General features: G+C 34.3%; 6 protein-coding genes and 1 long non-coding RNA gene across 15 annotated transcripts; 4 read left to right on the top strand and 3 right to left on the bottom strand.

The window, feature by feature from the left end:
* The first annotated feature begins 8,078 nt into the window (after positions 1 to 8,078).
* LOC21403001 (pentatricopeptide repeat-containing protein At4g19191, mitochondrial) lies at positions 8,079 to 10,410 on the top strand. The gene has a single exon (XM_010101603.2). The coding sequence runs from the start codon at positions 8,454 to 8,456 to the stop codon at positions 10,392 to 10,394; it is 1,941 nt and encodes a 646-aa protein (XP_010099905.2). The 5' UTR covers positions 8,079 to 8,453; the 3' UTR covers positions 10,395 to 10,410.
* Positions 10,411 to 12,714: 2,304 nt separating this feature from the next.
* On the top strand, positions 12,715 to 15,635 carry LOC21403000. Of its 4 annotated transcripts, none has more exons than XR_002902506.1 (6): positions 12,715 to 12,853; positions 13,268 to 13,870; positions 13,973 to 14,121; positions 14,197 to 14,530; positions 14,626 to 14,781; positions 14,940 to 15,635. It is a non-coding gene; the product is annotated as an uncharacterized LOC21403000 (long non-coding RNA). The 4 variants fall into 4 exon arrangements; XR_002902505.1 differs by having other exon boundaries at positions 14,900 to 15,635; XR_002902504.1 differs by having other exon boundaries at positions 14,626 to 14,787.
* Positions 15,636 to 27,168: 11,533 nt separating this feature from the next.
* On the bottom strand, positions 27,169 to 29,633 carry LOC21402998 (chitinase 2). The gene is made up of 2 exons (XM_010101600.2): positions 29,566 to 29,633; positions 27,169 to 28,030 (listed from the first exon to the last, which is right to left on the bottom strand). Exons 1-2 carry the CDS (start codon positions 29,630 to 29,632, stop codon positions 27,195 to 27,197), a joined length of 903 nt encoding a protein of 300 aa, XP_010099902.2. The 5' UTR covers position 29,633; the 3' UTR covers positions 27,169 to 27,194.
* A 2,540-nt stretch (positions 29,634 to 32,173) lies between these two features.
* On the bottom strand, positions 32,174 to 39,772 carry LOC21402996 (O-fucosyltransferase 38). Of its 3 annotated transcripts, none has more exons than XM_024167850.1 (11): positions 39,544 to 39,772; positions 38,702 to 38,798; positions 38,191 to 38,258; positions 36,689 to 36,777; positions 36,364 to 36,541; positions 35,281 to 35,409; positions 34,848 to 34,984; positions 33,642 to 33,855; positions 33,355 to 33,539; positions 32,618 to 32,710; positions 32,174 to 32,432 (listed from the first exon to the last, which is right to left on the bottom strand). In XM_024167850.1, the coding sequence occupies exons 1-11, from the start codon at positions 39,733 to 39,735 to the stop codon at positions 32,300 to 32,302; spliced, it is 1,515 nt and encodes a 504-aa protein (XP_024023618.1). In that variant the 5' UTR covers positions 39,736 to 39,772; the 3' UTR covers positions 32,174 to 32,299. The 3 variants fall into 3 exon arrangements, with proteins under 3 accessions (XP_024023618.1, XP_024023619.1, XP_010099901.2); XM_024167851.1 differs by having other exon boundaries at positions 34,848 to 34,981; XM_010101599.2 differs by lacking the exon at positions 32,174 to 32,432 and having other exon boundaries at positions 32,625 to 32,705.
* Positions 39,773 to 42,386: 2,614 nt separating this feature from the next.
* Positions 42,387 to 45,341, top strand: LOC21402995 (60S ribosomal protein L7-2). Its single transcript, XM_010101598.2, has 7 exons — positions 42,387 to 42,517; positions 43,438 to 43,616; positions 43,703 to 43,800; positions 43,880 to 43,937; positions 44,481 to 44,560; positions 44,647 to 44,749; positions 44,836 to 45,341. Exons 2-7 carry the CDS (start codon positions 43,440 to 43,442, stop codon positions 45,049 to 45,051), a joined length of 732 nt encoding a protein of 243 aa, XP_010099900.1. The 5' UTR covers positions 42,387 to 42,517; positions 43,438 to 43,439; the 3' UTR covers positions 45,052 to 45,341.
* Positions 45,342 to 47,586: 2,245 nt separating this feature from the next.
* LOC21402994 (probable inactive ATP-dependent zinc metalloprotease FTSHI 4, chloroplastic) lies at positions 47,587 to 57,753 on the top strand. 3 transcript variants are annotated; one of them, XR_002902502.1, is made up of 18 exons: positions 47,587 to 48,058; positions 49,419 to 49,674; positions 51,467 to 51,848; positions 52,150 to 52,408; positions 52,725 to 52,856; positions 53,224 to 53,298; positions 53,397 to 53,522; positions 53,613 to 53,722; positions 53,810 to 53,888; positions 54,012 to 54,149; positions 54,230 to 54,341; positions 54,932 to 55,095; positions 55,241 to 55,346; positions 55,542 to 55,618; positions 55,977 to 56,120; positions 56,228 to 56,373; positions 57,048 to 57,104; positions 57,204 to 57,753. XR_002902502.1 is itself a non-coding variant. In XM_024167854.1 (17 exons), exons 1-16 carry the CDS (start codon positions 47,768 to 47,770, stop codon positions 56,369 to 56,371), a joined length of 2,595 nt encoding a protein of 864 aa, XP_024023622.1. In that variant the 5' UTR covers positions 47,587 to 47,767; the 3' UTR covers positions 56,372 to 56,373; positions 57,204 to 57,753. The 3 variants fall into 3 exon arrangements, 2 of the variants coding, with proteins under 2 accessions (XP_024023622.1, XP_024023621.1); XM_024167854.1 differs by lacking the exon at positions 57,048 to 57,104; XM_024167853.1 differs by having other exon boundaries at positions 57,048 to 57,753.
* A 1,089-nt stretch (positions 57,754 to 58,842) lies between these two features.
* Positions 58,843 to 64,005, bottom strand: LOC21402993 (probable inactive receptor kinase At5g10020). 2 transcript variants are annotated; one of them, XM_010101596.2, is made up of 3 exons: positions 62,849 to 64,005; positions 60,653 to 62,317; positions 58,843 to 59,471 (listed from the first exon to the last, which is right to left on the bottom strand). In XM_010101596.2, exons 1-3 carry the CDS (start codon positions 63,762 to 63,764, stop codon positions 58,894 to 58,896), a joined length of 3,159 nt encoding a protein of 1,052 aa, XP_010099898.1. In that variant the 5' UTR covers positions 63,765 to 64,005; the 3' UTR covers positions 58,843 to 58,893. The 2 variants fall into 2 exon arrangements, with proteins under 2 accessions (XP_010099898.1, XP_024023627.1); XM_024167859.1 differs by having other exon boundaries at positions 59,458 to 59,528.
* Positions 64,006 to 70,573: the final 6,568 nt, after the last annotated feature.

Raw genomic sequence — 70,573 nt, 5'->3', positions numbered from 1 at the left:
TCATGGGTCCTTGGTCTAGGAAAAAAAAAAACAAAAAAAAATCGCCAAGAATTTGAGATCCGTGTTTGTTTCTGGGTGTTATAAGTCCCATGATACAACTGTGTGTCAAGTAGGTAGGTCATGAAAGTGAGCCATGAAGGACCAAAACTCATTTCCTATTCTCATTTTCTTACGTTTTCCTCGACATTTTCCATCAAAGATTGTTGTATATATACATTAACTCTCTCTCTCTCTCTCTCTCTCTCTCTCTCTTTCGATCTCTCTCTAAAAACACTAGTGACACTAGCTTTGACCATTTCTAAGATTAACTAACATGAAATACTTTGCTACAATTTTCATTCTCCTCACAGTTCTCCTTTCTGAAACTCAAGGTAAATGCGTACATTTGTTATAAATTGCTATGCACATGCAAAATCCTACTATTTTTTGCTATAGCTACTTGTCCTAATTACTACACTAGCGATTGCCCATCTTTCACCGTTTGTCGATAAATATGGATCCTATGTGAAACGCACACCGATCAACGCTTTGAAAATATGCAAATTTTTCTTATCATTTGTTCAAGTCCGAACTAATAAATAATCTGTTGCGAAATAATTATGTTTTGATGTGTATCAGCAACTGAAGACAACAACAAGTCATGGAACCTATGCAAGGGCCAGAGGATCCACAACGCGCCGTTTAACTGCAAGCAACCCGAGTGCAGCCAACTGTGCGCCAACCTGCACCCTAAAATGCGGGGTTTCGGAAGCTGCAGAAGTGAACTTTGCCAATGTCTCTTCTTTTGCCCTGCAAATAGGTTCTTGCGTAGAGATTTTCTCAAGGCAGAGAGAAAGTCCACAATGCCCTCATCCTCTTCTGGGCATGTTAATAAGAAGCCTTGATCTTTCTCCTGCATTGAATCTAGCTCCATGAGATTAGAATAAAGGACTGATCTGTGTCGAGCGTAATTCTCATGATGTTGAACTTACAATTTGTTACTTTTAAGGATATGTTTTTCTCGTTTTTCTGTTACATTTTCTTATGCCTACTATAGCAATGGCAATTATATTCTCCTTCAATAACATTGAATCTGGTTTTTGGTTTTTGAGCACCTATACGCCCCGTGATCAACTTCTCGTGACTTGGCACCTTCATCCTTGTAATTTAATTTTTTTCCCGGGATCATTTTGTTCTTGAATATTGTATAAAATAGTAGCAATTAAGTCAAATTGATATTGTCCAGCAAAAAAAAAAAAAAGGTTAAATTGGTAATGAAGATAATTCTCGAGAAGTTCAATTATTGGAAACAAGCAAACAAGCTCAATTATTTTTTAACTTCAGTTTAAGAATGGAATTCATTGCTAAAATTTTGGGACTCTTGTCATGTTATTATTATTTTTTTGAACTTAAAACCCTTTTTTTTCTAAATCTTTGGGTTAGTTTTTACATTTTTCCCATGAAAATTTGATTGTAAAGGAAAACCTGTTAGTTTACCAATTCATCCTAAAAGCTTAAGCTGTTAGGAGGTGGGCCAACAATAGTTTTATACTTTAACACTCCCCCTTACGTGTGGCCTGGACAATGGACAATCGTGTGGATAAATTAATTAGAAAGCCCAACACGTCCGAGATATATTAAAGACCCAACACATGATGACAATTTAAAATGGGAATAAATAGTGTAATTACGGGAGTTTGAACTCAGGACCTCCCGCTCTAATACCATGTTAGTTTACCAATCCATCCCAAAAGCTTAAGCGGTCCAACAATAATTTTATACTTTAACAAAACCTCATAATTTCAGTTTGTTTTGAGTTTGATCTTAAAATGAAAAGCATTGCCCTTTTTTTTTTTTTTTTAATTCTCCAACTTTCTTCCCAAATTTGGGCATGGTTCGAAATTGCACAAGAAATATCATATTTGTTGATCGCCTCTTTCGAGCTTCTAAGAAGAACGATTGAGCAAAATGTGGTCAGATTAATATATATGAATATACATATATATATATATATATATATATATATTCCAATGAATATATCATATGACAAGTTGATTCTTTCGGGAAAGGATAAAGTGTTCCTTTTCTTTCCTAATCATGGTTTAGTTGGAAAAGAAAAAATCAACAATAAAAGTTTAGTGGTCCCACGTAGCATAGGGAATAAAATGAAATAACGTTACTCTTGTGCACTCCCATTGGTTATCCTTTAAAAGGAATAAGTACCAAATTTAATTTTATACACTAAATAAGGTCACATGTTATACGCTAATATTTACTTAATTGTGTAAAAAGATATTTTAAAATTTGTATTATAATGAGATTATTATTGGTATGTTTAGTAATCCCAAGATAAAGAATTTATTTCTCATTACACCATCTAACAAATAAGTAAACATTAGAAAGAAAATCAATTATTCTTATATCTCATTACCTTTTTAATTACATTCTTTTACACCTTTCTCCTGATTTGGCACTCATGACCACAGACCCATCTCACCTCGGACACCACAATTGATGTTCTCCTGCCCCAATCCCAGCATGCTAGAGCTAGAGAAGATCTCCATCAGCCGCACCATCCTCTCACCCTTGCGAGATTCCTTCGGTCAACGCCCTGGATACCCCAGGCCCAATTACATCCGACCATAACCCTCACAGATCTCATCGAATCTAGGCCCAACTACCTCCAACCACGATGCCCTCATAAGGTGATTGTAGATAGGGCTGTTCATGGGTTGGGTTGGTGCGGGGTAGGATTTTTTTTCTCCGCCCCAAAGGGTGCGGGTTGCACATATTTGGCCCCAACGATATTAGAAAAATTTCACAACCCAACGATGTTCGGGTTGGGTTGGGGCGGTGCAGGGTGGGTTGGGTGGTCGGTTTCAACATTCAAAAAATCAAAGACTTAAAGTTCAATATAATATTCAAACTTCATCATTAAATAGAAATAGCAACCATCCTTATTAGTCCGGCGAGAGAGCACCGGAGAAAGTGGGCAAGACGGCGGCCAAGAGGACTGAGCAATGAGAAGAGAGTTATGAGGGGGTTCACGGGAGGGGAAGAAGAGGGAAAACTGAAAAGGAAGAGGCAAGAAGAGGGAGTTCACGGGAGGGGAGACCGAGAATGAGATTGTGAACCCTAATGTTAGCGAGCCTAGGGTAGAACTTGGGCAGTTCGGCTTGGGCCGAAAGCTTGGGGGTATGTTGTGCGGGTTGGGCTGGGGATTGCGGGTTGTTATGGGCCCAACCCGCAATCCGCCCCAAACACTTCGGGCCAGAGGTATAATGAGCCGCAAATTTAAAAATAATGTTGCGGGTTACTTTTTTTGGCTTGGGTTGGGGCGGGGTGGGTTGGGTTTGCGGGTTGTTCGGGTTTATGAACAGCCCTAATTGTAGGCGACATTCTTCGTATTCTAACTTGGTATCACCTCGGTGGCCAAATCCCATGCGTTACACTCCTCTCTTCGACCGGGGGCACAACAACTAGCCCTAAGACGGTGCCCTAATCTAGCCCCCATAGGAGAAGAAGGTGATGCTTCGTACAAAACACAAATGATTGAGAGAGAGGCTCCTTATTACAAGTCCGTTTAGTTCTCTGATTTAAGGTGAGATACATTTTTATGTGAGAATTTTTTACTGTAACAAAAAAATAAAATATGACTGTTTCTTAAAGTTTTTTTACTGTAATAAAACTCGAATTGATAAAATAAACGAAACCTACATTCTTCTAATTTACTTGTGTAACTATTGCATGTTATATAAATATATATATATATATATATAAAAGAGAGTAAACAAAAAAAACAAAAGCAAAATAAAGACAAAACAAAAGCACTCTGCTATCACTTATTCGTTTAACCTTTTTTTTTCAATATTCAATTTTACCTTTTGCATCCAATCAAATTTGGCAAAGAGATTTAACCACTTCTTAAAAAATGAAAAAGAAAAATAGCTCTTATGCTTCAAGTGTAAAAGAGCTTAAACGACACCGTTGTGCATTCAGGCACACAAAATTTGGTCCTTTTATTCCACAAATAACTATAATTAATAATCATAAAAAAAATTTATAAATTCCTCCTCAACTTTATCAATTGTGTTAATATGTTCCTTATAGTACTATGAGATTCCGTTTGGTAGAAGAGATAGAGAGGAGGAGGATGGAGAGAGGTGGAACGATGGAGAATATGAGAAATTGAGAGAATTATGGTAATCCTTTTATGTTGTTTGGTATGCAGGAGAGAGAGTTAAAAAGATAAATAAATAAATGTTTGTTTAATTACTATATTGTCCTTTTTACCAATTTTATACTAAACTTTTTAAAGATCTAATAGTTTGTGTAAATTTTTAAAGGGAAGATTATATAGATCATTCTATTAGTGGAGGGATGTAAATTGGTGGGCCCAAATAGATAGAGTCTCAGTCTCCCTCTATCTCTCCTCTCTTTCTCCCTCTCCTCCCAACCAAACAAGAGATTGAACCTCTTCCTCCATCTCTCCCCCTCTACCCCTCTTCCTCCCTCATGTTAGCGTTTAGCCCTTCAAGAATAAATGTAACATGTATATTAGACATTTTGACTATTTAATAAAGATTTATTTATTTCATATATCAAGTGTTTTATTATCTCTACGTTCATATTAGTTGAATGTATGATAAATAAACCGGAAGTCTGAGATTGTTGTTCTAAATCTTTAGGTCGTGCATATAATGTGAAGAATATACAGAGGACATGAATCTAAAGATGATAGTCTAAATGTTAAGATATGCAATTGATGGAATAAAATTGGGCGTTTTATTCATGTTAAAATTGTTATGTTGTCTACTTCCTAACGGAGACGGCTCTTCTTAGTCATCGGAGGTGAGACTCTATGGGTAGAGACATTAATATAGTTTCTAGTGGTAGAATCTATATTGGATCAGGCCAAAGATGAATTATTTTAATTAATAATTCTGTTTGAATAAAACAATTCACTTTTAACTGTTCAAATATAAAAAGTATTTCTAGGTGCGAATACATGTTAATTGATTAAGTACTCTATCACGTAAACGTTACCAAAGGAATTTTAGATAATATTAATTGTTAATTGAAATTTTGGAAATATGTATGTTTCGTATAAGAGTATTTCTAGGTGCGAATACATGTTTTGTATGAGAGCAGTTCTGGGTTCTTCCTCGTCCAAAATTTTGATTACATTTTTCAAATTTCTATATTATTTTTGTTGTTTGTGTATCTGCTGTAATCTGGTTTTTGTAATTTCCAATTATTATATTTCTCTAGTTTGATTATCTATACATTTCGCCTAAAACAAACTCAATTTTTTTTTCTCCATATTCTTGTTCATTGTTATCCTCCCATCTTTAATTTATTACTACAAAGAGAAGAACATGTATGTCATTAGAGTTATTAATCAAGAAATTGTTTCAAAAAGTTTTAGCATTATCTTTTTGTAATTTATGATTACATGTGAGTCCCAATGAATATTGTTTATATATGCAATATTGGCTGCTCAAAAAAGAAGATTTCAGCATGTTTACTTGTATGTGAAAGCAAATACAACTGCCTTTTTTTTTTTTTTTTGGAAGAGGACAATTAGGCAAGTCAACTATATGAAAATAAATTAAGGATCCGTTTAGTTCGCTGATTCGAATTTTTAATTCGAGTTCAGATGTAATTTTATGTGAGAGCTTTTTACTGTAGTAAAAAAAATAGATATTATTATTTTTTAGAGTTTTTTACTGTAATAAAAATCAAATTTTAAACTCAAATCGATAAAATTAACGAGGGCTTTCAAAAGAAGGGAGAAAAAACTACTATATGCACAAATAAGGGAAAAACAAATTAATTGAAGACGACTAAATTCAATGCTAGATGATGGAGCTGTGCAAATAGGTAATGACGCGGCGATAATGAATTAATGCCATTCAAATTTGAATTAATGCTAAGAAACCAGTGTACATATATCATAGGTTAACCAATAATGCCATTTTTTACTAACAAAAAAAAAAAGGAATAGCATATTTGGTACTTTATTCGGTAAATTATAGCATTTTTTAAAAAAATAGTAAATTATAGCATAATTTGATATTTTAAGTTTTAAATATTATTAAAAATATAAAAATACCTCTAAATCTCATTCTTGTTACTCTCTCTTTTTCTCTCGAGTCAAGTCCACCATGGTCGGCGACCGGCGGCCATCGTTGGTGACCAACTTCGACGGTTGGTAAATACCATATTTATCGGTAAATATTAAATTTATTAATAAATATCATATTTATTGATAAATACAATATTTATTATATTTATCTGAAAATTTAACGACCGGTAAATATTATATTTATTAATAATTATTGTATTTATCGGTATATACCACACTTATCATATTCATCTGAAAATTTAATGACGGGCTCTGACAATTAATAAATACTGTATTTATCGATAAATATCATACACATTATATTTATTTGAAAATCTAACTATTTGTAACTGTTAAATACTATTTTTACTCATAAATATGATATTTACTGAATTGAGAATTAGATTAGTAGTAAAAACAATATTTACCAAATTGACAAAAATCACAGATCTCAAATTTACACAAAAAAAATCCACCGAAACCTCAGATCTTAAAAACTACAAAAATCACAAAAAAGAAAAAAAAAATCCAAACTCAGATCTCAAATATCACAAAAATCAATGAAAAAAACTCAGATTTCAGATCCGCAACAAGCATCAAATCGGCGTTCGCCCGATATGTGCTATTCCTTCCCGGATAAAGCCATGGAGAACCCAATGAGATCTTCGTCGCTGGTCGCGGCTTCAATTTCACAGCTCTAAGATCTGGTGCGACAGCGACTTATCAAAATTTAATCCGCGACGGCGACTGCCTCGTCCGATCTTAAATCCTGCACATAATGATTGGAAAAACTGTTCAAACATAAAAAATGTTTTTCCATTGACTTTCTTGTGGTTGGAAGGAGATCAAGAAACTAAGCAAGAGATTGAACGATATGTGCCCACTTGCTCTCCGATCGTCGGAAAGAGAATAGTAGAGAAAGACAGTTGATTGAGGTTCTTCTGGTGTCTATTCCATTCGTTGCAGTCACTTTCAAGATTCAACGGTTCGTCTCCTAAAGGTATGATGTACATCTTTTGTATTTATGATATATAACATCATGAACATGACTCGACTTTGTTTTGTTTAATGCAAATTTTAAAATTCCACTGTGCAACTTTTTGCCATTTTTTCTAACACCTCCACCTGTCCATCCTACCAAACATACTCTAAAATGTGCATGTTGTGCCCCTTAAACTATAAAACGTCTACAAATTTCCCCCTCACCCTTATTCCGTCAATATTTCGAATGAAAGTGTTGATGTGGCAAATTTTTTATTTTTTTAATAGTTTCCCATAGTACTTAAATTCTCAGGAAAGTAAATAACACCTTATTGGGTGTTATTCACGTTACTCAAAAATAAGGTAAAGTGAATCTCATTGGATTTACTTTTCTAGGAATGTGAAAATCACAATTTTTGCACCAAACATGAGAATATGAGAAGATTCTCATTCTCATTCTAAAATTACCCCATACCAAACACCTCTAAAAAAATAATATCATAATTTCCATATCCCTGTATAGTCCTTAAGAGCCACGATATCTTGGGCACTTTGCAAGAACACCACAAATTTTAAGCTTAAATTTACATGTGCCAGCAAACACAAACTATTATAGAGAATGCCATTGTCAAAAATACTTAAAAGTCATAAAATCCATAAAAATCACAAAAATATACATGAAAACTCACAGCACTCACAAAATCTAAAGACATTAAATGAAATGCATAAAAGTACAAGTATAATTTTACTCAGTACACAAAATTCAAATAATATCACTGTATAATAATTTTAATATCATAACAAAAATTAATCTAACCTTAAAAATCATGACATATTGTCTAGTTTCTATTTTTCTCCCAAAAAAAAATCCCCTCTTCTTCCCAAAAAAAAAAAAAAAAATTCCCCCAAAAAAAAACCCCCCCTTCTTCCCAAAAAAAAAAAAAAAAAAAAAAACTCTCTCCCTCCTTCTACTTCGGTTTTCTTCTTCTCATCACCTTCACATCCGTGGCATGTCCTCTCTGACCGCTCCAGAAGTTTTCTGTGACTTTTCTCTTTCGCCAAACGATAATTCCACCACTCCCACTCCCTTGGTCAGTTAAAAGTTTGTCTCAGATCCTCGTTTAAGTGCCTTTGAAAATGCTGCCAGTTTGGTTCATGCATAGAATATGTTTGAGAGACGCGCCGGCTCGGAATTTAATGATGGTCGGATTTTTCTTAGTTGGGTTTTCTTGATTTAGTGTTATGCATCTTTTGATGAAAATGAGAACCCGTCATAATCAAACTAGAGCTTTTCTTACTCTTTTCTCACTTTTCCCTCCAAAACCACCACCTCAAAGTCTCAAACTTGGCCCTTGTTTATTGCCTTATGAATACCTTCAAATATTCACATTTCAAAACCGTTGGGCTCTGTAACTCCGCCATTAGAGAAGCTGTCAATCATGGCCATTCCCATAAAGCCCTCCTTCTCTTTCGACAAATGAAACAAAATGGTCTCCAACCCGACAACTTCACCTTTCCCTTCGTCGCCAAAGCGTGTTCCAAGCTTTCCAATCTCAGATTCTCCCAAATTATTCACACCCATGTCGTCAAATCCCCGGTTTGTTCTGATGTGTTTGTGCAAACGGCCGTGGTTGATATGTACTTGAAGTGCGATCGCTTAAGCGATGCGCACGGCGTGTTTGAGAAAATGCCCGCAAGAGATGTGGCTGCTTGGAATTCGATGATAGTGGGATTGGCTCAGTTGGGTTTTACCAATAGAGTTTTCTGTCTATTTCACCGAATGAGGCTTGCAGGGATTCAGCTGGATTCGATCACGATCATGGGGCTGACTCAAGCGATAACTTCACACTCGAAGAATGTAGAATTGTTGAAAGCAATTCATTCACTCGGAATTCGAATTGGATTAGAAGCTGATATTTCCGTAGCGAACACTTGGATCAGTGCCTATGCGAAATGCAGCGATTTGGATTCAGCCAAGGTTGTCTTTGATGGGATTGACTTGGATGTGAGGACTGTTGTCTCCTGGAATTCAATGATAGCAGCATACTCAAACTTTGAGAAATCTATTGATGCACTAAATTGCTATAAGAGGATGCTGGTTGACGGATATAGACCCGATTCAAGCACTATTTTAGGCTTATTGTCGTCATGTGCACAACCGAAGGCACTGCTTCAGGGCGCTTCGGTTCATTGTCATGGGATTCAACTTGGCTGTGATTCTGACATTGCAGTGGCTAACACTCTGATATCTATGTACTCCAGGTGTGGCGATATTTTTGCCGCAAGGCTTTTATTTGATTGTGTGTCTTGTAGAACTTGTGTGACGTGGAATGTTATGATTAGCGGCTATGCTGATAAAGGGGATTTAGATGAGGCATTGGAGTTGTTTGATGCTATGGAAACCGCAGGTGAGAAGCCTGATTTGGTTACTATGCTTTCTGTTATCTCGGGATGTAGCCAAACAGGATCACTAGAGGTTGGTAAGTGGATTAATGGCTATGCCTTTTCAAATGGATTAAGAGACAACACCATAATTTGTAATGCATTAATTGACATGTATGCAAAATGTGGAAGTATGAACGATGCTCGCAAACTCTTCTATGCCTTGCCAGAAAAAACTGTTGTCTCATGGACAACAATAATTTCAGGGTGTGCTTTAAATGGAGAAGTAAAAGAAGCATTGAATCTTTTCAACAGGATGCTCGAGTCGGGATTGAAACCAAACCACGTCACGTTTCTTGCCGTTCTTCAAGCTTGCGCTCACGCAGGTCTCCTTGAGAAAGGATTGGAGTGCTTTGATGTGATGACAAAAGTGTTCCGTATTAATCCTTGCTTAGACCATTATTCCTGCGTTGTGGATCTTCTCGGGCGCAAGGGAAAGATAAGAGAAGCATTCGAGCTACTTGAAAATATGCCTTTGAAACCTGATGCTGGCGTATGGAGTTCATTGCTTAGTGCTTGCAAGATTCACCAAAACATAGAAATCGCCGAGTATGTGTCTTGTCATCTCTTTGAGCTGGATCCCTTGGCTGCAGTTCCATACGTTGAGATGGCAAACATATACGCTTCAGATGGAAAGTGGGACGGAGTTGCAGCAATAAGAAAAATGATGAAATGTAACAGTGTGAAGAAATCTGCAGGTAAAAGCATTGTCCAAGTTAATGGGAAGCGTCATGTTTTTGCAGTTGAAGATAGGGGTCATTCTGAAAGTTTGTGTATATATGAAATGTTGGATAGTTTGATGTTGCTGCTGAAAGAAGGAGACTTATCAGAATCAGAGTTAACTCTGGAACATGAATTAGCATGAAGCTGTTGCAAGATTAGTGAGGAAATATGGAAAGTACAAAATAATAAGATGAAACACCTAAAATCAATTCAGAAAAATAAGCTGAGGAAATAATATATTATTCTCAGCTATCTCACACATTCTGGATTGACAATCAATTTTAGGATCGTCGGATAAAAGTATTCAATTGAACCAAATAAGATAAGAAATCTGAATATACGAGACATTTTGCACCGTGCTCCATGTTGGATGCTTAATTACCTTCTTTTTTTTTTCGCGTATGTGTTGAGATAATCCTACAAGATAACAAAAATCCAATGAAATATCAAAAATCATATATATATATATATATATGAGGGGTTTTAATGGCTACGTTTTTATTGGTAATTATCATTAAAAATAAAAATTTAATGTCGTGACATGATAATAATCTAATTTTATTAATTATCATAATCTTTTTAGTCAGTTATCAAATTTAATACAATCGTCGAATCAATATCTTACGATTAAAATAACGATATTCATCACGAGTAAATAATGGAATAACTGTTAAAACATCCATATACAAATAGTGTTATTTTTTAATGGCATAATTGAAAATTTCCAAAAATGAGAAATTATAGCCAGCAGCCTTGTATGTTTATGGGAGTAAGCTACAATTGTTAGTAAATAATATTTATAATTTTAAAAGAAGATTTGTAAGGGTAAAAATGAGTTGAAAAACTAAAATATAACAAATATTAGGTAAATAAAAATTATAATAGCCGATAAAAATATAAGAATAAGTTCCAGATTTATAAAATTTAGTCATATGGGGTAAATCCGAGTGAATTTTAAATTTATCAAAAATGACCATACGTCAAATAATGATCAGGGGGTTTACTGAAATGGGTCACGGGATAAATATGTTATTTTTCATATAAATCTTATATTTATTAAATTGTGGCATGAGACCATCCTCAATATAAATGTTAATACTAATTGTACATTTAACATTTAAAAGTATAATATAGTATGTTATTTTTATTTTTATTTTAATGCATAATGCTATTTAAAATGTTAAATCTATTTAAAATGTAATGCATAATGCCCCGATGTAATGTATAATACTATTTGAAATGTTAAATCCACATTTTGTCATAATTATTAAGCTTCAAAAGTTGTAAAAGTAAATTTTAAAAAAATAATAATAATCAGAAAATATAAAAGCTGTAATGATTACGGCCTCGTTCATTTCACTGATTTGAGTTTTCAGTTTTAGATTTCTACAGTAAAAAGCTCTCAGAAAATGACAAATCTAACTTTTTCTACTACAGTGAAAAGCTCTAAGAAAATGTCACATCTCAGCTCGAATTGAAAACTCGCATCTGCGAAATGAACGAGGCCTACATGAAAATGTAAACATTTCAACCATTAGCAATCAAATGTCAAATTTCTTATATGCTATTCTTGGTGCGAAATTTACAATAAAATATATTATATGAGAAATTTAACACAATAAATGGCATTGTATTAAAATGTATTTTTTTACACTCTGTTAAATTTATAATTGACACATTAATTATAACATTGCATTGGAGATGTTCTAGATAAAAACATCAAATTTCGGATTTACTGATGTTGTACTAATTTATTGATAATTCCTGTCATTTTTCTTTATTCCGCCCAAAATTGCTACACACGACCTTCTCCACAAATTTTTTTTTTTTTTTTAAATGTCCTCATACATATATACATACACCTAAGACATGATTGGGATTCTCATTCATTGTATAATTTATTGAAAAATAAAAAATAAAAATCCTTACATCATTCTTCTGACTTATTTATCTAATAATTGTCATATGGCTGATGCAATACCCACTAAAAGGAAAAAAGAAATAGCACTCTATTGCAACTTCTCAATTTAACGCTTTTTTAGTAAATTTGATCTTTTGCATCTAAGCAAATTTATCATAGAAATTTAAAAGTTCGTAAAAAGAAAAAAAAAATGTGAGAGAAAAATAATTCTTTTGTTGCAAGCATGTAAAAGTCTAAACGACACCATTGTGCACGTTGCCACCAAACAAAATAATAATAATAATAATAATAATAATAATAATAATCTTTCGGAAAGATGAGTGTAATAAGTGAGCTCCTAAAATAAAAAAAATAAAAAAAATAAAAAAATAAAAAGCGTGAGCTCTCCTCTAATCCTACGACAACTTCAGAGTGTGTCGTATTTTATGACATTAAGCGTAGCTCCGGTTCTCTCGACTCCCAGAACCCTAAAACCTATTATTTATATATCTCCTCATTTCTCAACTCTTAAGCTGTGAACCCTAAGTGCCGAATACTCAAAGTGCAAAACAGTTTGGTCTTTCTTCAACAATTTATGGAGGCTAAATCGCTTGAAGACGAAGACGAAGACAAGTGGCTTATTTTTGGTCCATGACTCCAATATGTGTCTTCAAGTTCAACTACAAATGATGCTTTTTGAGGTATATGATACTTTGACACTTATGTATTCTTTTAAAAATTTTGGTATTAATGTTTTTTTTTTTTTTTTTTGGTCTGGTGTAAACAAATATTGGCTATTAGTCTTCGTTATATATTTTTTGATTACATTTTTCTTTTTCTTTATAATCGTGTTGTTGCATGGAGAAATTGGCTAAAATAACCAAAGTAAGAAAGTGAAATTAGGGATATGACTATATAACGAAGACTAACGGCTTATACATAATATACGCATTTTTACCTGTTCTGTTTCCTAAAATTTAGCAATATGTTTCATCCTAGCACAGGGGAGTAGGCTTGATTCTTTAGAATGACATTGTTCAAATTTTTAGAAGTTTAGAATAGAAGTTTGTGGAGTTGGTGAAAATCAGTTTGGAATTTGCTTCATTTGATATCAGGAAAAAGAAAGCTTTGAAGAAGAAATTAAATCTCATGAGATTGATGAAATATTGATGAAAAAGAGCTCGCTTGGTGTTACCGTAGATGATGTTGCTAAAAGTCTTCAAGAGTTGGACAGAGAAAAAGTCAGAATCAAGAATAGATCATTGGCAGTTGTATACATGCTAGTTGGGTTTAAACATGCCGTTGACCTCAAATTCTTTTATCACTATCTCTGTGGAATTAAATGTTATGATTTGAGACTCACAGCCTAAAAAAGATAAACTTCGCTATAGAATTTTTGCCAACCCATGTCCCGAATAACTTTAGTGATTTCCGGCGGCAATCCCTCGTATCTTGTTTCGAATCCCCTCTCTATGCAGCCCCGATTCTTGTTGCGTCTTTCATACTATTTTTCTGCGTCTTTCGATACAAACTGAGTGTTGTCGTAATCGAGAGGAGGTACTGCTGGGGCATGGAGTTCTACCGGTGTAGGGATAGGTGGGCGGTTGCTGGAGCTCGCAGCGACCTTGATCCGGTTAGCATTCACCTTCCGCGGCTGTCAAGAAAATAAGAGAGGTCATGAAAAGTATAACCTTTTCGGATGCCCGTGGATATTTCAGGTAAAGTTTTCACTCTAAACTAATCTATTTTTTTCTAGTTAAATATAATTTATTATTTGGTTGTTTTAGTAATGTCGCTATATTTTTCATTCCAAGTATAAGCTTTTAAGGCTATGCCCGAGTCGGGAATGAGGCTAGCCAATTTTGAAGATTGAGGTCAATATATTCCACGGTGGTTTTATTGACAGTTTTAGGAAACTACTAGGGCAACCTTGTGGCGTCCATGTTTGGAGTTCATGAGGTCGGCCGAGGTAGTTGTAACTTACACTTTATAGTTTTAGATTTAGTTTTATCATTTTTGGTCTAACAGCTTATAATCTTTTCAGTTTATTGTGCGACCTACTTTAGCTCCTTCGGTGGGGGAGAGAGAACATGACTATTATAAACATCTCGGTTGGTGTGAGGATCTTGTGGATCTTCTCAGGCTAGTTGGGTTTTTGATGGCTAGAGACCCGAAGAAGCATATTAACTCATCTTGGCTCAAGTATGCCGTTGACCTCAAATTCTTTGATCAGCATCCCTATGGAATTGAAACGTTAAGATTTGACGCTCACAAGCCTAAAGAAGATAAACTTTGCGGAAATGTAGGAGTAAAGGTGTTAAGCGAACAAGAGAGGTCGTGAAAAGTATAACCTTTTCGGATGCCCGTAAATATTTCAGGTAATGTTTTCACTTTAAGCTAATCTTTTTTTTTTGTAGTTAAATATAATTATTATTTTGTTATTTTAGTAATGTCGCTATATTTTTCATTCCAGACATAGGCTTTTGAGGCTATGCCCGAGTCGGGAAGGAGGCTAGCTAATTTTGAAGATTGAGGTCAACATATTCCCCAATGGTTTCATTGATTGTTTTAGTAAACTACTAGGGCAACCTTGTGGCGTCCGTGTTTGGAGTTCATGAGGTCGGCCGAGGTAGTTGTAAGTTACACTTTCTAGTTTTAGATTTAGTTTTATTGTTTATGTTTTCTAACAGCTTATACTCTTTTCATTTCTTTTTAATTTATTGTGCGACCTACTTTGGCTCCTTCAGCAGAGGAGAGTGAATATGACTATTATCAACGTCTTGGTAGGTGTGAGGATATTGTGGATCTTCTCGGGCGTAAGGGAAAGATAAAAAGAAGCATTCGAGCTAGTTCAAAATATGCCTTTGAAACCTAATATATGTCTCGCCGTCTCTTTGAGCTGGGTCCCTTGGTTGCAGCTCCATTCGTGGAGATGGCAAAAATATATGCGTCGGATGGAAAGTGGGACGGAGTTGCGGCAATAAGAAAAATGGTGAAATGTAACAATGTGAAGAAATCTGTAGGTAAAAACATTGTCCAAGTGAATGGGAAGCATCATATTTCTGCATTTGAAGCATCATGTTTCTGCAGTTGAAGATAAGGGTCATTCTGAAAGTTTTGTGTATATATGAAATGTCGGATAGTTTGATGTTGCTGCTGAAAGGAGAATCATCAGAATCCGAGTTAAATCTGGAACATGAATTAGCATGAAGTTATTGCAAGATTAGGTAGGAAATATAGAAACTACAAAACAATAAAGATGAAACACCTAAAATCAATTCAGAAAAATAAGTTGAGGAAATAATATATTATTCTCAGCTATCTCACACATTCTGGTTTGACAATCAATTTTAGGATTGTCGGATGGTTATAAAAGTATTCAATGGAACCAAATAAGATGAGAAATCTGACAATATACGGGACATTTTGCACTGTGCTCCATGTTGGATTCTCAATTACTTTTTTTTTTTTTGGTTGTCCTTTTTGTTCATATATGTGTTGAAGACAATCCTTCACGATAACTAAAATCTAATGAATTATATGTACAAATAGTGTTAATAAATGACATAACGAAAGAATAAACAGCTGCATTTACATTGTAAAAGGCATGTGGTCTCCTAACTGTTTACATTTTTCTAGTGGCGAGAAGGTGGTTTCCCTTATATAAATATATATATATATATATATATATATATGTATTATATATAATGGGGCCAAGGCTTGTATTTTTGCCGGCCGGGCTCTCTCGACACTCTAAAAGGGTCAAGGCTAAGCCTCATATATTAAGCTCGTGACATAGGTACGGCCCAGGCCCGTGAAACACCCAGACACCTCATAAAACTTTGTATTTTTTTATTAAGATTAGAAAAAAAAGTAATAACAAAAAATGTGAACTATGGGAGCCTTGAATCTAAAAATGTCTATTATTATATTATATTACAAAAATATCTAATACATTTAATAAGACATGTAAAATATTGGGTATGCCCTTGCAGTTTATTTTGGGTATGTCCCATATATGGTGAATTTTTGTATTTTATGCACTGATTTTATATGATAACATATTACGCGTTGATTTTCCTTTCTAATCCTAATTAACATTTTGTTTTTTTTTTGGCATATGATAACGTATTTCAATAAAATTACATCTTTTTGGGCATATGATATCACTTTTTTTTTCTTTGTCATTAAATTTAAAATTATTTTAAAAAATAATAAAAATTAGATTTTAAAAGGGCCGGCTCAGGCCTTTAGTATGGTCGACCCAATAGGGCCCGAGCCTAGACCCGGCCTTGACCCTAAAGGACAAGTGCCTGGGCTAAGGTTGGGCCTGAGGATCTCTCCCTAGGCTTGGCCTTTTACTGTAGAGGGTTGTGCCTGCCCGGGCCCGTCATGGGCCAGGGATCCGGCCCGGCCCTTATGAGAGCTCTAGTTTCCCTTATAGTTTTTGTTTTGTTTTTTTACTTTTTGATATGAAGGTGGTTTCCCTTATAGTTGGGTTTGTTTGAATGACGTCTTCTCTTAAAGCATAAAAACAAGTTTAATAACTAAAAAGTAAAAAAATACTGGGTAAATGGAAAATCGGTAATATTGGTAAAAAGTTCTAAGAGTAAATTGTGGAATTTATCAAAATTAGTCTTGGGATTTACTAAATTTCGCAATGGAGTAATCCGTTGTTTTTTTTGCAAATTGTTACGTGAGATAAATATGGTAAATTCTGAATGCATTGATGTTTACTAATTCATCTATAATTCCTTCATTTTTCTTTATTCCGCCTAGAAAAATGTTATTTTTTTTAAAAGAGAAAAATCTTATTTACGACCTTCTCCAAAAGAATTTTTTTAGCCAAAAAAAAAAAAAAACCTCATAAACAGACACCCAGGACGATTTTCATTGTCCTTAACATCCTTCTGACTCACTTGCGTAACAATTGCCTGATGCAATGCCAAATAAAAAAAAAATGTAGCTCTGCATTGAAACTTCTCAATTTAAACTTTTTCTTTAGTTTTATTGCATCCAAGCAAATTTGAACTAAAATTTAACAATTTTTTTAACCAAAAAATAAAAAATAAAAAATAAAAACAGTGAAAAAGAAAAAATAATTCTTTGTTTCGTGTGTAAAAGTCTAAACAACGCGTTGCGCATGTCACCACAAAAATTCTTTTTTTTTTCCTTTTAGAAATATAACCATAAGAAGTGAGCAAAAAAAAAAAAAGTGTATGAGCTCTCTATGACAAGTTCCAAGTGTGTCGTATTTTGCGACATTAACGTATGCGCTTATCTCTAGGCTTAAAACGTAAAACGTAAAACAAATTATTTATATCTCCTTATTTCTCAGCTAAACTCTAGGGCTCTAAGGCTCCGTTTGGTTAGAAGGATAGAAAAAATTATAGTAATCTTATATGTTGTTTAATGAGAGAGATAGAGAGTTAAAAGAATGAATGAATGGATATTTATTTAATTACATTTTTGTCATTTTTACCAATTTCATACTAAGGCTCCGTTTCATAAGAGGAATGGAGAGAGTTGGGGATATGGAGAATGTTAGGAATAGAGAGGATTATAGTTATTCTTTGTGTTGTTTAGTAGGAGAGAATGAAAGTTAAAATGATGGATGAATAAATATTTGTTTAATTACTTTTTTGTCTTTTTTATTAATTTCATACTAATTTTTTTAAGGACTAAATGGTCTTTTCAAATCTTTAATAGTTAGATTGTATGGATCTTTCCATTAGAAGAGGAAAGCAAAATGGTGGGCCCGAGTAGAGAGAGCCTACCTCTATCTATCCCTCCAACCAAACAAGAGAATAGGAGTATGTTCATTTTACAACTCAAATCATAATTTGAGTTATGATTTAAGTTGTGTATATGAAAGAAAAATACTGTCATAAAAAAATTGATTTTAAATTTTTGAATGAGAAAATACTATAATAATAAAATTAGAGTTGTAAAAAGAACAAGGCCTAGGGCTCCCCCTCCCTCTATCTCTTCATCTTTCCTCAAATGTTTGATACTCAATTTGCTGCTAAGAAGACACGTTGAAGTTTCTGATGACGTGATCATGATGAGTCTTCTCATATTGACGAGGAAGAAGAAGAAGAATTGAAAGACCAGAATAATGAGTGTGAAAAAGAAGAATTGAAGTAACAGACTAAGGAGAAAGGACCAAAATAATAAGGAGTTTGTACAAGATGAGATTCATTTGCAGGAAACTGCGCAGAAGGCTGAGAAAGAAAAAGATAAGAAGAGAGAGGATGAGAGCTTGATTGAGAATGATCTTGTCGGTGATGATTCTGATCAGGAAATTGAAAAAACTATCGCTTTAGTTTTGAAGGATTTTGGGGGTACAAAATTGCATGGTCCTAAGCAGGTGAGTCCAAGTTTTTCCTACATTATACTTTGTTTACTTTTTTATGTTGTTTTTTTCTTAATATGTTTTCATATTTGTCAAAATATAGTATATATTTTGTCGAATTGAGGAATAATCAGATAGATTGTGTGATTATGCAGATTACTCCTTAAAATATACTAGATTATATGCTACAGTCTGTCAAATTATAAAAAATAATCTGATAGATTAATATGACATTGTTTATATTATGGTTCATAATATGATAAATTGTGATATAGTCTGCGAGATTATAACTGATAATCTGTTCCATTATTGGCAATAAACCTTTCAGAATGAGCATTTTTTTGCTTGTTTTTGTTAATTTATTAATTATCATGTGATTTTTACGAACAAGTAAATTTGTCCTCTTTGAACATAGACGAGAATATCGAGGTTGATGGTCATGTTGAAGACATTTCTAACATTGAGGATGATGCTGATGATGACATTGAGGAGTGTATTGGGGTTGATGATGAAGATTTTACACCAGTTAACCAGAGGATCGTTATGTATGATGAGGTGTTTGTAAAGGTGTCAAAAGGGCCATGCCCCCGTCACGGGCTTGGGCCGCCCCAAGGACAACCCTCTACAGTAGAGGGTCGAGCTTGTGCCGGGCATAAGGGGAGACCTTCAGGCCCAACCCTAGCTCCCGGCCCTACTAATAGTCTTATAGGACCTTCATAGGGCCGGGCCTTTAGGATTTTATTGGGCCGGCCCTACTAATGGCCATGTAGGACCTTCATAGGGCCGGCCCTACTAAAGGCCCTGTTCAACGGTCCAATTTATGGCCGTTGAGCAGGCACCAGTCGACCGGTGGCTTACAACTTCTCTGCTACCGGATTACACTAGATTCCCCTCAAAACTCAATTTTAACTTAATTTTCTTAATGCACTTAAGTTTCACTCATGATTAACAATTTTTTTAGGATTTTTTATAATTTCATATTTGATGACAAAAAAAAGTAATATATTATATGCCCCTAAAAAAATGTGATTTTGTTAAAATAATATGAATAATTACAAGAAAATGATTGGTTGATTGGACAGCATAGGTCGACCGGTTGACACTAAAATGCCTCAAACCTCATTAAAATTGCATATCGCGGGCACAGGCCTTCGCTGGTCGTGCTTGGCCCTTCGTGGGCCTGGGCCGTGTCTGGGGTTTGGGGCTCAAACATGAGGCCCAGCCTAAGCCCTTTTGGCATGTTGGGCCAGGCCGGCCCATAACAGTACACGGTTGGGTCGTGCCGACTTGACCACTGTAGTGTGCTGGGCTGGGCCGTTCATGGATGACCCAGCCTAATTGACACCTCTAGGTGTTTGCAATGTAAAAATTTAAAAATATAATTTTATAATTTAACATTTTATAAAATTTAACAAAAAAGATATAAAAAAATTTAACATTTTATAATTTTATATATAAAAAAATATAATGAATTAAATACCACATGCGTAGCACGTGAGTAATCCTCTCCCCATTGCTACAGGCCCATTGCAATTGTCCCTTCCGCGGTCCAAATATCTCATAACCCTAATATAAATTTACGTGTCCTTCGTTTCTGACTTTCTCAGTGTAAACCGCAAGTGCCGGTTACTCCCAAGTGCAAAACACTTCCTTTCAACTCTCCAGTCTCCGGGCATGTTTACTTATCAAGAGTAGGGAATGAGAATTGGGATTTAAAATTAACTCTATGTTTACTTACCTATTTATATCCTAGAATAGGAGTGAGAATGTGTGGGTCCCACACCAATTTGGGATTGAGGAATGGGATTGGCACTCCCCCCACCTCTTACCAGATTACCACTCTTAATCCTGATATTAAATATAAAATTACGAATTTACCCTTAATTTTTCTCTTTTATTTAACTCTCTAGGGTTTATTTTCCTCTTTCTCTCTCAGCCATTTACCATCCCCTCTTCTGCCGTGGTTCTTCAATTTGCAGGTAAGCCATAAATCATCCTCTATTTTTGTTTTCGTTTTGCCTTTTTTTTTTTTTGTTGAAGACGTAGTTTTGTTGTTCCTTTCCACGTTGATAATGCTTCTAGCTTTTCAGTTTTTTTTTCCCTTCTAGAGTACTAGAACAGCAAAACTACGTACTAGCTTTTCATCCTCTATTTTTGTCTTCTAGCTTTTTTTTCCTTCTAGAGTACTAGAACAGTAAAAACTAGAGTACTAGAACACGTAGTAATGCTTCTAGTTTTTTTATCCCTCTTTATTTCTTTAAACTCTTATATCTGTTTTATTTTAGGAATTTCTACTATAAGATTAGAAAACTGAAACTATCAATAATTTTTATCCCTCTTTATTTCTCGTGATTCTAGTACTCTAGTTTTTTTTTCTTTTTTTCCTATAATTTGATTCTTGTGTTATGCCTATTGTTGTTCATTTTTATAATATACAATGTGATACTAAATCTAATTTTATATGTTGATAATGTAGAGTAATCATGTCTAGACTTTTAGTACAAAAGAAGATAGTGGTTGTAATGATAAAAAAGATAGTTATGATGTTACAAATGATTATGGTTGTGTGTGCTGTTATATGTACCTATGTTTCTATTTATTATAAACGAAGGATACGAAGTCCAAAGATAGTTATAAGGGTTTATCAACAATTAGGTCACTTGTATGATTTGGTTTACGAGAGTGATATCAAGTGTGTGGCACATAAGAATGGATAGAGAAACATTTAGAAGATTATGCAAGCTTTTGTATGAGAAAGGAGGTTTGACAAGCACAAGAAATGTATCTGTTGAGGAGATGCTTGCAATGTTTTTGCACATCCTAGCACATCATGTTAAGAACAGGGTGATATTAGTTTCAATTTTAAAGGATCCGGAAGAACGATTAGTAAATGTTTTCACGAGTGTTTAAAAACAATTATTCAGTGTCAAAAAGAATTTTGGAAAAACCCATAACCAGTTTTGGAGAACTCAACTGACCCTAAATGAAAGTGGTTTAAGGTATGTGTTCTCTTTTTTTATTATTTTGAAAAAAATTTGTTTTTAAATTATATTTGTGTTCTTAAAATTTTATGCTTCTTTTTCATAATAATGTAGAATTGTTTGGGAGCATTGGATGGAACGTATGCAAGAGTTCGTGTGCCAGAGGCAGACAAATCAATATATAGAACAAGAAAAAATGAGATTGCTACTAATGTCTTAGGAGTTTGTTCACAAGACATGCAATTTATATATGTCCTACTAGGATGGGAAGGTTCAATGCACGATATGCGTGTGTTAAGGGACGCAGTGACTAGAAGAAATGGTTTAAAGGTTCCTAACGGTAATTTTATACAACAACACTATATTTTTTTAATGGCATTATATTGTTTGTATATTATCTATTTGCTCATTGTTTAATATTGTTACTTTTTATATTGGTTGATAGGTTATTACTACTTGGTAGATGGTGGCTATAGTAATGGGACAGGTTTTCTTGTATCAAGAAACGCTGAAAATTGATGGCTTAGATGATGATCAAGTTCATGATGCCACCAATATTTTAGCAACAAAGCATAATTGCCTACGTGTATTCTACAACATCCCAGATCAACTCAAGAAGGGATACATCCTCAAAATTCTTAGTCGTGGGGTTTAAGTATTAGATTAGCCAATTATTAGTTTACTTAAATTATGTTGGTACTTTGAATTATGCTTAGGATATATTTTTCGATTTATGACTTGGAACTTCTTTTTGAAAAGTTTAGGACTTAAAACTTAGTTATTTTGTTCTTATTTTATTTCATCATCATATTCTTTTCTTGAAATTGAGTTAAAATTTATTGAGAAAAATAACTTAGATGATTAATTAGGTGTGATTAAAAAAATCTAATTACTATTTAGTTATTCTAATATTAAGATAGGTAGCATAATATACAATTTTTTTTTTAAAGTTCAACACACAAAAATCTACTAAAGGGTAGGTAAGTAAATTTATAACAGTTTATTTTAATTCTGAGTGTAAGTAAACACATGAATAGGATTGAGATTGATTCCAATTCCGATTCCTGGAACCTAAGTAAACAACTTATTTTGACTCCGATTTCTGACTCCAATTCCTACCCACTCCGATTGATGTCCACTCCGATTACGGATAAGTAAACATGTCCTCCATGGATTCTGAATTACTCACAAGTGATGGCGAAGATGATTACAGAGACAAGTTGCTCGTAGGTCTATGGAACCGGCCATACTTGTCTTCAAGTTCAACTACAAATGATGTTTTCGGTGATGAATCAAGGTTTGTGATTTTTGTAATTGCTCTTTGGTCTGATGTATATATATATATATATATATATATATATATATATATTAGTTTTTAGTTTTTGTTATCAACTATTTCGTAATCTATTTTTCTTTTATTTTAAGGGAGATCTTTACGTAAAGAAAACTATGAGTAGTTTCTTTTATATTTGCTCATTAAATTCATTCTCGTTTTTCTTTAAAAAAAAAAAAATCTTGTTGCATGCGAGAATCATAAGTTTCTTTCACTGTAGTAGTCGCTTTATATTATTATTATTGTTGTTGTTGATCTTATTATTATTAAGAATTCGGCCGCCTTTATTATTGATTGCATGGTTAATCATCTTTTTTCTTTACCGTTTTATGATTTTAATTTGATGGTAGTATCATTAATGGATTATTTGCCTTAAACATTTGATACTATGATATACTTATTGATATTTTGTTATGTTGGGGAATCACACACACATACATGTACATACATATATATATATATATATATATAGATTACTTTTTATTGTTTCGACTTAGCCAACCACTGGTTATGAACACAAAAAATTTCTTTAAAAGCTTTAAAGCAACATTATGAGGATGTCCCTCTAAACACGGAAGTTGCGGAGCCTTAGGTAAAGGCGTATACTATCAGCGCAAATCTCTCCAACCACAAGCAAGTTTAAATTTTATAGTTTGTATTTTAAATCTTGTATTCTGAATCTATTAGAATCTGCTAGATATTGTCGTTGTTATTTATCCTTATCTTTTTGTTACTTTGTTCCACACTCGTAGGGTGGAACTAATTGATGTACTCAAACTGTATATATTCTCATCATTACGATCAATACAAGAGAAGTCGAAATTCATTCATTCACTCAAAACCTCTTTATGGTATCAGAGCCCCCACTTGCCATAAGCGAGCTTCACAAAACCAAACACCAAAACCAATCCATGGCCAACAATACCATTGTTGCTCTGCAGCCACCAAACCAGGTAGTACTGGCTATTAATGCAGCCACACAACTCCCATTGAAACTGACCAAGCTCAATTATCCATTATGGCGAGTGCAGTACCAAGCCTTATTGTTTTGGATATGACCTTGAAGGCTATATTGATGGCTCATTTCCATGTCCGTCACCAACCATAACCAACCCCGATGACAACTCAGTCACACCTAATCCTGCATATCGTCTATGGAAAAGGCATGATAGTCTCCTTTTTCATGCTATGCTAGCATCTTTATCCGACAGTATTGTCCCTCTTATTACTTCTGTCAAATCAGCCGCTGAAGCCCTGGAGTCGATTGGAAAGAACTTATGCATGCAAATCTCACACTCGAGTCATGGGCCTCCGAGAAATTCTTGCCAACACCACCACGGATAACAATCGTTTCGGCAACAAAGACCGGCGATAGAGTTTCCGCAAAGTATTTTCTTCCACTCTTGTCTTAAAATACATAAACACGTATGCATGGGGCTTGCACTGCTTAGCTGTCTGCACTGCGAAATAGAGATGGTTGAGCAGGGTAATCAAAACCCTCTTTAATTTTTGTTGCAATAGTAAGGGGATCATTTGAATTCACTCTATTTTGATTTTATATTTATGAATCAACTAATATAGCAATGTTAATATCCTTGTATCGATTAAATACTTTGATTTTGCACAATATGTTGACATTGGCATTGTCTTTTTGTCTACTTCAGTTGTTGTGTTAGAGCATTTCCTAGACAGTTTGCAAGAGATGCCAAAAAGAGCCAACATTTTGAGAACAAACTCTCTTCCATTTCTTTTGGCCGGATGAAGATACTCCTGAAAAGGTCAAGTAAGACAGCACAAAGATTAGGACAAAAAAAGAGCGCGACGAGTACTTTGTAAGTGTTGAAGAGGTCCGTGTATTTTATATTTTTATTTTCCTTTGAAATACTTGATATTCAATCATGTGTCAATCATTTCTTTCTTTTGAAAATATTCTTGCCGATTGAGTTTTGAGCCATACAAAAGTCGATTTAGTTTGGGATTCAACTATAAACAATTGGGTCCAATGATTTTCTCTGGGACACCATTGCTACTATTTGATTGTGCATGGTGGCTTAGGCTTGATACTGTCTTTAGGCATTAGGCTTAAAATAGGAGGATCTGAAGCCCTTGCCACCTTTTGAGATTATCCAAATCCATATGTTATTGCTATATGTTATTGCTGTTAAAAGTGTTGGGAAAGCAGATTCCTATATGTTATTGCTGTTGGTTATTTTTTCCTTTCTTTTTAATGTTTTGGCCATTGATACGCATTTTATTGAAATGTTTCATTTTTTTTAGACAATACTTTTCATTCTATCTTTCATTTAATGTATAGTGTTTGAAAAAAGAGGCTGTAATGGTGATTCTCTTATTGTCATAACTTATTATGCAGTGATTGAAGAAAGAGGCTCTGATGGTAGTTTTATGTAGGTCGTCGATGAACTTTTTCAAAAGTTTCGCGTAGTTTTACTCGTTCAGGTTTTAGTGATGTATTATTCTTGGTTGAGCAAGGTAATTAGTTATTTTTTGATGTTTGATCTTTTATTATGCCCTTTTTCTTTTTCTTTTTGTTTCTTTTTTTCTAAGATAGTATGCTCTTTTTCTAATTGACAGTTAATGTGGTTGTTGTCGGGTTTGCTGAGCGTGGAGATCATGAAAGAAATTTGGCTGAAGGATTTGATATTTAAGAACCTGACTACTCACTTTTCAATTCTATGAACACCAAGTCTCCAACTAATATTCTAACTGCAAAACAGTTTGGTTGTCCTCAACCCTTCATGAGCGATGGTGAAGATGAAGTCAGAAACAAATGACTACGTGTCCTCAAGTTCAACTACAAATAATAGTTTCGGTGATCAATCAAGCTATGTGATAATTTTAATCAGTTTTTTTGTTTTTTTTAACCCATATTTATCTGTAAATCCACATTGTAAAACGCAGGATTTCCCCGGAGCAGGTGAAAACAAAGAAGAAAAGGAAGCAGAAAAAGAAAATGATGATGCAAAACATAAAAAGGAAGATCAATATCTTGTACTTTCCCAGCAAAGCAGAACTTTTGAGATGTTTCTTGACGTTTGTTTCATGTATTCGTCCATGATTCTGAATCATAATTCATAATTCTTTATAGTATTTTTCTCTCACAAAAAACACACGTAAAATGAGAATAACTATAAATTATAATTCTGAATCCATAAAATAAACGTCCAATATGTTCCGCATTGCACCACAGGATAAACTTGGACTATTGCATTTTTGATACTTTGATTCCTTTCAGAAACGAAACAGTCTCTAGACTGTCAGGTATTACCTCATTGAACTTCTAAAAACCAAGTCCACAACATGTTGTTCTCAGTGTCACCCAAACCCTGCGCGATTGGATTACTGTGAAACTCACTATCTTGTGTGGTTGCAATTATCAACACCTTCTTGTATTTGTTTTTGATCCAATCTCCATTTATACTAATAAATTTTCTCATGTATTGGAACCCCCTTATTGCTGCTAGTAAAGCAAGTACATGAGTTTGTTCTCTGAATCAACCTCGATGTGTGTAACCGTACCTGGATTTTTCTTTTCAAGCATGTGACAATATGACGGAAGCATCGCAAAAATTTGTTGCGGCGTCCTTCTTACCAAATCCTGTGCAAATTTATCTCCTCTCCATGCCTTCTAATAACTAACTTGAACCTTCAATTCTTCACTCATGAATCCCACGAGAATATTTAAGCTACGTTTGATTGATGTATTCGTGTCATGATTTAAATCATAATTTGTAACTCGGTATAATATTTTTTCTCATAAAAAACACACATAAATCGAGAATGATTTTGAATCTATGAACTAAATGTCCACTTAAATTGTGCAGCTCCTTATTGGCCTTAAAGTACCCCTTTAAGCGAGCTTTAATTATATTGTTAGATGCTTGTCTATAATTGATTGAATACATCATCGAGCGAGTATGAACACCATTATATTATCAAACGACAAAAAAAAACTTATTTTTTCGTACCCTAATAATCCTACCTTAGAATTCATATTAAATATTTAAAGAAAGAAAGGAATTCTGATTAAAAAAAAAAAGAGTTAATTATGTGCATTGTGCAAGGGATGAAAACAATATTCACAAGTTACATAAATTTATAAAACAACTCATAATAATATTCGTACCTTTTTCTTAACCACCTTTAGAATTAATTATATAAATTCATAAGAAAAATAAGTTACACAAATTGATAACCATTCACATGAAAAAGATATCTCTAAAGATAAAATGATTATTAATTTTTGACATATCCTAGTCAGGTAAAATATATAAAAGCGATCAATTTGTGCTTTCTCAAAAAATTAACAACAATTTTAAAACTTGACAGAAAATCCCAACAGAAACACAAAAGAATCACCCACGATAATAGCCACTAGTAGTAGAATTTAACAAGAAATTCTGCGACTTCCTCTCGTAGTAGTAGTCATTCTTGGCAGAGTCATCAGCAGAGAAGATCATAACCCCGTTGACGCCAAACCCCTCGGTCTCCAACAACTGCAGTGCCTCAAAAAACGCATCCCCTTGGATCCCTCGCCCGTCCACCTCGTAGCTTGGTAGTAGCTTCTCAGCATCGAACTGCTCTGCCCGAACCCTAAACGCCGCCAAATACCCCGTCGGGCTCCGAACCTTGTCGGTGTAGAACTGGTAATTCACGAAATCGATCACTTCTCCGTACCGATTGAAAAGCTCAATGTACGGACCAACCGTCGTGTAGAATGGCGCGATTGTCGCGACTGAGATCACGCGTCGATTCTTTAGTCGGGAGATTAGTTCACCGATACAGTACGCGAAGGTCGAGTTCCTCGGGAAGTTCTCGTAATCGATGTCGATTCCATCGAGGTGGTAGGTTTTGGCTATGGCGGTAAGGGAGGAGACGGCATTGGAGATCCAACGATCGGGATCGGGCGGATTGTACCAACGGAGGACTTTGTCACCGAGGCTCCACCCGGAAAGGCTGGCGAGGGCTCTGACATTTGGGTGTTGGGCTTTGATCTGTGCTACGGATTTTGGGGTTAGGGTTGAGGCCCAATAGGGGGAAAATTTGCCGTTGTTAGCCTTTCCGGATGGGGTGGCGTCGATAGCGAAGCTGAGGATGAAGTGGAAGGAGATGTCTGGGGAGAGTATTGGGACGGAGCTGAGTTTTACTGGGACGCCTGTGGCTCCTATGTACTCCATCATCACTTTTCCATCTGGATCATGAACAAGTTTTTATTTAATCACGAAGAAAAATGGGAAAATTATATTAGATTTTGTCAATGAAAAAGAAAACAAAGAAATTAAAGTTTTGAAAAAAACTCATTTGGTTAATTTGAGGCAAAACATTTAAAAAGTCTTTTTTTTTTTTTTTTGGTTAAAGTAAAATAACATCTGAATGATTAGCAAAAGGAACATTGAATAACGAAACCAAAATGGAACAAAGCAACGGAGGCAACATATTTTTGAAGAAAGCACATATTCTATCCTTGACGTAGAATTTCAAAGTGGTATCCGAACACCAACTCATCAACTTCAGGAGCTTAATTTGAATAAAAGATTAATTTATTAAGTATTAAGTATTTATGTATATAAATTATTTCTAAACTATTTTACATTCTCATTTACTTGCTAACACACGTCCACTTTTTTCAACATTGAGTTAGCTTTTTTTTTGAATTTTTTTGAATTTTTGCATTTGTGAATTCCTAAAAGTAACAAAAAAACAAATAGCTTGGAATGTGGTCATATTTTCTCATCAATTCGCTAAAAGGTGCCTTTTTAATTAAAAAAAAGGTGGTTTTTCTTAATTTGGTTGAATTAGAGTTAATATCCTTCGATTTTTGAACTCTCACTAACACTCCATCTCCGTTTGGTAGAAAGGAAAGAAAAGAGAATGGAAAGAAAACATATAAAAGAAAAAAAATATGAATAAAATGAATGAAGTTGGTTTTCCTTTTAGTGTTTGGTATAATGAGAGGAAAAAAACATGTAATAACCTAAATTACTATTTTATTAATTTTTTAATATTAATTTAGATTTTAAAATAGAGATACAAAAATAAATTTAGCTATTAATGAGTGGATTTGAGTTTTTCTCTCACATAAAAAATGGTGGGCCCCACAATAAATTTTTTTTCCTCCTCTTTTTCTTCTTACCAAACAACCAATTTTATCATTTTCCATCCGATAATCATTCTGCTAACTTCCTTTCACTTTTCCATCATTTCACTTTTCCATTATATCAAACATAGTGAAGTGAGGCCTATTAATCCATTATGGCCTCGTTCATTTCACCGATTCAAGTTTTCAGTTTTAAGTTTCTACAGTAAAAAGCTCTCAGAAAATGTCACATCTAACTTTTGCTGCTATAGTGAAAAGCTCTCTGAAAATGTCACATCTTAGCTCGAATTGAAAACTTGAATCCACAAAGTGAACGAGGCCTATATATTTTTTACATCCCAACTCAACCTGAGTCGGATGTTTAGTATCCCATATATATATTGCAATGATTTTTGGAAAAAGAGAGATTTTACGAGTAAACCAAAAATTTCATTTTTATGGCTTGTTAATTTAAGTTTTTGGAGCAACATACGAAGACAATGTATAAGCGAAAGAAATCATAAAAACCTTGCACTCTAATTCAAAGGAATAACATGCATATTAAGCCATTAAATCTAACATGTCCTTAATTTAATATTTATTGATGTCTAAACACTTTATAATAACTGACAAGAAGAGAGATTTAATACCAGAAAATTGCAGAAAGGCGAGAGCAACCGCGGCGACGTGAAGGAGAATGAGAGGAGATTTGGTCATACTCATCACTGCTTTGGCTGATTGAATGAATATGAAAATCAAGTAATTATTGTTACCTTTATATAATTTATATATCTGAGCATTGCTATTTATACATGTATATTGTGTAAAGCCGGCCTAAAAGGATTAATTAAGACAATGTGAAATTGAATAAGCCGAATTGAGCTAAAGTTTAAAATGGTTATTCGACAATTTATGAAGGACACAGGAAGTTTCTTTGGTTTAGTCAGAATAATCATTTGGTTTATTGTTGTGACAATATCAAGGCTCTTCATACACTCTCATTTATTTTCTAGCCGTCCATGACTAAATCATCAAGGTTGAATGGTAGTATTTAAAAGATCATCATTTCAGCTGCTATATGCAGTTCCTTTTCTTTTAAAACTTAAAAAGTCATTTTTAGACCATCTCTAATCAAACGTTGTATTTAACACAAAAAAATGTGGAAAATTTCATGTTCAATATGTTATTTCCATGCGTGTTCGATGCATAATGATGTTTCAAATGCTATAGTTTGCCATAATTATTAAGATTTAAAACTTGTAAAAGTAAACTTGTAATTTTAGAATAAATCTTCCCTGAATTATGACTAATATAACAATTTACCTTTCGATTTTCAAAACGTACTGTCTGATCTCCAAAACTATGAATCATTAACAAAAAAAACTCCTTACGTTAGTGTTTCTAACAAAAAATTGGCTAATATTACCCGTATTTTCGTAATCCTGCATGTTCTTAAAAAATTAGAAATCAAAACTTTCAATTTAATTTAATTTTCTCAATAAATTAGAAGAGTACAATTAAAAATTTTGTTTAATTATTTTGTTCTATTTACTATCATATTGAATGAAAATTAAAATATGGATTTTAAAAAATATAAATTTAAGAAGCAAGGGTAGAAGAGTAATTGTACTCTAAATTGGTTAGCGACAATCAATATTTGTGTGACATGTGGCAGTTATGTTATAAACATTAACGGAATGAGCATTTTTGTTAACGATTCATAATTCGGGGGAATTGATGTTAGGTTTTAAAGATCGGTAGGTAAAATGTTACACATGTCATAATTCAGGGAAATTTTTGTAATTCATCTAAAAAAAAATATCAATGATTCAATGATTAAATGGAAAGGTTAATAAATCAACCAATAATAATCAAATGTTAAAATTTAGCATATGTTATACTTAGTATCGAATTTACACTAAGTATAACATGTCGAATTTAGTATCCAAAACAACATTATATTAGAGAGTAATTCTTCTAGTCAAATGTTAAAATTTGTCACACTAATTTGACACACTGGAGATGCTAATGTCAATGTAATGCTATAGCGTAAACATAAAAAGTTAGAAAATAATATATGCGATTTATTTATAATTTTATATCCATTGATCTATTACTCAATAAATAATCGATTTATAAAATAAATCGATTGAAGTTCAATTTATTAAAATAAACATGGCCATTTAATTTCTGGCCGTGAGTACACTGAGTAGGCCAGTAGCTTCAGCCGGCCACTACAATTTCCATAAACTATAAAACACAATATCAATAAACAATATGATACAGGTGCATTTATGGTGAAGACAATTTTGCTTCACCGGAAGGTTCAATGTTAATTTGCAGTGTCACACGCCGTAAATTTTTATGCTTGGGTGCACAAATTTAACCGTTAAAAAATTAATCCAACAATTAAAAATAACAGTTTTTACGGACAGAGTAAAATACCCATCTTCACCATCAAGATTTCTATGCGAAAATGGAATAGCTTAATTTCTAAGATTTTATGTGCTTGTATTTTAAAAGAAGGGGCTGAGATGAAGATTAAGAGCCCGTTTGGTTCATGGATTAGAACTATGAGATTAAAATTATTTTTAATTTACGTGTATTTTTTATGAGAAAAAATATTATAACAAATCATGAATCATGATTCTAATCAAAGAACGAATCCTCCAACCAAACGGGACCTAAGTCATAGTTTAGAGTGCCGCATTGGTCAAATGTTGGAATGCAAGTACAATGGAAAAGCGGCCAAATGTAACATAATAACATGTTTTGAATCTTTGGTACGGCTACGCGATATGGCCAGAACAGAACACAACCAGACAAACATTGTTTTTTTTTTCTTTTTCTTTTTGGTAGAAATAGACAAACATTGTTTAGTTTAGTTTGACTAAACCAAATGAAAACGTTTCGTATGTAAAATCAAAAAAAGGTTAGTGCCATTAGGTCCCGTTTATTTCGTTAATTCGAGTTTAGAATTCAAATTTTTTTACAGTAAAAAACTCTCACAAATAATCACATTTAACTTTTTTGCTACAGTAAAAAATTCTCACATAAAGTCACATCTCAACTCGAATCAACGAACTAAACGGACCCTAAATTTATCAAATCAAATTGATTTTCTGACTTCATTTTTTCCCCCATTTTTGCTATATTTGCCAACTTCGGCTAATCCATCACCATCAACCCCACCAGACAAGAAGGCCAAAATTAGAACAGATAGCAGGAATGAACAATGAGAGATAAAATTAACGCCAAAGCTTAGCAATAGTTTCCACTAAAAAAAATAACCGACTGGTTTACATTTCTCAAAAAAAAATATTTTGCATGAATCAGAACAAAATTGAATACCCAGCCTTTAATCTGCATAAACCTGTACATTTGTCATTCTGACTGCTTTTTCGAAGAACATATACACTCGGGGTAAGGATTTTCATAGAAAGATTCTTCCGTCTTGAAGCGTCCTCGACCTTTTATTCCTGGCAATGGACCATATCTCTTCCTTGGAGCTCCTTGCCTGCACAGTAAAGGGAAATCCCAAGTGCTTATTCTTCCTCAAAACTTGTTCCAATGTTGTCTTTGAACAAAGCATATTGCAGCTTTTTTTTTTTTTTTGCTTCTTTTAATTTAAATATTTAATATAAACATCACGGTTTGACAAGTCTAGAGATCTTAATAGTCTTAGTTTTGCTGAAAAGTTACCTGTTCGAGTGCATCCGCTGCACAAGATGAGGCAATGAAGCTTCTTCTAGCTTTCCATTGTTAAGCTTGTCAAAGATTTCAACAAGTCCTTTCCTGCGAACAGATTTGATAAGCACAGAGACCGGGTGTACCAAAAATTCTTCGTAAACTATGAGGAATCTTATTACATGGATTACTCAGAGTGGAAAACAAGAAACTAAAACAAGGAAATAATAATAATTCCTCAAATTTGCAGATGATCTTTTGTAGCAATGCGATCGGTTCCACAGAAAAAGGAAACGGCTTCACAAATTCAATTTTAAAATTTGAAAGATGTTAGACGAAGCGGCAAAAGCTAATTCATCATGTTGACGATCCCTAGGACTACTATTATAACTTGTGTGTGTAAGGACAACCTGGTATGACAAAATAACCCACTGACACACGTTTCCTACTAGAAACATGAAAATAGAGAACTGAAACAAGCAAAAAGCTTCAATGCAAGCCAAAAGATTTCAAGCAAACAAATATCTATATTTTGAACATACTAAAACGAATGTACTGGAAAGACCAAATAAACGCTTGTATGGCAATGAAATCATGGTTTTATGTGGGATTTTCTGAATTCTCATGAAGGCAAGCATGTAGAAGGTGAACCACAGTAATAACCAGTGCAACAAATTCAGACGCTTGAGCTTTCGTGTTCAATTTAAACTAATAAATGACACCCGGTTCACAAACTAATTAGTAGTTCCGACCTATCTGGAGAAATTGTCTTGTGGTGACCTAGAAATCTGCGGTGCCCCTCAACAGCTCTTGCCATGTTACCAGAATATGATGGAACAAACACATCGCTCTCTACGGAAATAACGTAATCAAGAGCAGCAGTCTGAGATGCATGATTAGCAAAGGCTCTCAGCTCATCCTTGGTAGCAACTGTTTCCTGCCACCAATCCAACTAAAAGGTCATAAATGAAGCTTATGGGAAGTTCAAAACTATCAAGTTGCTTTGTCAACGCAATAAACAAACAAAATTATTTAAAACCTTGAAAATGATATTTGGGAAGCGGGATTTGAGCTCTAAAAGGTAACTATCGCCACCATAGATTTCTCCAGCTGCGATATAAATTTGTGTTGATGAAGAATAGCCAAGAGCTCGAAGAAATATCCCCACCTCCTTGGGAGTTAATGGACAAAAGCCTCCTGCTCTTTGCTCAGTTGAGTTTATCCTTTTAACCTTCCAATGGTTTGTGTTTTCCCTAGAAAAATAGTATAACAGATATAAGCAATAAACTGCCCAAAAAAATGCCTTAAACACAAACATAAAGATCGTTCTTCCCTAAGGAGCTCCTTGCTTCAAACAGAGCGAACAAAACAAAGACGCAATGAAGCCTCCTAAACCAAATGAAAGAATAAAAAGAAAACAAAAGGCACACACACATATCAATTCTAGTAAAGGAATACTAAAGCAGAAATGCCACAACCTCCAAAGAATTTTTGGGGTTAAAGCAAATGTCTTTAGAAGTCCTTTACAATTCTTACTTCGGAAATTTTCAACCACATTTAATTATTTCCCCTTTTAATTACATCTAATCAAGTCTTCTAAGTCTGGGGTACTTTCAGAGGTAACTAGGACGTAATTACGTCGCAACTAATTACAAATTTACACACGCATTACATAGAAGATCTTGTGTAAACAAGCATAGACGAGCATGTAAATTAATAATGTTTTGCCAGCATGTGTAAGTAACAAGAGCACAAATGGGTGGGTTTCCTAACCTATCTACCGTCCTAGGCAGAGAAGATTCTATTAAAAGTCATCTTTCAAGTTCGCCAAACAAAGAATTAAACACATCGCTTTTTTTTTTTTTTTTTTTTTTTTTTTTTTAAGTATACATAAAGAAACAGGGAACTTTATTGATTATCAAAAGGAACAAGGGGGAAAAGAGGAAGAGCTTTTCTCAAGCAACCCACTTCCAAAAGTACAGAGTGTAATTAAAATTTTGACAAAACCAAAACTGAACCCAGAAGAAAAAACACAGAGGAGAAAGGCTAAAAAAATGGGGCCCAACTCCTTACAAAATCCGAGAATAACAGCTTGCCAAAATCTTTATCCCTGCCCTAATATAAAAATCTAAAACAACGGAGATCAGGCTCAACCCTTCACCTACCACACTATTCCCACAAGTATACTTAAAGAAGTTGGCCTGTATTACACAGCACACGAACACAAAAATATAGATCTACTCACCTCATTATCTTCAGCTCCTCAGATTCAGCATCAGTCAATCCATATGTACAGCCAGTAAAAGATAGCATGTCTTTCTCATACCTCAGATGAAGAGCAATGTATCTTTCTCCACGTGATCTGAGCCGCTCCACCAGCTTCTGTGGTGTCACCGTCATGTATGCTCAGAACCTAATGTAACAGGAATTCCCATAGGAGACTACTTAAATGCATCAATATGTGTCTGGGACGGTGGAGCTTACTTGAGTTTTGAAGCCTTTTGACAGTCATTATTTACTAACAAATGTTTGACCAATCTCACTATAATGTACTTGAAAGTGTCCAAATGTTCCCAAAATCAGAAAAACTAGTAAATATGAATTAAATTTGGCTAGTCACTGGAAAGAATGAAATGCCAAAAACGAAAATTTAAACTTGGATAAATATATCTTCAGACCTTTCCAAGGCTCTCTATCGGAGGAGAGAAGCGGAGGGCTTGATATAGAGCACGACACCTTAACCTCTGAATATCAAGAGGCAAATCATTATTTGCAAGGCGAGAATCTGATTTTGCAACATGAATCACCTATACAAATTGATTTCATAAGTCATCCTAGAAGTTTAGGTAGTTGAATTGTTGAACAATATTCATGGCATACAATTTTATCCTCTAATGCATTCTATTCAAATAAGGCATTAACCACAAATTGTAAAAGATTAAAAATTAAGAAAAAATAAAAATAAAACACTCGACAATACACAACATAGTTCACTCCAAACTGGATAAAGTTGAAAATGGAATATCCTTATACAAGCCATTGAAAACAAAACTCCAAATCAAGAATCAACTTTGGCTAACACGTCATCTGACTGAATATATTTTCCTTTCATTGGATCTTAACTGGTGTGATTCAAATTGAATGAATACAATAACACTGAAATGTAGTAGCTCATTTAAAAAAATAAAATAAACAAAAATGTAGTAGCTCCATTAAACAGTTTTTTTTTCTTTTTTCTTTGATGGTTTTGGTATTGTATTCCATGCTGCTCATTAGGCAAAATACATTCTAATATTGTCATGCCATTGAACTTTTCGGGCTTTGTTCCAACAAGGCCCATGACTCCATCAGAAGAGATGGTCTAATAACTTCATAAGGTCAAATCCACTTGCATGTCATACGCACGATTTAAAACAATGGCAAGTGAAAAGAATTCTTAAGATGATTAGATTGATGAAAATAGGTGAAAAGTAGTCGGCAACAATATCCTCGAAAAGAAGTCCAGAAGCTGAAAATGCACTCATTAGAACCATGGTCTCCTACTTCAACTAAGAACTCCAATAGACGTTCACCTGATGCTTTTCTGAGGTCAGATCAACATGCACATATAAGACCACAAAACCTGAAAACTAACCTAATGGTAGTTGAAACTTTTTTCAGATAGGTCGCTGGAATTGGGAAACGCAAACCTCAGACGTGGCAAATAAACTTTAAGAACCATGCTATCCTAGTGGAAGTTCAACTAAGAAGCTGAAACGCACCTGATAGTCTTTCCATAGTTGCTTCGTCTCTTCATAGTAACCAACACTAGACCAAGAAGTGAAATGCTTCCGAGCTCGAGGAGCTGTTTCCAATTCCTTAGGAAGCTCCTTGACTATATGGATATCTCCTCTTAAGGTTTCAATGAAATGATTTTCATCAAATGTATCTGAAAATAGACTGAGAAGGTGTCCCACAATAAGAAACCTTCACTAAAACAAATAAACATTGAAAGCAAATCTTTTTAAAAAAAAAAAGGGGGAGGGGGAACCTAATTCAGGAGATGTCATGCAGGAGAAAAAAGAAAAGTTTTTCGAGTGCGCTCACCTTGAGTCATGCCAAAATGACCGTTTATCCAGTTGAGGAATGACTAAGGTCGCATTCATAATGCGTGCCACAGCCACCATGTCCGCTATCTGTCAAAATTTCAGGTTTTTAAACTTGAAACAAAATATAGAACAAGAACTGGTGTGGGTGAAGTGATGAATCCCTCAAAATAATTTTTATTAAAAAAAAAAATCTTTAAACATATGAATTAACAAAAACTCAAGTTCGTATTCCTTTCTAAATGCAATACTAACATATAAAAATAGAAAGTGATTCGACCAACACTAAACAACTAGAACTTTTCCAAATGCACAAATACTTCACCCTTCCATGACTTCACTATTTCCAAGATATTTTATAATTTTCACAACAACAACCCCCCCACGGGCCACACCCCACCCCAAACCAAGAGAGACACACACACCCAAAATAAAAAATAAAAAATAAAAAAATAAAAAATAAAAACCTGATCTTGATGAAGGCCAATCCGTTTCCCATTCGGATTGGCCTTCATCAAGGTTCCGCTCTTAGTCCTTATCTTTTCACTATCGTGACGGACGAGCTGACAAGAGAAATTCAAGATGGGAGGGATTCCTTGGTGTATGCTTTTTGTAGACGATGTAGTTTTAGTCGATGAACATCAGGAGGAAATTAACCGTAAGTTAGAACTATGGAGACATACCCTTGAGACGAAGGGATTTAAGTTAAGTAAAACGAAGACTGAGTACATGCATTGCAGGTTTAGTAATTTGAGAGATCAGAGTGATGGAATTTCTTTGGATGGTGTGGTGATTGGGGCTTCTAGGAAATTTAGGTACCTTGAGTCCATAGTGCAGTGTGAAGGGGACATAGATGAGGATACTGGACATAGGATTAAGGCGGGGTGGATTAAGTGGAAGAATGTCACGGGAGTTTTATGTGATGATAAGATGCCTATTAAGTTGAAAGGAAAATTCTATAGGACAGCAATTCGCCCAGTTATGTTATATGCTAGTGAATGTTGGGCCATCAAGAGACAACAAATATACAAGATGAGTGTGACGAAGATGCATATGTTAAGATGGATGAGTGGCCATACGAGGATGGATCGCATACGGAATGAAGTTATTCGTAGTAAAGTAAGTGTAGCACCAATAGAAGACAAGGTGCGGGAAAACCGTCTGAGGTGGTACGAGCATGTACAACGTAGATCATTAGATGCACCTGTTCGTGCTTGGGAGAACATCCAAATACCTAGTACTAGGAGAGCGAGGGATAGACTAAGAATTACTTGGGCTGACATAGTTAGGCACGACTTTCAAGATCTAGGGCTTCAGGAGGGTCTCGTGTTTAATAGAGCAGACTGAAAACGAAAAATCTATATAGCCGACCCCAATTAATTTGGGATTAAGGCTTGTATTTGTTGTTGTTGTGAATTCGGATAATACATCAATTCACAGCTAAAAAACTGGAAATTACAGAGGGAAATACATCAATATAAATACGGATTCTTATCAACTTACACCGGTGCGCATCTGATTTAGTCCTCCATTACTTTTCACAGTCATATAGCGTCCTGAATTTGTGGCAGCTGACAGGATAAGACATGGACCGCTAGTCAGAAATAGTATAGTTTGGGGAAAGAGAGACAACGTGCATGTGCTAGCACGCATGGTTGACAGCCAAAGTGAGAGGAACTATGTGATTGCATGCATGCTTACAAGTGTGTGAATGTATGTGTATATCAAATGAGTACATACATACATATGAATATATCCTCTTGACGAGACATATAAATGTAGAAATCAGAGTATTACCAAATTATTCTGCCTTTAATGAGCAGTGAATTAAAAAAAAGAAACATAAGCTCAAGTAGAATGTATATTTTTCTAAGTTCCATAAGCACTGAGCCACTGACTGCAAAACTGTGCAGCAAAATCAAATTAAGTATATTCTAATATTAATACAAGGAAGAAGTTGTAAGTCAGAGGATAAGTGTCGCATATACAAAACATACAACTCTTAGTTTTTTACCTTTATATTTAGCAGTTGGCTTGATACATGGGTGCAAACCATGGCTAAAAGGAGCATGCCAGAGTTGCCCTTCTATAATTTGCGGAGTTTCCTTTCTCTATCCAAAACAAACATGAAGTATGTAACTCAGAACCAAGATTTAAGACCAATAACTTGTCAACTGATAATTGAGGAGCACATGAACTTCGAGTTTTAGATCTATTTTTTGTCTTATTTTTCTTTTATGTTTGGTATTGTTTTCTTTCATGGATAGTTAAGACATAATAAGATCTAGATAGTCCAAAAGAAGTAGCAATGAGCTCATGTACCCACAAGAACAACCACCACCGTGGGGATATAGATCTTTATTTATACTGCCATGTGTATATATACGTCTCTATAAATATATATATATATATATGCCAAATACCAATTCTATGTGGGGATTTGCAAGGTTTTTTGCACTAATCAATTATGATTTGCATCACTAGTTGCTCTATTAACATAATGAATCCAAATAAGAACTACTAGTAATTAAAATTTTTCACACAAATTCATGCGTTAGTGTCCTTTTTCTTTTCCTTTGTTATTCACACATATGTTTGACAGTCATAAATCCAGACTCCACGGAAATTGTGAAGCCAATCATGAAATACACGAAGACAAAATGATCCATTTTCAAAAAAAAAAAACCAAAATATATAATTTCGAGGACAAAAGAACGAGCCAAGCCAATAAAGAAAATGCAGAGATCAAATCACTCAAAAAAAAAAAAACATTTCCTGGTCGAAATTAGACGAACAAAAGCAAAAGCAGATTTCAGAAATCTCCTAAAAAAAAGTGAGCTAGAATGATTGGAATACCTGCTGGGATTGGGATTCTCTAGGCAAGAAAGGCTGCATCTGTTCATCTTCCAAGGAATTCCTTGTGTAAATCAGAAATAGGAAAACGGAGAATGCGAAAATGCAGAGAATTTGAACAGTTAGGGCAAGGGGAGATGATTTTCGTGGACGAAACTTGGAGGTTCTGTGCTGGGAAGAGCTTCTGTGAACCATTTCAATTTTCAGCTACAGATCGCTTTCGTCATTTCCTTCTTTCCAATACAACGTTCCATGTACTGCTAGCTAGAGGGTGCGAGAGTGCGTAAATCCGAAATCATCCGAACCCAAAATAATCGGATTGAACCGACCCGATCTAATCAACGCCCAAATTCTAACATCATTTTTTATTGGCCATAGGATTGTGTATGGTTTGCCTTGAACCGTCGGATCGGCATCGGACCAATCCAGTGGCTTTTAGACCGTCAATTTGATTCCACGTCAAAATCGTTTATTATCGGTTTAAAATTCATACCAAACTGAAACGGTCTAATCCGGTTTGGAAAATTTTATAAACGGTCGAGATCATCAGATTGTTTTACATATAAATATATCATGACCCGTTTAGTTCGCTAATTTAAATTTTTAATTTCAGTTAAAATGTGAATTTATATGAGAATTTTTTACTATAGTAAAAAAATTATATGTGACTGTTTTTTAAAATTTTTTACTGTAATAAAACTTAAATTTTAAACTCGAATCAGTAAAATAAACGGGGTCTAAAAATATGAAATATTAATTTTATTTTTTTTTGTTTTTAGGCCTTTGTTATTCTAATAGAATGTTAATTTAATGGATTATCTGTAATATATGATTTTATTCATCTGTTGTATTTAACGTCTATATAAACCTTAGAAAATATGAAATACAGTAACCAAAGAAAAGAAAAGGAAAAATAACTCGTTAATTTCGCGGATTCGAGTTTTCAATTCGAGTTAAGATGTGACATTTTCATAGAGCTTTTCACTGTAACAAAAAAAGTTAGATGTGACATTTTCTAAGAGCTTTTTACTGTAGAAACCTAAAACTGAAAACTCGAATCGGTGAAATGAACGAGGCCTAAAACTTTTAACAAATAGTCTGGTAACGGCCTAGTATGATTTAGGAGTTTTTTTTTTTTTAAACCATCAAAAAGGTCCGGTTTAAAAAACATAACGGTTTGGGACCAAATAAAACCTTGGGAGAAAGAGAAAAATAAGTCAAGACTTGAGATGAATTAAAATTAATATGCCAATAGTTTACATAAGTTAATAAATAGGCCAAATTATTATTTTTGTCCATAACTTGTCTAGTTATGAACCATAACTTGACAAGTTATTGTCCATTTTATCCATAACTTGTCCGGCTATGAACCATAACTTGACAAGTTTGTCCATAACTTATCTAGTTATGAACCATAACTTGACAAGTTATGACCTATTAGTTTTTATAACTAAAAGTTGACATATATACTTTCTTACGCTTTTCATATTGGCATATTTTCTACTATTTCCGTAAAACCTTACACAATCCTAATTGGGTACGTGGGTTCAAACCGTGTGAACACCCATGTACCAAATAGACTCTGAAGGTTGTAAAATCCAACTTCTTAAAAAATATGTTAGAAAAAATGTATGAACTTTTTATCAAACAACGATTGCATTTTTTTTTTTTTTTTGCAAAAAATGTTAATACAAGTTCTATAGACAATTTGAAACCGAGCCGTAGCATGTCCAACGCAATGCTAAATGAAGCGAATCAATGTTAAATTTTAATATTTTGATAGATCGATAAAAAATTATTTTTTAATGCAATGCAATTTTTAAGTTGAATTCACAAATACTACATTTTTTTGATAAAGTTGACAAAAAATATAGCAAATATAACATTTTAACATTTAATTGCTACTAGGTATATATCAACTTTTTTCTTTTTTTATCACTATAATATTGCCACATTCAATTTATTTTAATTTTAAAGTTCCATTTTTACAAGTTAGCATGCAGAGGGGCAATATGAGTATTAAAAGGGTGTTTTTCCTATTAAAATTTCTCGTTATAATGTAATGTAATTACGACCCGATATTATTGAAGACACCGTCCAACCCACTAATATAGGGTGGTCTAGGCCATGGGTCAACTCATAGAAAATGATAGATTATGTTAAGCCTGATTTGAGGCGGGTTAGTCCATACATATTTGTTTTTTTGTTTGATTTTTATTTTTAATTTGTAATCCTAAAAACAATCTTCATCTTGATTGCGCCCCTTTTTTGAAAAATTGTAGTAAATAGTAGATTTATAATATTAAATTAAGTAAATAGTTGGTTTCAAAACTATTTAAAGTATATTATAGTAATTTATCGTGTAAATGTTCCATCTACGACTAATAAAAAATAATTTACGTAATAAAAAATCTTTTTTATTTGAAAAAAGATTTTTTTATCAATTGTAAAAAAAATTTATGTGAAGAAATTATTTTTCTTAATCAAAAAAAGGAATTTACATATAAATTTTATATACTATTTACTTTAATTATTTACTATAAATTTACTATTTACTTCATTCTCCATTTTCTTTTCCCTCACCAAAAGTTAGGTTTTTAATGACGGAATTAGATGAAGTGAAAACTTTTTTTTTTTTATTTGAGGGAATTAGATGAAAACTTTCAATTGCAAATATTTTAATAGTTCAGGAGCTTTTGCAAATATTAAAAATAACATGGACCAATGTTATGTATCAGGGCCAAAGATACAAACGCCACCGTTTCACTAGCGTATATTTTTATTTATTCTTTTAAAAAAAGAAAAAAGAAAACGGAAAAAGAGAAACCCTAGCCCTAGCTCTTACTCATATATTAGCTTCAACACTCATTCCGCCATCTCCAGCGCCCCTCTCTCTGCCGTTTCACTCAGTTTTCCTCTCTCGACGCTTCTTCGCTGTCACCCGATTTTGAGTCTCTTCGATCAATAGCTTTTCAAGGTAATTGTCAGATGTTTCCTATTTGTTTGTTTGTTTAGAAAATTTCGATTCGAAGATAATGATGATGTTGAATCAGACATTGTTGTTGCGTCGTAGAAGTTAAGGTTTTATCTAGCATGAGAGGAATGAATAAATAGTGAAATGAAAATGTACGGAAGAAATTAGTCGCGGAATGACCAACATTATTTTGGAATTTGAGTTAGAGTTGAAAGAAGTTGTGTTGAGTGCCATTTACGATGTGTTTGAGGAAAAAAAAAGTTTTGAAGATGGCGGTTTTAACGTGCGGTGGTGGGGATTTTTCTTTCTTTTTTGTTTTTTTTTTTGTTTTTTGGTTAAGGCGGTGGTTGTGCTTTTCTTTTTTGTTAATAAATGTTTAGATGTTATTGAAAAGTCGTGAACTTCACTGGCTTTGCTTGATTTTAAGTTGTTATTTGAAAAACAAAAGGTATCTTTGAGAGCGTTTTCCAATCATTTTTATTAGGAATTTGATGTTGTCGTATAGATATTTTATTTTATTTTTCTTATTTTCTTTTTGCTGAACTATATATTGTAATTATGTTTGTTTTGTAAACTGGAAGCACAATAGTTATATTACAGATGATATTGATCTATGTGGGTTTTTAGCTTACGTCAATTGCTTCTAGTTTCAAGATTTAAATTTGATAGCTTATGTTATTTATTCGTTTTCTATTGCATGATTGCATAATTGAAAAATGACGAAAAAAACTCAAGATTTGTACTACCTACTTCATCATACTAGTTCCTTGTTTGCTCAATGGGACAAAGAGTTTCTGTTTTTCTTTTATTTTCGTACTGGATTTTGCTTTCAGATGTTAAATATCCATTTTTTATAGCACAGGTTTATATTCTTTAAGTTATTAAAATATTATTAAATAATAATTATTGGTATTATTATGTAGAGATGGGCGAAGAAGTCAAGGCAGTGATTCCAGAGTCAGTGTTGAAGAAGAGGAAGAGGGAAGACGAATGGGCCGTGGCAAAAAAGCAAGAGGTTGAAGCATTGAAGAAGAAGAATGCTGAGAACCGAAAGCTCATCTTCAACAGAGCCAAGCAGTATTCTAAGGAGTATGCCAAGAAGGTAATTTGAAGTTAATTCTTGTCCATTAATCATTTTTGTGACCCATTTTTAGTGTTTAATCTTGTTTATTTCTCCTTGTTCTTCAGGAGAAGGAGCTGATCCAGCTAAAGCGCGAGGCCAAGTTGAAAGGAGGGTTTTATGTTGAGCCAGAAGCTAAGCTTTTGTTCATCATTCGTATCCGTGGGTATGTCCTTAATTTCACTGAATTTTATACGTTGACTTTTTATTTACCAGCTCTTACAATTCAAAATAAAACTTTTCAGTATCAATGCCATGCATCCGAAGACACGAAAGATTTTGCAGCTCTTGCGGTTGAGACAGGTAGAGCATCTGATTCCTCAGTTGATTAGTTACTTGAATAATGGACATTTGGTGTTATTTGTGTTAGTATAATGCTCTCTTTGTTTTTGAAATCCTATGCTATTTGCTGGATCTTTCTAAGTCTATTCATCCTATACTCTATGTCATTGTTTAAACAGTTCTTTAACGTTTTCCCCCATCGTGACAAAAGTGCTTTGGGTAGAATGTTATTCAACATTCAACAATTATAGTCACGAAGTTGATTCTGTGATATTGAATGGAACATTTTTTAGATGTGCACTTAGGGTAAGTTTTGAACTCCTCAGGACGAGGGAATGGATATAAAAAAGCCTGTCCCTGTCTGCTTCTTCAGATAACCTGTAGATGACAATATTTTCTATCTGATTAGTCGTTATGCTTTTCCTGTTGAGATTTTCTATGATCGCATTTGACTATTTGTAGTGAAGTAAAGGTTTTGTGCTTATTTCATGCTGTGCAAAAATTGCCTTCAAGGTGGTTATATTTTAATGTTACTGTTTTTTCGAATTCTATTTTCCTGAACAGATCTTCAACGGTGTCTTCCTAAAAGTGAACAAGGCTACCGTGAATATGCTCCACAGGGTTGAACCATATGTAACATACGGGTATGCTCGATTGTGTAGACTTTTCTTCATTTGTCATGATTTATATTTGAACAATTTCCCTGATCAATTGTGGTGTGTGGTTCTAGATACCCAAATTTGAAGAGTGTAAAGGAATTGATTTATAAGAGAGGTTATGGGAAGCTGAACAAGCGAAGAACTGCTTTGACTGACAACTCCATAATCGAACAGGTTTGTGGTTCTTTCTCTTTTTTGGTTGCCTTGAAGAACAATTACTTTTGAGTTGAGTAACTTTGCTAAACAACTTGTTCTCATAGGCATTGGGCAAGTACGGAATTATCTGCGTGGAGGATCTTATTCACGAGATCGCAACTGTTGGACCTCATTTTAAGGAGGCAAATAACTTCTTATGGCCATTTAAGCTCAAGGCTCCATTGGGCGGTCTGGAGAAGAAGAGGAACCACTATGTTGAAGGTGGAGATGCTGGAAACCGTGAGAACTACATCAATGAACTCATCAGGAGAATGAATTAGGTTTTGGCAGTTTTTTTGATTAAGAGATTATGATCATTTTGTTTGTCATTAGAACAAGTATGAGGCTTAAATTGTTCTTTGAAGTTGGACACAGTTTTTATTTCTTTTTTATGGTATTTAAAGCTTCTGACTTTCGATGCCAGAAGATTTTGTTGCATTCCAGAAGTTTCTAAGCTAGTGTGATCGTAATACTATAATAGATATTTCATAATCTTTTGTTATTCTCAGTTTGACGAGGTTTGTATCAAGTACAAATGATTTTGATTTGATGAGGCAAGTCATTACTGGTTTTTGAGTTTTAAACACCACAAGAACATTTTGAGAGCTCTCAAAAGCTACGTATTTCATATGTAAAACAGGCACCTCATGTCAAAGGCTTAAAACTGAAACAAAACCACACGGATGAAGGAAATGACAATACAATTATGTTAAGTTAATTGGTTTAAACAGAAAATGTGACCATTCAAAATTTTTGTAAGAGAAAAGTAAAATGCCGCCAATCTATGTAAGCATCATATAGTGATGTTCAGAGGTTCATCATCAATATTTTTTTTCCTTAACTAATTTTTTAGGGGTGTTGCACTTTAGCCTCCTCAACTTGGTGCCTTTGACATTTTAAACCCTTAAGAAAATTTTCTGGGACATTGTTCTTGTACTTTCCATTCCTTTGCAATATCAACATTTTGCTAACTTATATTATTTTTTTAAGCCAAAATAAAATGTGAGTCTGTTTTACATTGTTATGGATTCATTTTATTTTGGGGTTGTATATGCCTTTCTTTTAATTTGATAAGGAACATGTTTTGTAGTACCAAATACGGGGTTGTTCTTTTGTCCTTTTTGAGTTAAGTGACTTGAGTGTAGATTTTGAGTTGAGTTTGAGTTATAACTTGAATTGAAGTTGTAACTTGAGTTTGTGTTTGTTTGTGTACATTTGAGTTATAGTTTGATATAAAAATATTTTTGAGTTTGTGTTTGAGTGAGTCAAAACTTGAATTTGTGTTTAGATAGTATTTTAATAAAAACTCAATGCTGATGGAAAATTTTAATAGGGTATATGGGTGGGGTTTTATTCGTCTTTTCTTTGTCAACGCATAGAAAAAAAAAACCATCTCAATCAGCATTAAAACGAAAAAGTTATAGTATTTTTAAGAATATAAAAAATACTGTTTATTAATTTGAGTTCGAGTTTTTGAACTCGAGTTGAAGGGGAAACTTGAACGCGAGTTTTAGTCCCAAACTCGAGTTCAAACTTAACAGAACATGAACTTTAATAAAGTTGTAACTTGAGTTGTTTTTTTTTTTTTGAATTTTTGACTCAAGAAAGGGGCTGCCGAACAGCCCCTTATCTCTCGAAACCGTTGGTTGATAAAGACGTGTGCCTCATTGATATTGAGGTTAGACCGTTATTGTGAAGTTGACACAGTTGCTCCGTTTGAATTACAGTTTATACATTTTCATTATAACGGTTTCTAAATGAATATTAAAAATTATTTCAAACATATGAACTGAATGAGCATGTTTGTATGGATGCAAGTAGAAAAGGATTGTTGGCTGGTAATAAGGCAATTATAAGCCTAGATGTTGTCATATAAATGGCCCTCACAAGGGGAAATTGCTTCTTGTTATTGTTGAGATTGAGGGGTTGTTTGGATCATGAGTGCGAATGGTATGGAAACAACTCTTTTTAGTTTGAACTAAAAAGGTTTGAAAACAGTGTGCAAGCAAACCCTTTTTATTCGAACCTTTGGGAACATGCGATGCCAAGGTTGGAGTTTTAAAATATTAGTATTTTTTTAGGGAATTAAAATATTAGTATTACTAATGGTTCTTAAATAGGAAAAAAAAAATGTATGTAATGATTCTGCTATAATATTTTTTTTATCTCACAAAGAGTTTGAATTTTAAAATTTTTTAGTTTCGTTCACTTTGCTGATTCGAGTTTAGAATTTGAGTTGAGATGTGACTTTATGTGAGAGCTTTTTACTGTAGCAAAAAAGTTAGATGTGATTGTTTGTGAGAGCTTTTTACTGTAGAAAAACTCGAATTCTAAACTCGAATCAACGAAATGAACGGGTCTCACAAAGTGCTTGCCAAGGAACCTAAATCATGATTTGAATATACATTCTAAACGGGCTCTTTCATAATGATTAAATGTTTAGAAGCTTCTCTAGTAAGACTTTTCAAATCATGATTAAAAAAAAATAAATTATCGTTAATTCTCAACTTTTTAAACGTGAAATCGTATAAAAAATTATCTATTTTACATATTAAATCTGATTTGGTTTTGACCCAATCTAACGTTTATAAATTGATCTTATCAGTAGAGAGAACTATCAAAAAAGGTTCCTTAATACTTTTGCTTTTATTAAAATCGTGAAATTTTTAGAACATGAATAAATTTCACAAATAATCTCTTATATATATATATATATATATATATATATATATATATATATTAAAAACAACCTTGTTACATAACACCAGTTGTAATGTTGTATGCGGTCATTCTCATTCTAAACTGATATCTACAAATAAACACTTCTTAGCCGTCCGACCAGACGCCCCCGGTGGGACCAACGAACCGCAAGATTTCTCCTTTTTCCTCTCCTAAAACCCACTTGGATAATTCGTCCTTCCCAACTTCTCCCATTTTCCCTCCTCTCCGGAAAGTGAGAGAAAACAGCAAGAAATTCTACTCTTTCATGGTGGAAAAATGAACTCCCAAGTCTTCAACAGAAACGATTTAATTCAACTACCTAAGCCATTCTCAAACTTTTCTCCATCTAAAACTCTTCTTCAGCTGCCTAATTCTTCTGCGACATTTTGTCGAACATGGCGTATGCGTTTATTCAGAGCCAAAAGTCAGGCCTACAATGGCGCTTCTTTCATTCTTAAGCCAAGGAACCTCGGAATCTTTGCTCGCAGTGCTTCCGGTTCGAGTTCGAACTCCGTTGCAGTGTCCGAAAACTCGGAGGAAGACGCTGAATCTGTTCAGATATTCGAGGTTTTTAATATTGCTTTTTAGTTTGTTTATTTTGTTTTCATAGAGTATTGAATGTCTCGTAACCGAGAAATTGTTATTGTTTTCTATTTTATTTGTAATGCCAGATTATAATCGAGAATTTGGAAGGAAATCATTGGTAATATCTAACTGACGGGAACAAACTTCGAGAATTATTACTAGTTTCTGTTTTACTAGCAATGTCTGGTCGAGGAAAAAAGTTTGAAATTCGATATTTGTTTCTGCTTTATTTGTAGTCCCTCATAGCTAAGAAATTGGAAGAGTAAATGTTGAGAATTATTTTACTCTTTGTAATGGTTTAATGGGAAATCGGGAGATCATTTTTTTTTTAAAAAAAAAAAAACAAGACAGACCTTTATTTTTATGTATATGTGCTTATGATGAAAAGGAGGAAGAAACAAAAGGAATCTGAACTTTGAAATAAGGATTTGGGGTTTAATACAATAAAATTAGTCTGATTGCAAAAGAACAAGAGGGTGAGATTATGCTCTTTGAATTGGGAGGATTCATGGTGTTAGCCATCACTCCTTTCCTACTTGATAGGCCATTGCAGATCGGTTTTACATATTGGTAAATAGTGATGGAAACTGTCAGGCCATTATTTGAACAAGTTGGAACTTGGAATGTGTTGATTTAAGCCTAAGCCTCAGAAGGATTGTCTAAGAAGTGGGCTTGATAAAAGCCGTTTATACACGTTAACGTGCCAATGGAAGGGTGAATTGGGAGATGTTTATTGGGGCTTAAGTAGCCGTAGACATCGATGTGGTCTCTTGTGTTTAAGTTGTTATTTTCTAGTTAGAGTTGGGGAGGGAAAAGTTACTGTAATGGTGCTTAGGGGGCTTGATTAGTAAAAAAAACTCAGAATAACTTAACAAGGGAGCAATCTTTTATTAATTTGTTTAAACAGCTGAAGAATACAGCTTTTATTTTATTGATCATCACTTGTCATTTCTTGTAGTTCTTGATTTAAGAGTTGTGCATTTTCAAAATTTCATAGACACTTAGAGATTCACCTTTGACTTGCTAGCCATAGAGGACTTGGTGGATGGAGTGTGCTTTTGTGTGGCAAACCATGCACCTGTCAATTAACAGGGCGTTGCATTAATCCTTTCCAGAAACTCAATATAATATTTATTTTTGGGCTTTTAATCCATCCCCCCAATCCATTTTTGATGAATCCTCTGCTTCAGTTTTTGGATTTTAATACCATTTACTAAGCCTCTCTTTTTCTCCGTCCCCAATAAATATTTTGTTTACATAAATAAAAAAGAACATATTACTGCTTTCTTCATTTGGAATCTTATTGCCACTTATGTTTGTTGTCAATTTGAAAAAATTTCAGAAATTGAAGGATGCAGAGAGAGAACGAATTAGTAAGTTGGAAGAACTTGAGCGGAAGGCAAATACGCAGTTAGAGAGGCAGCTTGTGATGGCGTCTTATTGGAGTAGGGTCTTGTTGACTATGCGTGGAAAGTTAAAAGGAACGGAATGGGATCCTGAAAGCTCGCATAGGATTGACTTTAGTGATTTTTGGAGGCTTGTTAACTCTAATAATGTTCAGTTTATGGAGTACTCAAATTATGGTCAAACTGTATCAGGTAGATAATTTATTGTGTTCTTTGCATATTGTTTTGCTGGTCACCTCACTTTTGGTTATTCTTCTCATTCCTGGTGCCTTTTCTCTTACAGTTGTTGGCTTTCAAAATATTGAAAGTTAAGTTTCACAAGTGATCGTTTGTATTATCTCGGATGTGGGGCTTACAATATTTATACAGTATTTGCGTCTTATTTGTGTGGTTGTTTGTTAGGATCCTGGTTGAGTCCCACATTGCTAAAGTATGGGCTTAGCATGTGGGTTTATAACCATTTGGGCATCCTCTCCCTACAAGCTAGCTTTTGGGGATGAGTTCTACCCAAGGGTTATAACAATTGGTATCAGAGCATGCTCCTCCTCAGGCTCACGTTGCGGAAGGGGTGACCTGGGGAGGGGCGACCTGGAAAGGCCAGAGTGGGCCATCCAGAGTGGGCCGCCGTGGACGTCGGTGTCGGAAGCGTGGTGGTATGTTAGGATCCTGGTTGAGTCCCACATTGCTAAAGTATGGGCTTAGCATGTGGTTTTATAACCATTTGGGCACCCTCTCCCTACAAGCTAGCTTTTGGGGATGAGTTCTACCCAAGGGTTATAACATTGTTTTAACCCTTATGAGCCCCAAACTTGCATTTCTCAGCTATTCAAATTATTGGGTGAATAATTTGGATATAAGTTGATAGAAGTTAAGGATAGGAAAAGCTAGGAGGAAGATCAATCCAGTATTTGGTGGCGGGGGTTAATGGTCTTGGTGATAACAGATAGCTCATGCAGTGAATATTGAAATAGGAAGCTTGGGGACCATTTATTTTGGTGGTTTACTTGTACCATCCTCGTTGAAACAAGAGGAAAGTCTGAGTTCTTTCCTCGTCCCCTTTGTTTGTTTATTGTTTAACAGTCTCTTTTCTCCTATTTGTTCAGTTCTTCACTTCATTTTCCCTTTTTTATTTTCTTATGGGATCAAAAGTAGCCTGGCCAACAAGGATCAAGCACATCCGCTACACCTTGTCCATAAGTGTATAAAATTTTAGTTTTGTACCCATTCTTATGGCTATTTCATCTTGGATCCTGTAATTTTGTGCAACCGAAGCTGACCCACCAACATAGTTTAAAATGCAAATAAGTCTCACCAACTAGCAAGTGTGTGCCCGCGCGTTAATTAGAGGGACTGAGTTGGTGGTTAATTGAAATTTTCTCTTCCAAGATTGTTTCTTTTTTCCTTTTCCAGAATATACGATCTACAAATGTGAAACAATAACTTGAGCTATTATAGACCAATGCTGAAATTTGAATTCCATTTTGGACTTTTCATTAATTTTGATTGTTTTATCACTTTAAATTCATTCAAGTTTCACCAAAATAATCGAGCTCTTAAAATCTGATGTGAAAAATCCTATGAAATTGTAAACAAATATAAAGTTGGCGATACAAATGCTTTTCATTATATAAAGAATGGAGATACGCATATTTGTTATTGTTTGTCTCTTCATTTGGAAATCTTTTGTGCCAAGTTTACTTTAATATCTTTTTCTTAATGCTTCGCCAGCACTGTTGTTGCTTTAAGAGTTTCAGATTCATCTATATGGTAATTTATAATGTCTAACTAAATGTTTGAGCTAAATTGTTGGAATTGGTCATATAATGTCATTCAACAGTCTTACGCTCTAAAAGCATCCTTTTGTCCTTAACTTCTAATGATAACTATGTATTCTTGCCGATTCAATAAAACTTACTCATTAGTTGCATGCCATCTTTATTTCCTTGACATATATTGCGGAAAATTAATTGCCTCATTTTCACAGTGATTCTACCTTACTACAAAGATGAGAAAATGAGTGGACCTGAAGGAAATTCAAAGAAGGAAATTGTTTTTCGGCGTCACATTGTTGACCGTATGCCGATTGATAGCTGGAATGATGTTTGGCAGAAGCTGCACCAGCAAATAGTGAATGTTGATGTTCTTAATGTGGACACAGTACCTGCAGAGGTCTACTCTACTGTTGCAACTGCAGTCATTTGGTCTATGCGGCTTGCCCTGTCAATTGCTTTATATACATGGATTGATAACTTGATGAGACCGATTTATGCGAAGTTGATACCTTGCGATTTAGGTACTCCTAGTAAAAAAACAAGGCAACCACTACCACTCAAGCGCCAGGCACTTGGATCATTGGGCAAAAGTCGGTAAGTTGAGACTGGAGAGTGATTTCCAGTGACTTAGTTGTTAGATTTCTTTGAGTTGATTGTATACATTTCATTACCAGTAGTTGATGAAATCCCCCCTCCCACTTTCTCTCTGGTTTTGATTCCTTTTGAGCTGTTCTATAAGTTGTCGAGGAGGAAGTTAGTACTAAAAATTTACTGGTGCTGCTTTTGCTGATTTTGCTGGTCAGGAATACCAGTAGTAATGTTTGATTTGTATCGACCGAATCTTACAGATTTTACATATTACATGGACCTAACTTCTATTGCTGCTCTCCACCAGGGCAAAGTTTATATCAGCGGAAGAATCTACTGGTGTTACTTTTGCTGATTTTGCTGGTCAGGAATACATAAAGAGAGAACTGCAGGAGATCGTAAGAATTCTAAAGAACGATGAAGAATTTCAAGACAAAGGGATTTATTGCCCAAAAGGTGTACTTCTCCATGGACCTCCTGGAACTGGTAAAACGCTGCTAGCTAAAGCTATTGCTGGTGAAGCAGGACTCCCTTTCTTTGCAGCAAATGGCACCGATTTCGTAGAGGTTAGCCCTGAATTTCTTGATCATGAGTTAAAATACAGTTAGATTATTTATGCCTTAACATCAAAATTAAAAATCATGATTATGTTTTTGTCTTGCCTGCACTTTTCGTGAACCACCCATTTTTCCTCACTATATGGATCCTGCCTCGTTGTGTAAATTTTTTATCCTTACCACCGTGACTCTCTCTCTCTCAGTTTAGGTATATATTAGCCACTTGTAAAACTCAAAGGAACCACATATTTCTCTTTCTGTGTTATGTGAAGCTATTAAATTTTAAAGGAACCTATCTAATTCAATTTTATCAATTTTTCTCCAGATGTTTGTAGGTGTGGCAGCTTCTCGTGTCAAGGATCTTTTTGCTAGTGCTAGATCCTTTGCGCCATCAATTATATTTATTGATGAGATAGATGCCATTGGTAGCAAGCGCGGGGGGCCAGATATTGGTGGGGTATGTCATTTATATTGTTTCTGTCCATACAAGACCATATTCCCTGTTTTCCATTTGGTAACCCCCCGATAGCAAGATTGGAAAAACATAAACAATTCGCAGAATGAATGGCCATCATTTCTTTTTATATTTCCCAGCTAAGTAAAACAAGAAGTAGAATCTGTCATGGCTCTGGTTTCAGTTTATATCATATATCTTATAAGAGGTCTAACATACGTATCTCGTATGTTTATTGCCTAATCAGTATGGTGTACCATTAAATCTTGATATTAAGCTTATCGTAGCTCTTGTTTTGTATGATTTTATCTAACCAAAAAAAAAAAAAAAAAAGGTGGATACGAGTATGACTTCTGACTTCATTGTATAGGGTGGTGCAGAAAGGGAACAAGGTCTACTTCAAATATTGACAGAGATGGATGGATTTAAAGTTTCTACGTCACAGGTATATTTGCAACCATTCTTGGATTAAAGAGGGTTGTCTTATTAATTAAAAGAAAAAAAGAAAGACAGTTTGTTTGACTGTTTAACTTGGTTTGTTAGGTGCTGGTTATAGGTGCTACAAATAGACTGGATATTCTCGATCCTGCTTTATTGCGGAAGGGCCGTTTTGACAAGATTATAAGAGTTGGTTTGCCATCTAAGTATGGTAGATTGGCCATTTTAAAGGTATAGTGCTTAATTCTGTTTTTTTCTTATAGGACCTTACAATCTCAAGTTTGTATTTCTTTACAACAAAGAACCTTTTGAGCATGACAGGTGCATGCTAGAAATAAAATGTTTCGGTCCGAGGCGGAGAAGGAAGCACTTCTTCAGGAAGTTGCAGAGCTTACAGAGGATTTTACTGGTGCTGAACTGCAGAACATACTGTAAGTGCATAATCCACAATGTCTATTTTGTTCTTTTACCAAGAAAGAAAGATGCTTATATTTCATTATTTCTCAATTTAATGACAGGAATGAAGCCGGAATTTTGACTGCAAGAAAGGATTTAGATTACATTGGACAAGATGAGCTGCTAGAGGCTTTGAAAAGGGTTGGTGCCTTCTAGGCACATATCTCCATATCTATGCTAGATTATGCCTTTTCTTATTTTTATACTTTTTAGTCCAACTTGTGGCCTGATATCGTTATTCCTACTTTCTATCCAATTTTGCAGCAAAAAGGCACCTTTGAAACAGGTCAGGAAGATAGTACTGAAATCCCAGAGGAATTAAAACTGAGGTTGGCATACAGAGAAGCAGCTGTTGCTGTCCTTGCTTGCTATTTTCCAGATCCCTACCGTCCTTTTACCCAGGTCGTGGTGCTACCTTTATTATTCCATTAAGTTCTATGCCTAGACACGTTGTAATTTGTTTCCCTTTGCGTCTTATGCAGACTGATATAAAAATGATTCGTAGTCAGCCGAATATGTGTTATGCTGAAACTCCGGGCAAGGTCTTCTCCAGAAAATCAGATTATGTGAACTCTATAGTGCGTGCATGTGCTCGTAAGTTCCCAAGATATATTTTTAGCAAAATTATACTTAAGACAACAGCTCAACTTATCTTCTTTGCTCACCAGTCAGTTGCTCAATTTTTTCTCTCTTATATTTTCATTCTTTGGGGGCCAAGAAATCTTGATGCTTTTAACTACATTCTTGCTTTCTTTTACTTGCAATTTCTTACTTCTAAAGTAAGCATTTAATATACTGCTAACAAGTAACATCAGGATCTAAATTGAATATCAGTGGATTTCTGTAGCTCAGTTGTCAGTCTCTTTGTAATGGCCAAAGGGGAGGTCTCGGTTGCTATATGCTTAAGACAAGACTCCCAAAATGATGACTATTCTGCCATAGGTTTAGGGTTTAAGATAGCTAGAACTGGGGGAAGAGTTTAAATTATTTTGGCCAGATTGGTTGTCTTTTATTTTATTTTGGATAGTGCATGACGCATGTAGCTCATGCATGATTTTCTTGGCTGTAATTCTATAATGCCTGGTGTTTCGATTATTTGATATTAGCTGATATTTATGAACAACAACTACGATAATAATTATAATAATAATATACTAATAGCTATTTGATTGCTCAAATTTTAGCAAGAGTTATTGAGGAGGAGATGTTTGGGGTTGACAATCTCTGTTGGATCTCTTCAAAGGCCACATTAGAAGCTTCACGGCTGGCAGAATTTTTAATTTTGCAAACTGGAATGACAGCTTTTGGGAAAGCTTACTACAGGAATCAGAGTGATCTTGTGCCCAATGTATGCTTGAGGATCCCAAGTATTTACACACCAAATACGTCCCTAAATTTTTCTCATAGGAGGTTTTTTTTTTTTTTTTTTTCCAACTGATTTTTACTTATGGTTCTTCATAAGTAGGATTGACATTTCTAATGAATCGCAACAGCTTGCAGCAAAGCTTGAAGCACTTAGGGATGAATATATGCGTTATGCCGTTGACAAGTGTTCGTCTGTGTTGAGGGAATACCACTTAGCTGTTGAGACAATCACAGGTAATTATTTTTCCATTTTTTTTAATTTTTTTTTAATCTGTTTGAAGAATCAAGCATTACTGAACGGCTTGTTGATTGAAATCTTATCAATCTAGTTGAGGTTACACGAGACTAAAATTCTAGTTCTAGATTCGTTCTTAAAGAGAGACATAATTTGTGTATTTGGTGGCTGGCTGTGTTCTTTTTGTTATGCAGACATTTTACTTGAGAAGGGAGAAATTAAATCTGAGGAAATTTGGGATATATATAAGAGGGCTCCTAGAATACCTCAGGTAGTTCTTGAACTTGATGGTATTGCTATTTTGTCAGTTGCGCTAGTTAATTATTAGTATAAAAAGTTACAATTGGCGTGTTATTTTGTCCAAATGGAATCAAGTTTCTTATAAATGTTAGGTTTCTCATGTAATAGCTTTTCCAAGAGTAATCTGTTATATTGTTATGCTGTCTTTGCCTTCCACTTGCTAATCTATGGCTGCATTGTGGAAACTGACTAGTTGAGCAATCTAACTCCAAGGCTATTTGCGAAATCATTTTGTTTCTCCTTCCAGTAATATAACGTTTGTTTCATCAGTATCTATGTCGATGAGCACATCTGTAAAGTCTTGTCATTTATTCTTGTTCATTGCTCAGCCTGCTGTGGGTCCAGTGGATGAGTACGGAGCCCTAATATATGCAGGAAGATGGGGAATACATGGAATCTCACTTCCTGGTAGGGTTACATTTGCCCCTGGCAATGTTGGATTTGCAACTTTTGGTGCACCCCGCCCTATGGAGGTATTTGAGAAACTATGATACTGCTTGGTTCTTCATGCTATTGAAATTTTTTAATTTCTCGATATGACTAGCCGTTTTCTTCTTTTCCTTCTCACCGCTGTTTACAGACCCAAACTGTCAATGATGAAACCTGGAAGCTAATAGATGATATATGGGATAAAAGGATACAAGAAATGAAAGCTCAAGCTTCAGCGGAGGTTGAAGAAGAGAAAGAGGAGCCGCAACTTCTCATTGCTAGCCATTTCCTTTGAAGGTAAACGTCGCTTTCTTATATTGCTGGGTTTACACCTACAGTAAATCTTTTTCTTACAGGAAAGTGCAGTGTTATGATAAATTCTCTGTTCTCTCTTATATTCATATGCAAATGCAAGCCAAGCTTTTTATTCCTTCTTGTCATAACCATATTTTTTAAAGATTCTTCATAGCCTGAGCTAGGACCTAGGGCTTCAGCGGAAAAATATAGCTCCTTTATTATGTTCCCGTGAAGCAAAATCCTTTTTAATCCTGGATTGAACCATGATTTCAGACCTCTGTGGAAAGGCACGTGCATGTACGTAGACATCTATAAGCATTGAATAATTTTTTCAGGAAGCATATTGTGTATATGAATTTTTTTTTTTTTTTTTTATTATTATTATTTTTTTTGTGTTAGTTGACTAATGGATGGTCAATAAAGACCAAGGGGAATGTTGGTGGCATAGGAGTTTCAGCTATTTCATCTAAATTTCATGTTAGTTCGGCAGAGCAACGCAAGATCCTATATCTGGCTCATGCTTCATCATTTTAATAGGATGTCCAATCATCCAAAATTTGTCCCTACTTTGAGGAATAATTTCACACGTCTTTGCTCTTGCATGCTCCTTTGGGTTTGTTTCTGTTACATGGAGCTAAATACATGTGAAATTATGCGTTTTTCCTCTTTTGCAGGTAAAGTTTTCCTCACTTTCCTGGTAGATTAGAGCATCCTCAAGGATTCATGCCATGGTTGGTAGCTTTTCCCATTAATTCGCTTTGAAGTAGCGAAACCTATTTACCTTGGTTGGAAAATTAAATGTTCATGTTTAATTGAAAATGTCACACTAGCATCTGGAGCTGGCAGAAACTAGAAAATAACATGAGGGTCCCAACAGAAAAGAGAGAAGGGGAAGAAAAAGGAAAAGGGGATGTAACAAGCACTATGAACTTGTATAGGAAAAAAAAATGTTACTATATTGGAGAAGAAAACAAATACTATCATTGTTATGTACATGAAGAAATAGATTAGATTCTGCAAGAAATTGAGGTCTATTCCTCCTGAAGCGTACAGCGATGGAGGAAACGTCGGAAAGAAATGAGCAGAGCAGTCTCCATGTTATTCTCCAAGTATAAGGCAAACACTTTTATTCACCATTCCAATATGCTTGGCGGCTGTAATGTTGCATTGTTTGAACTCGTCATTGTTCATGTTGATTGCTTTTATACCATTAGCTAAAGGCAAGGCATGAACACTGTTACTTTTATTTGTGATGATGAGGCATAAAAGTGCCTTCTTTCTACTAACTCAATCACCCTGTTCTCCAATTGAAGTGATAAGAGTGAGAAACCTCTGTCCATATGAGTTCTAATGCAACCAAAATGAATTCGAATTCCTTGTTAGACATGTATTATGGAAAATTTGTCATCGTCCTCGTATGTTTTAACTGAGATAGCTCTATTGATATAAGCAACTAGCAAAAAGTATGATCTATTGTCTATCATGTGCATTTTTGCATTAAGTTACAAGTTAATTTTAAGCTGGACTCCCACAGAACAAAAGTTGTCTTCAAATAGCGCACAACTTTTCTCGAACTTATCATAAGTTATAACTCAATGCTTCCATCAATGAGACATCAGATCTATAATGACATATTCACATCAGTGGTGTGACTAATATGCGAACAAAGGCGGAGATGAGAGCTAGAGTTAGAGCAAGGAAGATTTTACAATTTGTTTTAATTTTTTAAAAAATTTATTTTGTGCAACTTACCATATCTTGTTTATTCTATTTTAATTTTTTCTTTTACATGAATAAATTTGTTAGTTAATGATGTGTCATAAAATGGGAATAATTAGGCATTTTAATTGTGTTTATCTATTAGAATGTTTAATGGTCCGGTTAGTTCGCTGATTTGAGTTTTTAATTTGAGTTGAGATGTGACTTTATGTGAGAGCTTTTTACTGTAGCAAAAAAGTTAAATGTAACTGTTTCTGAGAACTTTTTACTGTAGCAAAACTCAAATTCTAAACTCGAATTGGTAAAATGAACGGGGTCTTAGAATATTTGAATTTATGGTTGTGATTATTATTTAGGATTTATCTACATTGTTTGATTATGTTTATCTTATTATTAAATTTTAGGAGTCTGAACTATCAAATCTGCAACTTATTCTAAACTTGGGTGGAGTATTGTGTCATTTTACAATGTAGGGGGCAGGTTTAATTACCTTATTCTTCGGGACTAAATTCGTAATTAACCTTAAACTACAATTGAATTAAAGGACGAGATCGATTATTTTGAAGTATGCCCACTGTTAAAAGATGGGAAAAGTTTGAGAAGAGAAAAAAATGGCAATCCTTTTCAATTTAAGACCAAACTCTGAACACTCTCGAATAATCGGTTGTCCCTTTACAATGAAATTTTCATGGAAAAAAAAAATGTGATAAGTAGCCCCGAAAAAAGAAGAACGAAAAAATAAGAAAGAAAACATGGTCAAGGAACAAAAAAACTAATTCCAAGACGCATGTACAAAAAATTTCAAACAGATATAGAACAGAGATCATCGAAAACTTGTCTGATGTTAGGCCTCTCATTTACAGGGAGAATACACCTGAGTGATATTGCAAGCACTTGATCCATTGCTTTGGAGGGTTCTTCCCCAGCGGCAATGTCTCTGTCAATGCAGTCCATTCCACGTCCTTCTTGATCACAAAGTCGAACCCAATCTGTAAGATCAACTGCACCCGACTGGCCCGAAATGATATCACCAGCACTTCTTCTGGTTAACAATTCCATCAGGATCACACCAAAAGCATAAACATCAGCCTTGAATGAGGGAATTGGTTTGGCTGCAGAGGCAAGTTCAGGAGCTCGGTAGCCAAGTGCTCCCATATTTAGTATCTGCTCCGCAATGCCCACTGGTGTCATTAGGCGGTGCAGGCTGTAATCGGTAAGACGAGCCTCGTAGTCAGGGCCAGCAAGGAGTATATTGGTGGGCTTTAGATTCCCATGTGGAAGGCCTCTATCATGAAGGAATAACAGACACCGCGCAACATCCACTGCAACTTTTAGTCTCTGATTGAACAATAATGGAGAGTACCGCCGTGGTGTGGTCTCTGCGTACAATATATATTGATGAAATATTCAGAAACTAAGACAAAAGGCAAAAACTCCTGCATACAAAAAAGTGTAAAGCATGTCTAAATCAGGATTGCCCGGCTACTGTACATTTTTAAACCCAGAAACTCTTACAAAATGTTGCAGCCCAGCAGCACTAGCCACTAGGGCAGCTAAGAAAATGATACTTGTTAGTCGGCCGACATTTGGTGGACAATCAGACACTCTCCCTTACAAAACAACCAACGTATCAACACTTCTCTTGCTATCTATTTAAAACTCATCTGCCTGTATATCTATGTTACGTCAAATCTCAAGTCCTAAAGGAGTCCATGCCTGTAATGACCCTACTGCATAGATGAGCAATCTTATGGACAGATCCCCGATTCCTCCATACTTTACAAGATGAGCAAAATTATGAACGGATCCCAAATTCATACAAAACTATATATGTTTTCCACCACAAAAAAAAAAAAAAAAAAAAAAAAAAAAAAAAAAAAAGACTATGAGCAGGCATGCCCTCTCTCAAAAAACATTGTATATCCTAGCTTCAATTCTTTCACCAAGACATTTGAATTTTAGATTTGTATAAGCTGAAAAGGGAAAGATCATGCTGAAACAACAGCTAATAGAAAAGAGATTTTCTGATATTAAAAGTAGCCTTCTCATAATCCACTAAAAGAATGAATTCAGGGATCTTTATCTTGATAATATGTTGATATAGAGGCCTTTTTTTGGGGTGAAAATCGTATGTTGATATACTTGAACAATGCACCTAACATGAACCAAAGAACACAACACAAATGCAGAAACAATTAGCAAAGATGACTTTATTTATACACGTAACAAAACTTGACGGTGCAGACCGACACACATACTAAGTTCAATGACCTAAAGGCAAAAGGCCTAATTCTATCTGGCACCAAAATTATGTCGAACAAAATTATGAAAACTAAATTTATGCAATATTGAAATAACAAAAAAAAAAAAAGGAATAAGAGAAGAAGAATATGTAGAGTAGAGACATCTTTTAAACTTTTGGATATCAATGTACACCATAACTGAGTTAAATGTGAAATAAAGATAATATCCAATCCAGTTACTTGGCAGTAAGAAAACTTAGTAAGGTACATTATTGATACAACAACATCATCAAATATAAAAAGATTTCCAGTCTTACCGTAAAGATGCAGGGCCAAACTATCTCCCTGAATATAATCCGCTAAAAGAAGCCTCTCTTGTTCTCTGGGTCCCCAATAGTATGCCCTCAACGGAACAATGTTTGGATGCCTCATGGAACCAATCCTCTTGACTTCTCTGGCAAATTCTTTCTTGTGTTTGACCAGTCCTACCCGTAACCATTTCACTGTCAACATATGCCCACTATCTAGAGTAGCTTTATAGAGAGTTCCATGGCTACTTCTGCCAAGAACTTCTGCTGGAGCTCGAGAAAGTTCCTCAGCTGTGAATGCCAATGAAGCATCCAGGAAGGACAACTCACCAGCCAATCTATCTGGTGAATACACATCCAATATTGCAGGTTGTTCACCCACTTCGATAAAACGAGGAGAGGAAGATAATGGGGAACCTGGAGAGGATTTCCTTCCAGAAGTTGCAGGGTGATTATCTACAGGATTCATGGAACCTGAGGTAGTCGCTACTTCCCGATGTGAAACGGGGTCTGCAACTTCAGTTACAAAATCTGTCTGCCCAGATAATGACCCTGATTTTGACGTTAATAAATGATCATGAGAAAAACTCAATGAAGAAGTTGGTGGAGCCTGAACATTAGAGGTGAACTTCAAAAACGAAGGCCGAGTAAAACTTCCTAATTTCACATCCCTCCCTGTAGTTTGACCTCCAAATCCACTTCTCCAGTGGAATTCTTTAAGCTGTGAACGGTGATAAGCAAGTAAAACAAAAACTATCATAAAAGCAGCTCCAAGGGATGCAAGAATAATTGCTACTCTAATATTACTCTTTGAACTGTGAGTTTTCCTTTGATTAGAAACCTGATCTGGTACAGAATTTAATTTTGGCATACCCGGTAAGTTCAGCAATTCATTTCCAGGACGAAATGAACTCATAGGGAAGTTTCTCAAATTTTCAGGAACAGATCCCCTTAGGTCATTGTAGGACACATTAAATACAGTCAAGCTGGATGGAAGATTATCTGGGATTTCACCACTGAATTTATTGTCAGATAAATCAAGGTACTCCAACTTACTAAGCTTGTGCAACTCCTTTGGTATCTGCCCGACAAAGCCATTCTTTGCAATATCAAGTAATTTGAGATTGATCACGTTACCCAATTCTGTAGGCAGAGAACCCGATAAAGAATTCCTAGAGAGATCGAGATATTCGATCAGTGGACTTGAAGGTAAATACAGTAATTCACTAACACGGCCTCCTCCCATGGAAATTGGTCCTGTAAAATGGTTTCCCGAAAGATTCAAAGACATTAAGCTCCCAGAACTGAAGAAAGTACTGGGAATACGCCCAATAAATTCATTTGAACTGAGGTCAACGGTAGACAGTTTAGGACACGCCTCCAATATAGAAGGCAAAGTACCTCCTAACGAATTATTTCTTAGATTAATTGCAGTCAATCTCTCAAACGGTGAAGTTAAGTTTGGAAAGCTTCCAGATAACGTGTTTGAACTCATATCAACAAACTCTAAAGGAGCTTCCCAGTTCTGAATAACGGATATGTCACCAGAGAACATATTGCTGCTCAAATCCACCACTACACAACTACTCAGCACTGTGGGCAATGTGCCAGACAAACTGTTGGATGAAAGGTTTAATAACTGCAAGCTTGTAGAGTTAATCCCAAGAAGTGAACCTGTAAATACAAGCAAAAAACATCAGTTACCTGAAATATAGCAAAGACGCTCAGTTATATGGAAGATGACTGAGTTCACGTCTGTACTGTACAGATTTGACAAGATCTTTAGCAGGAAAAAGAAAAAAACAACAGAAAAGAAAAGTGGGTTTGCACCAAAAGGCAAAGAATTTTCCTCAGGGACGAATTTTCATTGATGATGCACAATTTGTCTAATTTTTCTTCCCACCTATAAATAAAAGCTTGAAACAGTTTTTGACCAAGACACTTGTTAACAGAAGATCCTATATCTGGTATTAGGTTTATGTATAAAATTAACATGCAAACGCATGTAACATACACACATTCAAAAGGATTTAAAAGGTCATAATTTTCAAAAAGCTAGGACCTACTCTAATTAATTAACGCATCCACACAAGAGTACACGAGCATTAAGACAAAATTTGAACAACAAAAGTAGTCCAGTCTCAAGCTTTCGCTAATTAAAAAGAAAGAAAAATTTGGATGTGAAAATGAAGGTCAATTCTTAACCTGTAAATCCATTGTTACTAAGATCCAATTCCACCAACGGTATAGAACTCTCCATCAACTCCTCTGGAATCAACCCGAACAACTGGTTCTTCCCAAGCCTCAAAACCCGCAAATTCGGCAAAGGCCCAAACGAAGGAAGCTCGCCGCTGACCTGATTATTCCCCAAATCCAGAACTTCCAAGTTGCGAAACAACTTAATAGCATCGCTTTTGAAAAATCCGGCACTCAAATTATTATGACTCAAGTTCAAATAATGAACGGTGTTTGCCAAGCCGGAGACGTTCTCGAGAGAAACGGAAATGGAGCCGAAGAACTCGTTGCGACTCAAATCGACTCGCTCCACATTGCGCAGCTCCGGCAAGAGATCGGCAATGTCGCCCCACAGCTGGTTGGAGTGCAAATCCAGAACCTTCATCTGCTGAAGATTCGTAAACCCGCTTGGAAATCCACCCTTGAATTTGTTCTCGGCCAGATTGAGGTACTTCAAATCCCAGAGATTACTGATCCGCTGCGGGATCGGGCCGTAGAACTGGTTCCTCGATAGATCCAAATGCTGAAGCGAGGTCATCGTCCCCAATGCCGGCGCGACCCGGCCGGAGAATTCATTCCCGGCGAGGCTCAGATTCCGGAGCTTTCCAAGGCCGGTGAGCGTGTGGAACTTCAATTCTCCGCCGAGGCCGAGGCCCTCGAGGACCAAGGCGGTGACATTGCCGTTCTCGTCGCAGACGACGCCGGTCCACTGCGGGCAATCGGAGACGCTCTGCAGAGAACTGGAGCTCCATGTGTCCAGAACCTTCCGGAGTGGGTCGACATGGATCCCCTTCTTGAACTCGAGCAGCGATCGGAGCTCCGAGTCGGAGACGGAAGAGACCGAGACGACCAGAATCAGGAGGAGAAATGGAACAACGAGATTCATCTGGAAACCCTAATGATTCATTGAATGAGAATCGAGAAATGGCCGGTAATGGCGATCGTGCGCGCGCCTTAGAGTGAGAGAGAGAGAGCAGAGTTCTGGAAACCCTAGATTGAGAGAGCTCTGGCAGAGAGAGAAAGAGAGGTTAGGGTTTTTTTATACCCAAGGAGCAACACAAGAGGAGAGAATAGTATTTAGAGAGAGAAAGAGAAAAGGAAAATCCGTTAAAAATGGCGGTTCTGTCTGTCAGGTGGACAGTGCTGGTTGGTGAAGCTGAGTAACTACAGTCTGTAAAGGACTCACTCTCTCCTCACTCTCTCTCTACTTTCTCTCTCTAACAGATGAGAGAGAAAGTGATGACCCACTCACATGGAGGATAACGCCAACTTAACGCCGTTAAATTTGGGGATTTTTTTTTTAATTTGTTTTTTTCTTTGGATGGGGACAAGCTCACAGACAGCAAGCCGATCAAGTGGAAATGTCAACGTTACTTGGGAGATTTCGAAATTTTCCATTAATGGCCAACTTTTGGGTGAAGTTTAGTAATTAATTGTGTTTTTGCATTTATTCTGAGATTTTACGCTTCTTCTTCGGAGCAATTCAAATTTGAAGCCTTTTTTTAAGGGAAAATTATATGTTTTTTCCCTTCAAAAAAAAAAAGAAAGAATACATGTTTTTTTTGTCTTATTATGAGTAGGTTAGTACTTTAGTGATAAAGGAGCATGAAAATCGTGCGTTGATAATACAGTATATAATGTTGTATCACATAAAAGATTTAACATTATTATAAACATAGTAACAAATTTATATACATGCAGTATTAGAATCCAAAATATATTTATATATACATTATAAAACAGATTTGATATTATTACAAACATATTAACAAATATATACACAATCCAAAATATATTTATATAGTAACATCTATCGGATCAATTGTGATGTCTTCTTTAACTGCAAGATAGGAATGTTAAGGAACCAAAATTAGTGACAAAAATATTTAAATAGGTTGATAAACTTTTAAGACAGATAATGTATAATGGAATATCTAAAAAAATTAATATTACTTTGTCTTTTCTTGAAAGTTCTGTTGATTTTGATTTAGAGTTGAAATTGTGAAATATTATTTAGATATATATTTAAAACAACTTAGAAGATATTTCATAGTAAGCATATTTTACCTTATGCCTAATCTTTTCAGAATTGGAGTTTGTGGATTAATTTTTATTGGAGATGATATTAGTGATGTTGTTGTTTCTTTAGGACTGAAATGATCATAAAGTTTTTTTTTTGTACGTATTTATTTGGAACAATTAAATTTTGTTTTTGACATATTTAATATAAATTAATAAATTTTACTTGCCTTTGTATATCGGAAAGTGCTGCTGTTGGTAAATTTTTTGGCACTGAAGGAGCTTGGATGTCTTCAAAGATTCTAGATGCAACAATCGTTATTTGGTGTCCCCTTTATTGAAAATATACTTGGAAGATTTTTATTTATCCACGAAGCAGATTGATGACTAGCGGGATTACAAATGGATATGTGAAGCCTTCGTCAATGGTTAACGCAGTACATGATCTTTTTATTAGCGCATGTATTGTTCTGCCAAATACGGTAATGTTTATGTCTTCGGTATTATCTTCAATTTCAATGTTTAATTTGTACCTATAATATACATATTTACAGTTAGTAAATGTGATAATTAATTTATTGTAATTGATGAGAATAAGTAGAAATTTAAAGTTTTTTGTAAATATTATGAAATATCATCATCACCAAGAAAGAGTAAAAGGTTTAAAAAAGCTAGACTCTTAAGAAGGGAAAAACTATACATATACATATATATATATATATAACACTGTACAATGACTAATAACACTTCATACTCTCTTTTTAGAATATGTGTAATTTGATTTTGAATCGCTAGCACGCAATCTGCCTCAAATAAACAAAATAGAAAAGGGAACATTATTATATAATAAATACTTATCACGATAAATACACTATACAAAAGAAAATAAATCCAAATAGTCTTTATAATATACTTAGGTTAATAAATGCAGCATATAGACCTTTTCCATTATTGTATAAAAGAAACATTGCTGTCAAATCATTCAGTTCAACAAGTAGCAAAACAAATCAATTTATACTCACATATATATAACAAAAATAAGATTCAGTTATCAATTTTAGTATCAACAAAACATAAACAAAGCAAGTAAATATTCATTATTTACTTGGTTCAGGTATTTATCTCCTAATCTTATCTATATATACATATATATATATATATCATATGTAACGAAAATAGGGCCTAGCAACGTACTTGACTGCCATCTAAGTTATTACAAGATTTATGCCGAACATCAAAAGAGAAAAGTATCGATTAAATTTTTTACTTACACGGAAATTACAAAGTAGACACATATAAGAACAAATAGATAAGTAAAAACGTCTTGACAGATTGATGAAGTTGAACTACTAAAGGATGCAGATCATTCAATATAAAATACAGAGCAAATTTTGGAGAATGATATATAAAAATGAGTAAAAAGTGTTACAAAAACATTAACCTCAAGGCGAATAAAGTACAAATTCAATATAAAATAACACTAAAACTTAACAAATAAAAATAGTAATAGGTAAAGGCATAAAACTAAATTAACTCGGACAGTATTAAGAACAGTCAAGTCTCTATTAACAGTCACGTGATATATACTTATAGTAAGAGATAAATACATCATCATAACTAAAAAACAGTAAAGGGTTTAAAAAAGGTAAACTGTTGAAGGAAAAAGAATTAAAAATATATATGTATATACATAACATATAGCTAAATAACAATTATGAAAATAATATAAGCAGTAAACGACTACATAAAAAGAAAATTGAGAAAGCATATAAAAAAAGATAAAAAAAAAATTTAACAAATAAAATCATGTAACAAATGGCTATAACGTTATAAAGCACTTATTTAAAACAGTTAGGAAACACATATAAATACTATAAATATATTACCTTTGTGAAAGAAGGATATTGAACAAAACAGACGTAACAAAAGACCAAATGTTGCAGATGAAAGAGAGGCATACAAAACAACCCAACGTTAAAAACTCAGTAACAGAAAGGTATTAACAGAATATCCAAGACGCAATAGAAATAGTAAGAAAAGTCCAATACCAATAATATTCTGAAACTGTAAGAAAACATATAGGGGTAAGAATGATAGAATGTAATATATGAATAACGATTATAAAATATAGACCAATATATATACATAAAGTGACTAAAATCATAATGGAAGACCGATAGAAAATCATCCAAATAAATATCAATTAAAGTGATGATTATATTATGGCATGTGTCATGAAGCATGAATTGCACCGCATAATATAACCAATAAAGAACAAACAGTAAAAAATCAAATTTCGATTAAATAGAACTAAAGATAATGATATATACGTGTCAAAACATAATACTAAGAAATTTCACTCAATCTTTGATACAAACTGTTAGAAAACAAAATCAATTAGAATAATAAATATATTACGGCAGGTGTCATAAGGCATGACTTTCTTAACATATTTTTTGGATTAAAATGATTGAAATACGCCATCATTTAAATATTGAGGTGTCGGATGGAATATAGGTAGTAGAACATTATAATGCATAATAATACAAAAAAAAAAAAAAAAGTAAGTAAAGTCTCTTTTACAAATTTAATATAACAGAAAATAAAGTTTTGTTCCAATAGAATGTTAACGATTTATTACAAATTTAAAACAATAAGGAAAGGAGAAGATAATTGAGTGAGGAATGAGGATTGAGGAAGGACATATTGGGATTTTTGCCACCTTTTAGATTAGATCTGACACTTCATATTAGAATAAGACTTCCGAAATCAAATGCTAATTAGTTGTTGTTTTTTATGGATTTTATTAATATAGTATATCTGTATTAGTATAATAATGTTTGTTTAGGATTATCTGCCTTCAATATGCTTTTTAATAATTGCAAATACAATCAATTGTCAAAAGCGTTGTTTCTATATAAGAAAATCAATTATTTTACAAAGCAAAAATAATAATAACAAATTATTCACAAGTCCAGCAATAAAAAAAAATGAAATGTTTTTTTTATACAAATTGTATAATCACTGTAGGTGTCACAATTTCTTTACGAATTATTTTTATACATACCCACTAAAATATGTACATTATTTCAAAGTATCGTTAATTTTTCAAAGCAATATAATATATCTTTTAGTTTATAGAAAACATGTTAAATTATTTATTTTGTCTATAATTTTAACGGTTTTACTGACATGATTTACCATTAAAAATTAACTGTTGACATAGGCATTTCATTGAAAATTAACTAAAGCCATTAGCTCCGTTCACTTCGCTGATTCGAGTTTAGAATTCGAGTTTTTCTACAGTAAAAAGCTCTCACAAACAATCACATCTAATTTTTTTGCTATAGTAAAAAGCTCTCACATAAAGTCACATCTCAACTCGAATTCTAAACTCGAATCAGCGAAGTGAACGGGACATTGTTTAAAAATGATCAAAAATTTAAAAGATAATAAAGAATAAGGCATAATTCATATTACCAATTTGAATTTTCAGTTTTAAGTTTTTACAGTTAAAATTTTTTAAAAAATATCACATTTAATTTTTTTTGTTATAATTTAAAACTCTAAAAAAATATCATATCTCAGCTCAAATTAAAAATTTAAATTTACGAAGCTAAGCAGGCCTAAATGAAAAACTTGATTTCAAAAAATAATATTGAAAAATAAATCTCATCGATTCCCTTGCCCCTTACAAAAACCCTAACTCCTTCCTTCCTCCCTCAGCCGCCTCTCCTTTTCATCTTCATTCTTTGGATCTCGTCGACTTGAGCTCGTGAGTGCGAGAGGCCGGTTAGATTCACGAGGCCATGTTTTCATGAGGCAGATCTGCTTTACTAGGGTGGGCAGAGCTCAAAACATCGTTGGGATTAGGAGGTTTCCAACGACGACTATGTTGACAGCGATTAGGGAGTTTTTGCTGCTCATAATGGCGGCGGTACGACGGTGGTGGCGAAGAAGCCATAGGTGACGGTGGCGGAGGCGGCTTTGAAGATCAACATGGATGATCTTGATCTTTTCTTGCTGATATTACCATGGGTAATTTGGATGATTCGAATTCTTTTTCTCGCCAATCCATTCGTTTGCATTTTATTCCCACTAGATTGTTGGCTGAATTTTATGCGTGTTGTTCTGAAGTCATGAACATGCTTGAGGCTCTTGCATAAGCTTCGGATTCCCTTGAATTTGGATCTCAAAAATTCAAAAAAAGTAACTCCATTTACAACTTTATTCAAGTTTATGTTCTTTTAAGTTTAAATTCGAGTTTGAGATTAAAATTTGAGTTTAAATTTTTTCTTTAACTCGAGTTCAGAAACTCGAATTCAAATTAATAAATAATATTTTTTTTATTCTTAAAAATGTTATAACTTTTTCGTTTTAATTTTGATTGAGATGATTTTTTTCTATGCGTTGACAATAAAAAGACGAATAAAATTTTTCTCATATACTCTATTAAAATTTTTTATCAGTATTGAGTTTTTATTAAAATATTATCTAAATACAAATTCAAGTCTTGGTTTACTCAAATATAAACTCAAAAAGATTCTTATCTCAAACCATAACTTAAATGTACACAATTAAACACAAATTCAAATTATAACTTCAATTCAAGTTATAACTCAAACTCAACTCAAAATCTACACTCAACTCACCTAACTTAAAAATAACAAAAGAATAACCTCTTAATTTTTTTATTACAGTAAAAAATTATCACATAAAATTACATTTCAATTCGAATTAAAAATTTAAATTAACAAATTAAATAAGTCTTAATTATACATAAGATAATTTATGGGATGTTTTAGCATTTGCTCAAATATGAACATAGTTTTGCATCAGCTCAATTAGCTCTTGACCAGTATTGAGATATCAATTCTTGTAAAAGTTTGTTTTAGAGCATTGTTGTACAGATTTTTGTAGTGGTTTTGGTCAAATTTCTCCATTTAATTAATTTGTATTATTTTTAATAAAATGATCATTATTATTGATTTAATTAGAGTTTAATATCTTTTAATTAAATTCTAATAACATGTCAACAATCTGCTTGAATTATTGACAGAAATAGATAGAAGTGGTAGATCGAAAGTATTTTAAACTATTTTAAAAATTAGAGGTATTTTGAAACCGACTATATTCTTTAAGGATGTTTATGAAAATAATCCATTCTTTACACAGGAACATAGAGTAACTACAAAAAGGGCATCATGGAATCTTTCCATTTTAAATTCTTGCAATACATTGATAGGTTTTCTTTATCTATGATTTCGTTTTCGAAATGAATTTTTCAAAGATTTGGGAGGTCCAATTATTGCATGATTCTTCCTCTTCTTCTCCGTATTTTTTTGTTCTTCTTTCAAGTTGGGAGAAAAAGAATTAAACAATGAAATTATTGTGAGTAGGGCTGTAAGAAATCACCCCGAACCCGAAGAATCTGGCCGAGCCGAGCCGACCCTACTCGAAAATCACGGGTTTCTAATTTTTTATTTAATTTTCGGTTTTAATTATGCCTAACCCGCACTGCGCGGGTAGGGCGCGGGGTGGGGTTACATGAACCCGAGGTAATCCTACCCGGCCGAACATGTTCAAAGTAGGTAAAACAATGTCCAACACTTCAAATTCTTACTTTCATAAGTTTATGGACTTTATACATTTAAACTGTTAACTTATTTATGTTTT

Source organism: Morus notabilis, unplaced genomic scaffold (genome assembly GCF_000414095.1).
Source record: "Morus notabilis unplaced genomic scaffold, ASM41409v2 Scaffold604, whole genome shotgun sequence".
In the NCBI taxonomy this organism is placed as follows: Eukaryota; Viridiplantae; Streptophyta; class Magnoliopsida; order Rosales; family Moraceae; genus Morus; species Morus notabilis.
This window is presented reverse-complemented; position numbering and strand designations above follow the sequence as displayed.

Excerpts from the sequence above, each read along its gene's own strand:
- LOC21402994 (XM_024167854.1), top strand. The coding sequence starts at position 47,768 with ATGAACTCCCAAGTCTTCAACAGAAACGATTTAATTCAACTACCTAAG. Across the intron at positions 48,059-49,418 it reads AATCTGTTCAGATATTCGAG|AAATTGAAGGATGCAGAGAG; the intron begins GTTTTTAATATT and ends AAAAAATTTCAG. Across the intron at positions 54,342-54,931 it reads TATAGTGCGTGCATGTGCTC|CAAGAGTTATTGAGGAGGAG; the intron begins GTAAGTTCCCAA and ends CTCAAATTTTAG.
- LOC21402995 (XM_010101598.2), top strand. The coding sequence starts at position 43,440 with ATGGGCGAAGAAGTCAAGGCAGTGATTCCAGAGTCAGTGTTGAAGAAG. Across the intron at positions 43,617-43,702 it reads CTAAGGAGTATGCCAAGAAG|GAGAAGGAGCTGATCCAGCT; the intron begins GTAATTTGAAGT and ends CTTGTTCTTCAG. Across the intron at positions 44,750-44,835 it reads ACAACTCCATAATCGAACAG|GCATTGGGCAAGTACGGAAT; the intron begins GTTTGTGGTTCT and ends TTGTTCTCATAG.
- LOC21403001 (XM_010101603.2), top strand. The coding sequence starts at position 8,454 with ATGAATACCTTCAAATATTCACATTTCAAAACCGTTGGGCTCTGTAAC.
- LOC21402998 (XM_010101600.2), bottom strand. The coding sequence starts at position 29,632 with ATGACCAAATCTCCTCTCATTCTCCTTCACGTCGCCGCGGTTGCTCTC. Across the intron at positions 28,031-29,565 it reads CGCCTTTCTGCAATTTTCTG|ATGGAAAAGTGATGATGGAG; the intron begins GTATTAAATCTC and ends TTCATGATCCAG.
- LOC21402996 (XM_024167850.1), bottom strand. The coding sequence starts at position 39,735 with ATGGTTCACAGAAGCTCTTCCCAGCACAGAACCTCCAAGTTTCGTCCA. Across the intron at positions 38,259-38,701 it reads GCCAACTGCTAAATATAAAG|CTGCCACAAATTCAGGACGC; the intron begins GTAAAAAACTAA and ends TTATCCTGTCAG. Across the intron at positions 36,542-36,688 it reads TCATTTTGGCATGACTCAAG|TCTATTTTCAGATACATTTG; the intron begins GTGAGCGCACTC and ends ACACCTTCTCAG.
- LOC21402993 (XM_010101596.2), bottom strand. The coding sequence starts at position 63,764 with ATGAATCTCGTTGTTCCATTTCTCCTCCTGATTCTGGTCGTCTCGGTC. Across the intron at positions 62,318-62,848 it reads TAGTAACAATGGATTTACAG|GTTCACTTCTTGGGATTAAC; the intron begins GTTAAGAATTGA and ends TTGTATTTACAG. Across the intron at positions 59,472-60,652 it reads TTTGGCCCTGCATCTTTACG|AGACCACACCACGGCGGTAC; the intron begins GTAAGACTGGAA and ends TATTGTACGCAG.